This window comes from Cantharellus anzutake, assembly GCF_015039405.1.
Source record: "Cantharellus anzutake strain C23 chromosome Unknown EI90scaffold_81, whole genome shotgun sequence".
Lineage (NCBI taxonomy): Eukaryota > Fungi > Basidiomycota > Agaricomycetes > Cantharellales > Hydnaceae > Cantharellus > Cantharellus anzutake.
This window is the reverse complement of record NW_024067031.1, coordinates 166,428-236,299: the sequence shown is the minus strand read 5'-3', so window position 1 is coordinate 236,299 and position 69,872 is coordinate 166,428. Positions and strand designations below refer to the sequence as shown.

At 50.1% G+C, this 69,872-nt stretch overlaps 6 protein-coding genes across 6 annotated transcripts; 4 read left to right on the top strand and 2 right to left on the bottom strand.

Moving 5' to 3' along the window:
* Positions 1-3,745: 3,745 nt before the first annotated feature.
* EI90DRAFT_2848299 (uncharacterized protein) lies at positions 3,746-4,574 on the bottom strand (the record flags this gene model as incomplete). Its single annotated transcript, XM_039053733.1, has 3 exons — positions 3,746-3,943; positions 3,993-4,470; positions 4,525-4,574. Coding segments are annotated over 3 exons (726 nt in total), but the record flags the coding sequence as incomplete, so codon positions are not given.
* Positions 4,575-6,557: 1,983 nt separating this feature from the next.
* Positions 6,558-7,672, top strand: EI90DRAFT_3253154 (uncharacterized protein; the record flags this gene model as incomplete). Its single annotated transcript, XM_039066586.1, has 5 exons — positions 6,558-6,626; positions 6,677-6,765; positions 6,931-7,021; positions 7,072-7,075; positions 7,280-7,672. The coding sequence occupies 5 exons, from the start codon at positions 6,558-6,560 to the stop codon at positions 7,597-7,599; spliced, it is 573 nt and encodes a 190-aa protein (XP_038910493.1). The 3' UTR covers positions 7,600-7,672.
* Positions 7,673-39,703: 32,031 nt separating this feature from the next.
* EI90DRAFT_3253109 (uncharacterized protein) lies at positions 39,704-41,176 on the top strand (the record flags this gene model as incomplete). The annotated part of the gene is made up of 6 exons (XM_039066585.1): positions 39,704-39,823; positions 40,024-40,169; positions 40,362-40,444; positions 40,559-40,581; positions 40,614-40,697; positions 40,760-41,176. 6 exons carry the CDS (start codon positions 39,704-39,706, stop codon positions 40,832-40,834), a joined length of 531 nt encoding a protein of 176 aa, XP_038910492.1. The 3' UTR covers positions 40,835-41,176.
* Positions 41,177-42,968: 1,792 nt separating this feature from the next.
* On the top strand, positions 42,969-44,251 carry EI90DRAFT_2590713 (uncharacterized protein). The gene is made up of 7 exons (XM_039053279.1): positions 42,969-43,144; positions 43,213-43,262; positions 43,338-43,568; positions 43,638-43,662; positions 43,725-43,781; positions 43,829-44,126; positions 44,187-44,251. The coding sequence occupies exons 1-6, from the start codon at positions 43,084-43,086 to the stop codon at positions 44,047-44,049; spliced, it is 645 nt and encodes a 214-aa protein (XP_038910491.1). The 5' UTR covers positions 42,969-43,083; the 3' UTR covers positions 44,050-44,126; positions 44,187-44,251.
* A 2,679-nt stretch (positions 44,252-46,930) lies between these two features.
* Positions 46,931-47,904, top strand: EI90DRAFT_3020420 (uncharacterized protein; the record flags this gene model as incomplete). The annotated part of the gene is made up of 4 exons (XM_039057503.1): positions 46,931-47,026; positions 47,160-47,309; positions 47,354-47,427; positions 47,616-47,904. 4 exons carry the CDS (start codon positions 46,931-46,933, stop codon positions 47,902-47,904), a joined length of 609 nt encoding a protein of 202 aa, XP_038910490.1.
* Positions 47,905-57,392: 9,488 nt separating this feature from the next.
* EI90DRAFT_3020418 (uncharacterized protein) lies at positions 57,393-57,972 on the bottom strand (the record flags this gene model as incomplete). The annotated part of the gene is given in 3 exon segments (XM_039057502.1): positions 57,393-57,488; positions 57,508-57,717; positions 57,772-57,972. 3 exon segments carry the CDS (start codon positions 57,970-57,972, stop codon positions 57,393-57,395), a joined length of 507 nt encoding a protein of 168 aa, XP_038910489.1.
* Positions 57,973-69,872: the final 11,900 nt, after the last annotated feature.

Below are 69,872 nucleotides of genomic sequence, written 5' to 3'. Positions count from 1 at the left end.
GATGGGGAAGTGTACTAGTGTTGTTTATTGTAAATATAGTACCAATCCGAGTGTTTTGGCTAATTCTATTTTTATGGGTTAGTTTTAAAGTTCCTGGGAATTGACTTACAGATAAACCGAGCCCTGCGGAGCTGTTTCTTTATTGAAATTTATTAATTTGTCTAGGTGTAATTTTGTGTAGCGTTGTTTAATTTGGATTTAAACTTGAATTTAATCTTCTACTTGGTGAAGTTTCAAAGATTCTATTCAGTTAATGAATTTGGATGGTGTCTGGAGTGTCCCTTGAGTTCGTTCTATTTTTGTCTTATTTTATTGCTTGTTTTAACAGTAGCAAAATAACTGTTTTGTGTTTACACTTTGAAATCTGGAGTGTTAACCAGCTCTCCTGTTGAAATATCTACTTAATATTTCTCTCCTTAATTGCTGCCTTTTACTACAGTGGCAATCTTAACTGTATATCACTTTTTCGCACTGGAGTGACAACCAGAAATGCTTGAGAAAAATAATACTCTATTTTCTTACTTCTCTAAGGGGGGCGAAAGGTCGCAGAAAGGGTCTCCCTTTTATACTCCTTGGGTCGCCTTCCTTTTTCACGCTCTACCTTCTATTTACAGGATTTATTTACAGTGTATTTTTCTCAAACTGAATAAAAAGTGAAATTTTCACGCTATAGTTCCGCTGCGCTTTGCTGCGCTGAACTGCGGTCTACTGCGGTCTACTGCGGTCAGACTGCACCTGGAATCCTTATTGTCCTTCCTCGCCTAAGCTATTTTAATGGTTAATTAGAATTTGTCTGCGCCGCATTTGCCGCAGTTCCCTATTTCAAATTCCCCGTATTTCCCATTAAGTTCGCTATGACTCGGTCATACTGAATTCAAACCTCGCATTACTATGCGTGCGACTGTGCTGAGACCTTCAGCTGATTTATTCCAATTTTATTTAGTGACATTTTAGTTAAAATGAGACTGAAATGATAAATGAGTGAATTATTCAGGTTTAAAACTGAAAGAAAAAGTTGCTAGTAATCAAGAATTACTCAAACGAATGTGTTATAGCTCTCTACTTCATTAGAACATCGTTCCCTAAAATTCCCGCCATGGTCCGTCGTAGTTTAGTAGTTTTCGTGAATTTCGTTCATATTCCCTGATTCCCTTTTGTATTATCACATCCTAATCCTCCATATGTATTGTTCGTTGTTATAGTAGGTCGTCCTCGAAGATATCATATTTTTATGTATTTTATTTAGGGCTCTAGACCTCTTGAAGCTGTCTTCCCGCGTGTTTTCAGGTTTCTAACTTCATGTCCTTGTATCTCATTCATTTCTGGATGTTTTCTCACGTTCTTGGTATCATAAATTTCCATTTATTCCCACCTTTCCAATGGTACTAAGGTTGTGTCCTATTTCCCTGTATTCGTTGAGTTAGCAAAGTTTCGCGCGCACATTCGGTAATCACGTGCGTCGTTCCCATAGTTGTTCGTATGCGGGAGCCGTTTTCGTTTAGTTGTTCGGATTTATGATATGCGCGGGTGTTTATTTCTTTCATATGGGCTTCTGTGATTTATTTCAGATTTTTCCCTCATGATCTAAGGTTGTTTTGCACCTTTCGTGCTTTGTTTTGACCGGGCTCTTCCTTATTTGGACGGAAATTGGTCTTCGCGATCTGCCGAAGTGCGGATCTCGGTTCCGACGGCCGGTTCCCTGCGCATCGCCACCCTCACGTGTCATTACACATGATGCGGATTCCTATATTCCCGTCATGGGTATAACTTCACAACGGCTGGACCGTTTGGGCTGAGAATTTGCATAACTATAGTTTCCTATTTTTCATATTTTCCGTGTAAATTTCGTTGTATGTTTTAATTATGGATCCTACGCAATCATCGTCTTGTCCCTGAGCTCGGACTTTTGATGTCGCTATTCCCGTTATTGGATTTCTCATTAACGCATGATCCTTTTATTATGGAAATTTGGGAGGATTAAGAGTAGATCCTTTCCTTTCTAATGGGCTATCAAGCTTGTCTCGGTCGTTACTAGTTAATCTTCGCGCTTGCTTTTTAGACATTGTCCTCGTTTTGCAGGAGTTTTAGTCATATCTCCGTCGTTTATGGGTAGTTTCCCCTATAATTACTCTCATTGGTTCCGTTTGGGTGACATCTACATTTCCTATTATAAACACGCCTTTGACTTTTGCATTAGTTCCTGAGGAATCTTTGTTCCGTGGTACTTCCATCCTTGCTATGTGTGCGGACGTGGGAAAGTAGTTTCCGTGGAGGTTCTCTGATTATTTTTATAGTCAAATCTTGGTCGATTGTCCTAATTCTTGGTTTAATATTTGCTATAAATTCCCCCGAGAATTCCGTCTCGTTGATGGTAAGCTTGAAGTATTTTTGTTATTTTTCTTTCTTTCGATTTATCGTGTATAGTCGTAATAATTCGTAAAAATTCGTAAAATTCGTAAAAATTCAGGTCCTTCTATGTTCTCATATCTACTTGTCGTATGAGGTTTTGTGATTTATCTGGCATATTTTCATAATGGGTTTCCATAGTGTGGCCGTTATTTCTCCTACAGCGCGCGTTAAGTTCCTCTTGAGCGAGCCTAAGCTTTTCCTCCTCAATACGAGCGAGCGATAGCACCGCTACTATGCCATGGCGAACCTGTTGGTCGACGATAAAAGCTGGTGGTTTCTCATCCAAGTTCCAGTTGGAATCCCACAGGCTCTCCCACATCTTTGTCCACTGTTCATCACTGGGATCCATGTTAAGCAGCTCCTTGACATTCATTTTGGCGTGTTTCAAAGAGTCCGGGAGCCAGGATGGCCTAACAGAACGCTCGAGGCAGTCGACAAGCTCGTTATATTGCGCAACATGGGCGGAAATAATACGGGCACGGTCGTTTGCGCTATTGAACACTGAGACCATTTTCGAATATCCTCAAAGTACCGGATGAATTTTCGAGCACATCAGAATTCGCCTCAAATGGGGTATGCTTACCGACTTTTGTAACCAGCCGTCCTCCACGCCGTTGTGAGCTCCGAATAGGGTTAATCTCGTCCTGGTACTTGGCTAAGCGGATAAGGATGGCATGTTTGCGGAATCGGGCCAGAATGTACTTCTCCATGTAGTCCCTTTCTGTGCTAGACGGATTTTGCGGAAGTTTCAAATCGGACAGGCCAATTTGAGCTGTCAGATCACGTAGGCATTCTTGAGATTTATCATGCAACGATCGTACACGCTGAGCGGCTTGGAAATGCTCCGTGAGGTCGATAGGACTATGGGACAGTGTTCGTGCCAAGCTGATTCGGTCCAGCTCCTTCTTTACGGCGTCCAATGCGTCCGAATGTGCCTGGGCTGATCGTTCGGCTTCCAAAAGTTTGGTGAACTTTTTCATTCCGGCTTGATCATTGTCTAGGGCATAACAGCATAAGTCAACGCCGAACATGAGATCGGGAATGGGCATACAGGCTCGAACGGAGAGCTGCAAAGACTTTTGCTCTTCCCACTGGGATTGAAGGAAAGGAGTTGTGAATCCCCTCTTACTCTTCAAATCTTGCAGGAGGTCGGTTAGAAGCGCCTCCTCATGAACAATGGCGGCCAATTTGGACCTAGCCAATGAAGCAAGGCGGTCTCGGCCACGGCACACGATCATCTTGATTTTGTTGTCGATAGTTGTGATTCGTTTTGCCGGCTATAGTTTTGGGACAACATTGCATAAGAGAGGGTTGTCGACCGAACAGTGTTGGGACTCACACTCATTATGCGTTCAGGCGCAATTGTATCAACAATCAAGGACCATAATCGCTCATTTCCTTCCCCGTTTGACTTTCCGAACCCATTTCGTTTCCAGGGGTGAAATGCGATTTGACAACAGAATTGATGTGCGTAGGCATGGAAGACTGAAACGGCGATGCTCAATCTAGGAGCGATTTCGGGGATAAGATTGTACTTTGTTCAAATATCAGAGGTTGTAGTTGCAGACCATGCGAGGCCATACCTTGGCGATCGATCGATCAAGAACACACCCAACATCATACATTAATCCAATAGTGGCATTTGAGGGTAGTTGGCGGCTAAGTGCAAGGAGCATGGCAATCGAAAAGTGCTGCTGTTCACCCAGAGTGCGTACATCGCAGAGGAAAAGGGGGATGTCATGACGGCATACGGTTGCCATCAGGCCCTTCGAACGGAAGGTATCCGTTTTTGAGGCTGACTGCTTTCCACGTTTCGTGGCTCTGTGTGATTCTTCGCATTCATCAATAGCACCATCTGGTACAAGGGATGAGGGACGAGATACTTCCGAACAGCCTCTAGATGCAGCTCGTGCATCAGAGATATGGCGGGCAGCTTCCTCGATTTCGGCATCGGTGAGGAATGTGCAAGTTTCATTCCAGGGAAGAATCATCTCTCCTCCAACGAACATGTATTGCTTATGTTGCATATTACCATCCATGGCGACGATGACATCAGGATATCTAGGGAATCGCTTAGTATACCTGTTCCCGAAGCATATGTATGAGAGGACTAACTCGTTGGCTGAGTTGCCCCACATCGAGCCTCCAAAACATTGCGGGCATCTCGTGCGGAGGTATGGACTTGCGCTGCTGTTGGACGGGTTGCGAATCAGCTTTGTTCGCTCATGGACCATCGATGGAAGGTCCGGTGATGTCCCTATGGAGGTTGGGATGCCGTGGTTAACGGTCATCATGCCATGGGATGCAGTGACCGATGGATTGCCGTTGTGGGCAGGAGCGACATGGGTAAACGCAGCGGACTCGACCGGCGCGGAACGACATAGCGGTGCATCGGGTGCCGCAGGGGATGTGGGTAGGAGAAACTCTCTCTCCGTTTCAACCTCTACCGAGTCACGTAGGGCTTGAAACCATGTTATCGCCTCGCTAAACGACTGCAGAAAGGGGTCCTATATGCGCGCCGGATCATGAAGGTGCCAATTCCCGACATGCAACAAATAGATCTTACGTTGTGGGTGAATTCGTAACCGTTCTCTCGTAACATGGCAAACAAAGCGGCATGAAAGGAGGCAATCGGGGTGTACGAGTCCACATGCAAAGCTGAATACAGCGAAAGGACGTCGAAATGAAAGGCAACTTGGGGCGTTACAGGTGACCCTGGAAAGTAGCCAGACTGGATGATGCTAAGCGGGAGAGTATTGGACGGACATTTGCAATATTCGAACGTCCGCCGCGTGGCACCTGGCTCGGGGTCATTGGGACACTGCTAAGGGAGGTCAGAACACAAACGTACCTGAGAATGCAATCGTCATGAGTGAATGAAACTGGAAAGATGTATTGCAGTGGGAGCACAGCGATGCTGCTGGTGTTTGCAGTTTTCCGTTTCTATCATACGACGTCTCGCTGGGGGCGGCAAGGGGCACGCGTCCTGCCTTCTTCGCCTCTAGACCTAGATAGATTTCCACCGCTTTGTGTATTACATCGCGGCGCCAATGGAGCCATGCAACTTGCTTTTGCGGATTTCGTAATGCTCTCTTGGCCCGCTTTTGGGAAGCTGACCGCAACAGTGTAGGGGACAGAGCAGTGTCTGGGCCCGAAGGAGTGGGCTCTGCGATATTTTCCAGCCAACCCTGAGGGGATGCTTCCCATATTGGTGATTTCTTTTTTAGAGCTGGCGTTGAAGGGGGAGTCGAAACATTGCTGGCATCCGCCGACATTGCATTTCCTACGTGATCGTGGCGATTTGGCACCTGCCACCAATGCGTAGGCTCAATGCCAGGCCCCCAGTGTTGCGTCATCACGGTGCCGCTGGCGTTTGCTATCTCAACGCGTCGTGATGGCTGGGAAATAGGGACTTCAGCGGCTGGGACGTGCTTATGTCCTTTCTTTTTGGACGTTGAGGGTTCGGATTCAGGTGCAGATTGGGGGCCAAGGAAATCGGCATATTTTTTAGGTCTTTTTAAATTATACGGCTGATATTTTTTCACAGGCGAAGTAGTAAGGGGTGGAATTACAGGCTTATGCCTCGGCATGGGAGTAGCTGCTAAAGAAACTAATGGGTTCGGGTCAAAGGAGCAGAACGGGATAGGTCTCCCCCAACAAGTGTGGGTATATCGGCCGAGTTACGCCGGTAGCCGACCTGTAAGAGAGACATGCACTCAGCTGCATATTCATGTGTGTAGCTGTAGTACATACCAATAGGAACGGACACCAAACGGGGCAATTTGCGGCGAAGAAGGGCGATTACTGGTGCTCGCTTGGCGCTGAGGAATATATGTATAGCACGGGCACTGGTCTTATAAAGGTCTTTGGGTATTGGATATTCAGTGGCAGGCAGTGGCGAGGGCACACGTCGGGTTGAAGTCCCAGCCCAACTGTGCCGTTTCTGACGTCGCTTTAGCGCCGATTGAGGGGTGCGTAGTTGCTGGACAGCGGATATGAATACGGTCCCACTGATACGGATTGGACAAGAGGATAGTGCGCGATACGAGAGTGTAGAGGATCGTGGCGAACACCCAACAATTCTGAGATCTTTTGCACCCGTTCGATGACAAAAGACGACGCACACAGCGTTTGTCGCCGTTTTAGGGATGTATGAGCGCAGACGGCGAGATCTGAGGGTCAGTGCGCAAGCAAGCAGGGAGGGGAATTGCGTGTCGGTGCGTAATGCAATACACCGTTTGGGTAAGATGATTTGATGGGGGCCTAGGAAGGTGTATGTATGACACGAAATCGGAGTGGGAGATCGGCTTTTGCAGTGGGTGGCCCAGACGAACCAAACAACTGCGAGTACCAGGGGTGCGTGATTGCTGGACAGCGGATAGCGAATATGAATACGGTCCCACTGATATGGATTGGACAAGAGGATAGCGCGTGGTGTAGAGGATCGTGGCGGATACTCAACAATTCTGAGATCTTTTGCACCCGTTTGACGCCCGTTCGATGACAGAAGACGACGCACAGAGCGTTTGTCGCCGTTTTAGGGATGTATGAGCGCAGACAGCGAGATCTGAGGGTCAGTGCGCAAGCAAGCAGGGAGGGGAATCGCGTGTCGGTGCGTAATGCAATACACCGTTTGGGTAAGATGTTCTGATGGGGGCCTAGGAAGGTGTGTGTATGATATGACTGGACAGCGGACAGCGAATATGAATACGGTCCCACTGATACGGATTGGACAAGGGGATAGCGCGTAATACGAGGGTGTAGAGGATCGTGGCGAACACCCAACGGTTCTGCTCGCTGAGATCTTTTGCACCCGTTCGATAACAAAAGACGACACACAGAGCGTTTTAGGGTGTATAAGCGCAAACAGCGAGATCTGAGGGTCGGTGTGCAAGCAAGCAGGGAGGGGAATTGCGTGTCGGTGCGACCGTTTGGGTGAAAGATTTTGATGGGGGCCTAGGAAGGTGTATAGCTGTCGATGTATGGCACGAAATCGGAGCGGGGGATCGGTTTTTGCGGCGGGTGGCCCAGACGAACCAAACAACCACGAGTACCAGCGGTGCTAGGTGCAACCTCCGGCCCTCTGCAGGTGTCTCCACGGACAAGCCCCAAATCCTCGCGCAGAATATACAGAATGGCCTGGAGAAACCATTACTCTACGTAGACGGTGTACTCAGAGGGCTGGGTTGATTGGGGGGATCCCTGTCGTTAACCGTGGTGCACTAGCAACGCGCTAAGCGCCTCCAGTGGATTTCAGTTAAATACAAAGAGTGGTCCTTTTTAATGATATCTATAACGAGATTGGAGGCAAACGTAGTGCGTTCTGTTAGGTGCAGGGCTGGGAATGATGCCAACGACGGATTTCGAGCTTACCGAATATGCCACTTATGGCAATAAATAAGAAGTAGAACACCCAAGGAATAGAGGACGGGTCTGTAGTGCAACGTACGGTTATCCTGATGTTGAGGACGTCGATCAACGCGCCTTACCTACAACGACGTTCACGGTTTGTGAATGAAACGGCTGGCCCGGCTTTGGCCGAGAGCCCGTTTCGGGGACATGCATACCCCACGATTGAATTGGTTCTCACGGGGATGAAGGTGGTCAAACGGGTCAATATTTAGTGGGTTGTGTATTGTCAATTGAGTTGCGGTGACGTCAAGGTAACCTCGGATGTCGACCTCGACTCGGCGAACTCGGCATTTCTCTGACAACCTGACACCGAACTGCTTACTACCCTGAATTCCTTGGAGCATGCTAGGAAGGATCATGTTATTTAGGAACATGAGGGTCGAACCTTCACTGATCCCTTCGCACCCCGGACGCCACCGCAACTAATCGATAAGGCCTCTAGCTTCCTTTTTTTAACACCGACTTGATGGTGCATTTAGAGGCGTATTCATTTCCAACCTGCCCATTTCACTGCGCGCCCCTGGCTTTGTTTGCTAGTCTTCTTTCTGCCTTCCTCCTGAACCCTCACTGTCGTTATCCCACCGTGCGTAATCTCGAAACGCTCAAATGGGCAGCTGTTGCAACCGTCATCTCCTCCCTCCTGTCATCCCTTCCACCAGTAGCGCTATCAGCAGTCCCTTTTAGCATTCGAAAGGAAATCTCGCTTGGACTCTATCGACCGTCGAGATTGCGACACTGATGAAGATCATTGATCAAAGTGGATTCGTTCCGGTTGAGTAGTTGTATCGGGGAATCGTGAATAGGAACTTGGTCGACTGCACTAAGGGCATTTGTGGTGGCGGAGGATATTAGATTAAGAAGGTGAGATCATACTTGGTAAGTCTCGTACCACCCGTCCCCTCTCTGGTTTCAATGGGATTGTGGGTGCTGATCTTTTTATCTTTTCTGGCATCCTAGTTTCTGAAGACACGTCTGGTGATGCTCTTACCCGCCACGCTTCATTTGAGGTTTCTTGATGGTTGTGTCACTGGCACTACCTCACTTTCTAACTTGGACGACTTGAACGCCTGCACTCGGCTTTGGCACACTCGGTACCCATCCCCGACATGGCACCCTTCGACCTGACCACTCCTGATTCAAACCATTTCCCTCACCACCACGAACGAACTTCATGACGTAGCCTGGGTCATTGAGGTTTGCCACCCTACAAACAGCCTGGAAAAATCTTTGCAAATATAAATCCACTAGCGGCATACGTAATACAATCTTTCCCTTCTTTCGAAGACTCGTCGGTTTTGTCCCAACAGCTCATCCCACTCCTCCATACGTCCATCTCTTTCCTCTCGTCCGATCCCTCCGTCAAGGTGATCATTGATGAACAAATCGTCTTTCCACCCTCATCGTCATTGTCATCCGGTTTCCCATTGTCATCGTCTTCCTCTGTATCATCGTCCATGGTCTGTTGCAATTATTTAGGACCTTCATCTAGACAGGTTACCAGCCTCTATCAATATAGGACTCTACGTGATGCTCTTTTCACTCTTGGACATCATTCCGAGGCACGGATGGTCCAACGTCTGAGCGTCCCAAAGGCACAGCGATCCTCTCATTTCCCAGTTTGCTGGTTGAATTAGATATTCAGTTCGAGAATACTATGTATCTGTAATACACTTAGTCATTCTCCCAAACAAATATTATGAATCCTTATTCATTTCTTCATGCCTTAATTGTGCGTGGGCGAAGGCGTAACGGATAGCGTGGCGACGGCCCCGACAGGAAGTCGAAGCCTCTTGATTTGAAGCGAGCCGATAACATGGTAGAAGAAGAAGGAGGAGGGGAGGGATGGTGGTGAAAAATAAAAGGAGGGAGCTAGGAATCAAAAATCGAAGACCCCATGGGGGAACGGGCACAAAGAATTACAGGGTTCTTACGAATATAAATTCGCCAAGCATCAGAAGACCAACGACCTAAAGCTTGAATCCTTGAATCTGAAAAACCAAGAGCGGCAAGGTGGGTAGCCCCTCCAGAGCAAAAGGAATGTCCGGCAAATTCTTTCGGAAGACAAGTATGCAATCTGTCAGAGACCAGGTTCGAGACGAAGGAAAGTCTCCGTGGCGGAGGGCTTCGGCCTCAGCGACTTATGCCAAGAGCGCTGTGCCTAGTAACACGTCCGTGCCCTAACTTACTAACTGGCAACCAGAACTGAAGGGGGGGTAACTCTAGTCGATTTTATTACTGAAGTGTAACCTATGTACAAGTTGGATATATATATGGTTACAGCGAAGACGGGTCCGCAAATGGCGGAGCCGAGCTAACAGGGTTAAACATTAGCCGACTGAATATTACCGATGAGTCGGGTCACGGGGTTAACGGAAAGGCGGGCGATAACCCAGAAATGGAAAGGAGGGATAGGCCCGAAGGTGGGCTCTGCAGGGCAGGCGAGTGTATTGCCCAGCGGAGGCGGGAGTGCACTAGCGGACGTTGGAGCTGTCCGGAAGTCTTCGGGGCTCCGTACTTAGGGAGGCATAGGTAATAAATTGAAAGGAGGGGGTGGTGACCATCGAGGGGTACTGAGGGGATTGCGGAATATGGGAGCTCCGAGGTTAGTAAAGAAGGAGTGGAGGTAGACCGGAGGGATCGGAGGGACCGGAAGTCGATGGCTGGGAATGGATATGACAGTATCCCCTTCTTAGGCCTGAACCCTTGAAGGCCCAGAATTAGTAAGATGAGGGGAGCTGTACTTACAGAAAGAAAAAATGAGGAAATGAAAATGAAAACGGAAGTGAGGAGTGGAGGGAAAAGGAGGAATGGGAGAGGAGTCGGGGTTCCTAAGGAGCTTCGGGTCCAGGCTTCGCTGGGTACTGGGAGTGGAACGCTTCGACGAGGTCGGAGGCATGATCGAGTTCGCCGGCAAGGAGCCATTGGGTCTCCTCGTCGGTCCCTTCATAGCCTAGCCACTTGACCAGGTAGAGCAACTTATTGCATCTACGTCGGTTGATCTTGGAGTCGAGTATCTCCTCGATCTCGAACTCCATCTCGCCTTCGATTTCTACGGGGGGTGGAGGTGGCTGGTGGCTGTTCGGAATGATGTTCGGGACAGAGGGTTCGATCTGCGAGACATGGAATACCGGGTGAATGGCTCGCATGTTTTCCGGCAGGCAGAGAGTGAGGGAGTGAGTTCCAATGTGGGCGATGATCTCGAATGGGCCAAGGTTTTTCTTGGAGAGCTTTTTGGAAGGTCGGGTGGAGCGGAAATACTTGGCCTTTACATAGACTGAGGTTCCTACTTCGAAAGCTGGGGCAGGACTCTGACGGGAGTCTGCCAGGCCCTGATAACGGATCTGAGCGAGATGCATTTCCTTGTGAAGGAAGTGGTGGAGGGAGTCGAGATTGACGGAGTACTCTTGGGCGCGTACTGATGTCAGGTCTCGCTCCGGGTGAATGGTGATGTTCGGATGGTAGCCTTTGTTGGCGAAGAATGGGGAGACGCCCGTTGTGGCATTCGGAGCGTTGTTGTATGCGAACTCTGCGAGAGGCAGGAGTTCGGACCAATTGTCCTGCTGGTAGTTACTGTAGATGTGCAGGTACTGCTCAAGCGTCTGGTTCATCCGTTCGGTCTGACTGTCTCCTTCCGGATGATAACCGGAGGTGAAGTGGAGGTGGATGTCGAGGGCCTTACCAAGTGAATGGAAGAAATGAGAGACAAACTCCGGACCCCTGTCAGAGGTGACGTGGGATGGAACTCCGTGCTTGGAGAACACATGGAGGAGGAAGAGCTTGGCCAGTTCCGGGGAGGTGATGGTATCGTGGGTAGGGATGAAAATGCACTGTTTGGACAGGCGGTCCACGACGACCAAGATGGAAGTGAATCCGGAAGAGGAGGGTAGCTGTTCGATGAAATCCATGGAGATGGAGTTCCAAGGATGTTCGGGGATGGGGAGTTGTTTGAGTAAGCTGTAAGGCTTATGATGGGGGACTTTGGCATGGGCACAAGAAGTGCAGGAGGATACGTAACTCTTGACGAAGTTACGGATGCCCAGCCAGGTATACTCACGACGTACTAGATCCAGAGTCCGGTTTTGCCCGAAGTGTCCGGAAAGTTGGTGGTCATGTTTGTCTCGCAAAACGCGGAGACGGAGATCGTTAGAATCCGGAATGTAAATGCGATTGTCCAGCCTTAAGAGGCCTTCAGCATCAACGGACCAGCGGGAATTGGGGAGGTTGGGGGAAGCGAGATGAGAAGAGATTGTGGTGTCAGAGGAGAGGGAGGTTAGGATGTCTCGATGAAGAGCCTCTGTGTCGACGAGTACGGCTGCTCGGATTACTGTGGCAGCTAGGAACGTGGCTTGTAAGGATGCAGTGAGCTGCTCCGAAGTGAAGACCGGTCGGAAGTTCTGCAGATTGACACGAACGAGCGTAGTCCATATCCCCTTCTTTGGGATAGACGTCCCAGTGTCTAGTCAATGCATCTGGTTTAACTCCGAGTCTTCCGGGACGGAATCGGACAGTCATGTGGAATTGGGAGAGGAACTCAGACCAGCAGGCTTGCTGCCGGGTCAAGAGTTTGGTGGTGGAGAAATACTCGAGGTTCTTGTGGTCAGTGACGATGTCGATTGAGGTTCCTGAACCTTCGAGGTAATGACGCCATGATTGGAACGCATCATGAATGGCGAGCAGTTCCTTGTCATGGGTGTCGTAATTGAGCTCGGCGCCGAGAGTGTTCTAGAGCGGAAAGCGACGGGGCGAATCTCTCTGTCATCACAACGGATGGAAAGGATTCCGGAGATCGCGTAATCGGAGGCGTCGGTTTCTACAATGAGGGGGGCGTCGGGTAGCCAATGTGTGAGGATAGGAGCGGAAGTGAAGGCTTCTTTCAAGGTTGAAAGCGGAGCGACAATCGTCAGAGAATAGCCAGGGGGCTCCTTTACGCATGAGGTGTGTCAAGGGGACCACAATGTCGGAGTATTGGTGGATGAAACACCGATAGAAGTTAGCGAAACCAAGGAAGGATTGGACATCCTTGACTTTATGGGGCTTGGGCCAATCTTGAACGGCTTTGACCTTCTCGATGGACATGGTGAGTCCGGAAGGAGAGAGGCAGTAACCGAGATATTCCGTAGTGTCCGTATGAAACTCGCATTTCTTTGGATTGGCATATAGGCCGTGTTTGTGGAGTCTCCTAAGAACTTCTCAGACATGCTCCTGATGTGAAGCCATGTCTTCCGAGTAGGTAAGGATGTCGTCTAGGTAGACTACCACAGAAACGTCCAAGAGGTCGGCAAAGATTGTGTTGACGAATCGCTGGAAAGCCGCAGGTGCATTTGTGAGACCGAATGGCATGACAAGCCACTCATAGGAACCATAGCGCGTGCGGAAGGAGGTCTTCCATTCGTCGCCTGCTGCAATGCGAACCAGGTGGTAAGCATGCCAGAGGTCGAGTCTGGTGTAGACCGTGGCATGGCTAGGTGTGTCAAGGAGGTCGGAGATGCGGGGAAGTGGGTAGCGATCCTTTTTGGTGATCTTGTTCAGCCCTCGGAAGTCAACGCAAAGACGGAGGGATCCGTCCTTCTTGCGGACGAAGAGGACCAGTGCTGCGTGAGCGGAAGTAGCGGGGCGAATGAACCCGGAGGCCAGGTGTTCATCTAAGAACGCCCGGAGGGCCTCGAGTTCCGAAGTAGAGAGAGAGTACATAGTACCCAAGGGTGGGGAAGTGCCTTCCTCAAGGTCGATCTTTAGGTCGTGCTCACGGTGCGGTGCCAGCGTCGAGGCTTTGCTCTTACTGAACACATCCGCGAACTCGTGATACTCCTTTGGAACGGCCGAGAGGTTGACGGAATCGGTGTGGGATGAGGCAGCCCTCAAGCGGCTTTCCTCGGAAGGGATGGTTAGGCTGAAGGATACCGATCCTTCAAGTCGACAAGCCTTCACGAATGCGGAACGGCTGACGAACTCGATAGATGGTAATGGAGGAGTAGTAGCCTGTGACTGAGGTGCTGGCGAAACATCAGATGGTTGGGTGTCGGACGATGGCGGTGTTGCTGGAGACGACGGGGGAGAGCTCGGAGTAACTGTCTTGGTAGGTTCGGAAGTTCGGAACGTAATACTGCTTGAGACCCAGTCAATCAACGGATTGTAGCGGGTAAGCCAGTTGTGTCCTAGGACTAGGGAACATGATCCATCCAGCGATGTGACAAAGAAAGTCATGGGGGTGATGTTTCCGGAAGCGAAGCGGAGGGGGATATCAACGGCATGGGTTATGATTGAGTTGGTGCTACCGTCAAATAGGCATAGTTGTAGGGGTTTGATCTGGTATGTCTTCAAGGCCAACTTTTTTACAAATGTGTCGTCAATGAAGCAGTCCGAAGACCCAGAGTCTATGAGTGTGGGTACGTTCTCATAGGAGTGGAAAAGTTTATTTTGTGTCCTAACATTGGACGGAGGAGAAACAGGAGAAGAGAAAGAAGAGAAGCAGAGAGAGGTGGATCGATCTACGGAAGTAGTCGGAGTGTCAGGGCAATAGCCCCGAACCCCGAGTCACATGTAAACTAGATAGATATAGTCACGTGGACAAGCGGGAACCTCCGGGTAACCGCTTACACACCACCGTAAAATACATCATCTTGTATCACTTACGGCTTTGTGTGCTGAGCAACCCCAAAGACCTCACACGGAGGGGGCGGAGGAGAGAGTGGTACATCAGCAACACTATCTACAATGGGTAGAACATTAACCAAAGGGTCAACATTGAGAGGGGAAAATAGACCATTTGAAAGAGAAAAAGAAACGGGAATATGGAGGGAGGTTAAGTCGGAAATGGAAGACGCATTTAAACGCACTTCTTTGAGCGCACGGAAGGAAGGATCGCAACCCCCGGTCCGTGCGGAGTCCACAGGGGTGCGGACTAATTTTTTGCTTCTGCAGAAGTGGCTCCTTGCTCCTCGGTCTGGGCCGAATGGGCCTTAGACATGCGAGAAGAAGACTTGGGACAGTCTTTGACCATGTGGCCAGACTGACCGCAGAACATATAAAGTTTCTCGTCGAGATGACGCTTACGCTCTTGTGGCGTGAGCTTGCCGCTGTCTCCGAGTTTAGACGAAAGGTCCGGCTTAGCGGAGCTGGCCTTGGACTTCTTATTGTCCCTTGGAGGCCTACTACCGGAAGCGGAGTTGAAAGAGGAGGAAGAAGGGACGGGGTCGGAATGAGAAGCGGCGGTGGACTTGTCGAAAACGTTAGAGGAAGAGGGTTTCGCGTGACGTGTAACTTCCGATTTACGCTCCCAATAGCGTGCATCGAGAGTTTGGGACAGGGTGCGAAGTTCAGAGAGAGTAGAGGGTTTACCTACTCTGGCAATATCGTCCTTGATACGTTCCGGCAATCCGTTATAGAAGAAACGACGAAGCGTGGCTTCTCCGTAACTGTGAAGTTGAGAGGTGTGTCGGTTGAACTCGACAATGTATTTATTGATGTGGTGCCCGTCCTTCATGTCCAGGGTCATCAGTTGAACCTCGGCGTCGCCCACAGGATCGTGAGGGCCGAAGTTAGTTTGAAGTTCATTAACGAACTCTTGATAATCATTCATCCATCGCGGACGAAGCGCAGAATTCTGATCGAATAATAGATCCGGCTCGAACCAATCAAGGGCCATTCCCTTGAGGTAGGACTGTGCAAAGATGACCTTAGCGCGGTCGCTAGCAAAAGCGAGGGGATGGTCCTGGAAATTGAGCTCGCATTGGACCAAGAATACTCGGAGTTCTCGGGGATCCTTTCCATCGAACTGTTCGGGCTCACGGACCTTGGTCTGGAGAGCAGAGGATGGTGGTGGTGGTGGTGGGTGTCCGGTGTGACGAGCCAGACTGGCAATGGCTTGGGCTAATTGTGCAATAGCCACGTTGGAGGTGGGTTCGGCATCGTCGGTGGTTGGGACAGTGGGGATGGGAGGATCAGCAGGAGGAGGGTCAACGAAGTCGGGGACCTCGGAACCGAGTCCAAAGAAGTGGACGGGGTCTATGGGTTGTTCCGTGGTGTCTCCGAAGTCGGAATCTGCAACTGGTGATCGATTCCTAACGGGGGGCATGATCGGAGTCGATGGGAGAGGGGTTTCAAGGTTAGAAAAGCTTCGAAACTCAACTGGGTTTCTCGCCAATCGACTAGGACTAGGCTGAGAGGGTTCTGGGGAAGGTGAGGCAGAGTTGGGAACTAATGTGCGTAGTTGCGAACAAGTGCGAAGGACTTTTGGTGCCATACAAGACGTGTACTAGTCAGGGAGTAATAAAATACTGTCAGAGACCGGGTTCGAGACGAAGGAAAGTCTCCGTGGCAGAGGGCTTCGGCCTCAGCGACTTATGCCAAGAGCGCTGTGCCTAGTAACATGTCCGTGCCCTAACTTACTAACTGGCAACCAGAACTGAAGGGGGGTAACTCTAGTCGATTTTATTACTCAAGTGTAACCTATGTACAAGTTGGATATATATATGGTTACAGCGAAGATGGGTCCGCAAATGGCGGAGCCGAACGGAGCGGAGCTAATGGGGTTAAACATTAGCCGACTGAATATTACTGACGAGTCGGGTCACGGGGTTAACGGAAAGGCGGGCGATAACCCAGAAACGGAAAGGAGGGATAGGCCCGAAGGTGGGCTCTGCAGGGCAGGTGAGTGTATTGCCCAGCGGAGGCGGGAGTGCGCTAGCGGACGTCGGAGCTGTCCGGAAGTCTTCGGGGCTCCGTACTTAGGGAGGCATAGGTAATAAATTGAAAGGAGGGGGTGGTGACCATCGAGGGGTACCGAGAGGATTGCGGAATACGGGAGCTCCGAGGTTAGTAAAGAAGGAGCGGTGTAGGAGAAATAACGGTCACACTATGGAAACCCATTATGGAAATATGCCAGATAAATCACAAAACCTCATATGACAAGTAGATATGAGAAAATAGAAGGACCTGAATTTTAACGAAATTTTACGAATTTTTATGACTATACACGATAAATCGAAAGAAAGAAAAATAGCAAAAATACTTCAAGCTTACCATCAACGAGACGGAATTCTCGGGGGAATTTATAGCAAATATTAAACCAAGAATTAGGACAATCGACCAAGATTTGACTATAAAAACAATCAGAGAACCTCCACAGAAACTACTTTCCCACGTCTGCACACGTAGCCAAGGATGGAAGTACCACAGAACAAGGATTCCTCAGGAACTAATGCAAAATTCAAAGTCGTGTCTATAATAGGAAATGTAGATGTCCCCCAAACGGACCCAATGAAAGTAATTACAGGGGAAACTACCCATAAACGACGGAGATATGACTAAAACTCCTGCAAAATGAGGACAACGTCTAAAAGGCAAGCGCGAAGATTAACCAGTGACGACCGAGACAAGCTTGATAGCCCATTAGAAAGGAAGGGATCTAATCTTAATCCTCCCAAATTTTCATAATAAAAGGATCATGCATTAATGTGATATCTAATAACGGGAATAGCGACATCAAAGGTCCGAGCTCAGGGAAAAGACGATGTTTGCGTAGGATCCATAATTAAAACATACAACGAAATTTACACGGAAATTATGAAAAATGGTGAACTATAGTTATGCAAATTTTCAGCCCAAACGGTCCAGCCGTTGTGAAGTTATACCCATGATGGGAATATAGAAATTGTCAGAGACCAGATTCGAGACGAAGGAATGTCTCCGTAACGGAGGGCTTCGGCCTCAGCGACTTCTGCCAAGAGCGCTGTGCCTAGTGACACGTCCGTGCCCTAACTTACTGACTGGCAATTAGAACCTAGGGGGGTAACTCTAGTTGATTTTTCTACTGGGGTGTAACCTATGTACAAGTGGGATATATATATGGTTACAGCGGAGACGGTTCCGCAATTGGCGGAGCCGAACGGAGCGGAGCTAACGGGGTTTAACCATTAGCCGACTGAATATTACCGACGAGTCGGTTCGCGGGGTTAGCGGAAAGGCAGGTGATAACCCAGAAACGGAAAGGAGGGATAAGCCCGAAGGTGGACTCTGCAGGGCAGGCGAGTGTATTGCCCAGCGGAGGCGGGGGTGCGCTAGCAGACGTCGGAGCTGTCCAGAAGTCTTCGGGGCTCCGTACTTAGGGAGGCATAGGTAATAAATTGAAATGAGGGGGTGGTGACCATCGAGGGGTACCGAGAGGATTGCGGAATAACGGGGGCTCTGAGGTTAGTGAGGGAGGAGCGGAGTTGGAACGGAGGAATCGGAGGGACCGGAAGTCGATGGCCGGGGATGGATATGACAGAAATCCGCATCATGTGTAATGACGCGTGAGGGTGGCGATGCACAGGGAACTGGCCATCGGAACTGAGATCCGCACTTCGGCAGATCGTGAAGACCAATTTCTATCCAAATAAGGAAGAGCCCGGTCAAAACAAAGCATGGAAAGTGCAAAACAACCTTAGATCATGAGGGAAAAATCTGAAATAAATCACAGAAGCCCATATGAAAGAAATAAAAACCCGCACATATCATAAATCCCGAACAATTAAACGGAAATGGTGCCCGCATACGAACGACTATGGGAACGATGCACGTGATTACTGAATGTGCACGCGAACTTTTGCTAACTCAACGAATACCAGGAAATAGGACACAACCTTAGTACCATTGGAAAGGTGGGAATAAATGAAAATTTATGATACCAAGAACGTGAGAAAACATCCAGAAATGAATGAGATACAGGGACATGAAGTTAGAAACCTGAAAACGCGTGGGAAAACAGCTTCAAGAGGTCCAGAGTCCTAAATAAAATACATAAAAATATGATATCTTCAAGGACGACCTACTATAACAACGAACAATACATATGGAGGATTAGGATGTGATAATACAAAGGGGAATCAGGGAATATGAACGAAATTCACGAAAACCACTAAACTACGACGGACCATGGCAGGAATTTTAGGGAACGATATTCTAATGAGGTGGAGAGCTATAACACATTCGTTTGAGTAATTCTTGACTACTAGCAACTTTTTCTTTCAGTTTTAAACCTGAATAATTCACTCATTTACCATTTCAGTCTCATTTTAACTAAATGTCACTAAATAAAAATGGAATAAATCAGCTGAAGGTCTCAGCACAGCCGTACGCATAGTAATGCGAAGTTTGAATTCAGAATCATCGAGTCATAGCAAATTTAATGGTATATATAGGGAATTTGAAATAGGTAACTGCGGCAAATGCAGCGCAGCCAAGTTCTAATTAACCATTAAAATAGCTTAGGCGAGGGAGGACAATAAGGATTCTAGGGGTAGTCTGACCGCAGTAGAACCGCAGTTCAGTGCAGCAAAAGCGCAGTAGAACTATAGCGTGAAATTTTCATTTTTTATTCAGTTTGAGAAAAATACACTGTAAATAAATCCTGTAAATAGAAGGTAGAGCGTGAAAAAGGAAGGCGACCCAAGGAGTATAAAAGGGAGACCCTTTCTGTGACTTTTCGCCCCCCTCGGGGGGGTGGGAAAATAGAGTATTATTTTTCTCAAGCATTTCTGGTTGTCACTCCAGTGCGAAAAAGTGATATACAGTTAAGATTGCCACTGTAGTAAAAGGCAGCAATTAAGGAGAGAAATATTAAGTAGATATTTCAACAGGAGAGCTGGTTAACACTCCAGATTTCAAAGTGTAAACACAAAACAGTTATCTTGCTACTGTTAAAACAAGCAATAAAATAAGACAAAAATAAAACAAACCCAAGGGACACTCCAGACACAATCCAAATTCATTAACTGAATAGAATCTTTGAAACTTCACCAAGTAGAAGATTAAATTCAAGTTTAAATCCAAATTAAACAACACTACTCAGAATTACACCTAGACAAATTAAGAAATTTCAATAAAGAAACAGCTCCGCAGGGCTCGGTTTATCTGTAAGTCAATTCCCAGGAACTTTAAAACTAACCCATAAAAATAGAATTAGCCAAAACACTCGGATTGGTACTATATTTACAATAAATAATACTAGTACACTTCCCCATCCTAACTAAAGAACCAGGGAACAGCTTGGTGGTGGTCTCGTTTGAACCTCCCAACTGACCTTCCTTTGTTCTCTCCTTCAGCGCTGTCGCGTATCTCATTTTCTTATCACTTTTGTCTGATATCTGTGTTATTACTTTAACTACTTATACTGCTGTGCGGTTACAATATCAAGTCGGTTGTTCCCTGTTATCTGAGTGTCCCCGCTGAGAGCTACATAACAACAGGTTATGAGCCCAGCCTAGGGCTTAACCACCACAACTCAAAACACTTGACGCTGCTTACATCTAAACCTTGCACTCAACTTCTAGTCGACCTAACCCATGGCTGAAGACTTGGTATCCCTCGGCAAACGTCTCCCTATCTTGTCCGGGAAGGAAAACTACACTCAATGGAAAACCAGCATGGAGGATATACTGACTTACTCGGATCTATGGGCTTACGTTCAAACCGGTTACACGTTGCCCACCGACGCGACTCAGAAGGCCACAGCCGAGAAGGCACAGCACAAGGCGCTTATGTTGATTCGTCTGCAAGTATCACCGTTCGTCCACACGTTTGTCGTTGATTCTCAGACCCCCAAGGCGGCCTGGAAGATCCTCAAAAGGGAATTTGAGGTGACCGGCGCCACATCCCACATATTCCTTCGCCGGGAGTTATACACAACTTGCATGGCTGAAGATGACAACCTGGACACGCATGTCCAGAAGATGCGCTGTAGGAGAAATAATATTCAAAGAATAAAACAATGATCTATCAGAATAGTCAACAAACAGGTGACAAGTTCAGACGTTTAACAGATCTCATGATCTTTATGAGACTGGACAGACATTAGATCATTATAAATTATCTACACCCATGTAGTATGAGATTTAATCTACTACAATCATGCCTAGAACTTGGCATAGGTGTAATATTCAAAGAATATATCCCTACAACAAGAAAATAGCACATAGACGGCAGATGTTAGAGATGGGCGGAAACGGACGACTCCGGAGTGGAATCGGAGACTTAGCGTGGAGGGACCTTGGCCTCAGCGACTCAAGCGGAGCGCTGTGCCATTGCTGTTTGTCCATTTGGTCCTTAATTTCACAGTAGGTGAGCAGGAAGTCTCTTGGGGGCATTTCAGGTCGATTTCGGACTGAAACCAGACGAGTATGTACAAGCGCCGATATATATAAGGAAGGGGCAAAAGCACAAGGAGAAACAAAGGGTGACCGAATCGGAACGAAGACGTCCGAACGGGAACAAAGGGTTAGAGGGAGCGGAGCGGTACCGAAGGTCATAGGGCAAGACCTGTGATACATCCGAAAGGAGGTAGAGTGGGCGAGGCCCAGAGGGGCAGGAGGGTGAGGGGAAGTGGGGGTGATGACTAACTGGCTAGAATAGAAGGAAGCAGTAGTCCAAATAGGGATGAGGGGGAATTGCGAGAAATACATTACAAACGGCGAGAGTGCCGGAGGCGGTCCGCGAAGCTCGGGGGTTGCGGAGCTTACGGAGGTTACGGAGGCGGGGTTGGAAGTCCGAGGAATATTGGCAATGGTGTTTACGTAGTATGAGGTCACCAATGCAATGGACTAAGACCGAGGTGGAGTCAAAGTCCGAGGTATGGACTATGACAGAGGCTCGGAGTAAGGTACGAACGGTGTCCGAGTGTGAAGTACGGAACAGCGGTGGATGGTCGTAACTTGGCGGAAGGGTGGCGGAGGAGTGACAGAGGAAGGAGAGAGGGGACAGGTAAGGAAGAGTAGTCAGGTCCGAAGGTGGATATCGGAACGGACGGAGAAAGCGTAGGGGATGACGGGAGGGTGGAGGTGTGGTGAGGGGGGAGCGGAGTTGTAGGAAGGGTGGCGAGTAGGGCGATGTTCGGTCCGAGATGAGTATCGGAACGGACGGAGAAGGGGTCGGAGAGGTAAGAGGAGGGGTGTGTTGCCAAGACCGAAGGTGAGTATCGGAAAGGCAGCGGTAGGTTATGACTCCGGAGGTGAAGAGGGTGGAGGTCCGGAAGTCGGGTCGGGGTCGGGTATGCACGGATATGACAGCAGAATAAGAAGGAACATTGGAAAAGAAATGTGAATATCTCGGGAACCAGTAAACTTTTGACTGTAATCTTTTTACCATCTGAAAGGACTGTTTCTTAACTTTATCCACGGTTTTGTTTCATTCTAAAAGCTTCAAAACTGACGGAGATATCGCTCAAACGGCGAAACACCTTATAATTCATATATATTTATTTGCTAATTCTTACAAAAAGTAATGTGACTCAAGGGAAATATATTGGAGCCCGGAAGTCTGGCGGACCGAATACCATATGACAGAGTATTCCCCGGCGCGGGCGGACAGTTTTTGATCGCATCAGAAGAGGAGAAAATGCTAAAAAACCGGATCTTGTATATTTTCCCATGATTCATCAAAACTTTTTGATTTTAAGCTCAAATAAATCGGAACAAAGGAATGATTGATGATCTGGATCTCGGATCATAAGCATGAAGTGATTCAGAAGTCCGCGGATCGGTTAATTAATTGGGAAGGCTCTAGAACATTAGTAATGATGCGGCTTCACAAAAAGGGGTCAATTAGAGAACAGTCTAGAAAGTTCCTTTATAGCCGAGTCATTTCTAAAGATAACCGTTCGTAATTAAGGCGGTGTAGAGCATAGCTTCAGCGCTACAAGATCCCGCTAAGATCGGCCCAAAAGACAAAGAAATGAATTACTTATTGCTGAGTCATGTCCTAAGTCCATTATTAAGCTTACACAGCCCAAGCCCCTATATCATTCTAGAACTATCTATAATACAAATGTAGCACATGTAACTAGTGCGAGGCGTGGGAGTAGAGAGGCCTCTGAAAAGCATAAAAGGCCGCCGCTTCTGCCTCCTCACAAACCTCAGGTAGAAATAAAAGTTTAATTCTCCTCACCAGTGGTTGGTTCATTTGCTCCAAAAGATAAAAGCAAATATTAGTTGTTAGCTAATATAAAACTAACACACCACTCTAAGCGTGAGTTAGGGTCAGTTAGACGCAGCTGAACAAAAGTGTCATAGTGAGAATTAGTGAGAATTTGGTGGAGGGACTTCTTAATTGAATAATCTCTCAGCAATACTTGGTTATCACACCACAGGAGAAAAGTGAGCGATCCTGAGCCTGCTAGATAACTAGCACGCACTCTAAGCGATAGAAAGAGCAGTTTGGTCACTCCTGTATTGAGTAACATTTATTGCGGAATTATTTTATTAGTAGTTTTCCTTCAGTAAATTATCAGGAAAATCACGTTGTAACGGGTCTATCGCCTAGACTCGAGACAGAGAGAAGGGGGAGGGTGGTAGTGTGCGCGGATGTGGTTCGTGAGGCCGGGTCTTGGTCCGTGGGTGCTACTGGGTCTGCAAAAACCTCAAACAAACACTCACCTACGTCTCTCTTGGACGTCAAGGCTGAGTAGTATGATGAGAGGGGTCTTAGACGTTATCAACTAGCTCAATGGGGGCGTTAGGGTCGTGGATGGCGTCTTTGCCACTTGGATGCAACTTCTGCTTGTCCCTTCACGGGTCTATTCAATACTAACTTGTTATGTACAAGTTGTTATCTAGTTTTTATATGTTTGAAATGAAATGAATGGACTGGGGGAATGTAAACGGGCTGTTAGGCAACCATAAATGATGAATATCCAATTGGGAACAAAGAAACAATAAAAGAAATATGAATGAATGGGGAATATATCATAACGGGTCCGAAATGGGAAATGTAAAGTTAACTCCGCAACGCTTCGCCACAGCGCCCGCCTATCCTCCCGTCAGCAACCTCCTCGTCTCCAGCTTTCCAATGAGCCCCTATTCGTCCCATTTGGTGCAGTAGTTGTTGAGATGTGGCCATTGACAGGTGCTGTCAAGACCACGTGAGACTCTACTCCATGCTGAACCATCCAGGCATGGGATTGCCATTCTGGGAAATGCTCCGGGGGTGAAGAAGGAAGGTAGAGCATCACTATCGGGTGGAAAAACGGCTGGGTTGTATGTGTAGGTATGGAGATCTGGAGAGGGGGTGAAATTGGCGGCGTGGTTGGGCGTGGGAATTTTGCTTGGGGTTGTCGGGAATGATGGGGAAAATAGGGAAAAATAAGGAATGAGTTTGTGGAGTGTTGGATAGTGATAGAATGAACATCGGGAGCGTCAGAGGGTATGTGGTATATGTTGGTGGCCAAATTCCGCAGAATCCGACTTTTTGCGGTACACGGAGTTGTCCCCACAACAACGTCCTACTGAAAAGTGGTATATCTAGGTGTAATATTGACTAGAAATCATAGTAAAGTCAATATAGAATTTTATCCATAGACGATCTATATGTCAGGTGAGAACGTTGGTGGGTGTTTATTGTTGTTTAGACAGTGAACAACTATATATTTGGCAACCAAAACACGGTCAGTACGCAAATCAGCACAAACTCTAACATTGTTATTGGACGTAGGAAACTGGTTACATAAGGTGATCCAGCTCCACTCCTTCAGCGCACGATCTATAATAATCTGCGCATAGCCGGTGATAATATTCAAGACTCAGAGTTTGTAATGGCATTACTTATCTCACTCCCCACCTCCTGGGATAGCTTCACCTCTACCATTGAACTCAAAGATCTCGACTCTACAGACACTGCTGTGAAGAGTGCTGCTGCTGATTACATCCTTAACAGGATTAAAGGCGAAGCCAATCGTCGTCAATCGCGCAATACAGAGCCGTCCAACTCCGCATTCAATTCCAAATCCGACCAACCAAACAAAGACAAACAGAAACCCGATCGATCCAACTCCGAGTGCCGCTACTGCCACAAGCATGGACATTGGGCCAAGGAGTGCCGGAAGCGGATAGCAGACGAGAAGAAGAAGAATTCGGCAAATGTCTCCTCTCAGGAGCAGGAGCCGAGCTTCTCCTTCATCGCATCTGCCAATCCTGCTGTCCTGGCTGGTAGTCGATGGATTGGGGATACTGGTACGGATGACCACGTTGTATCTGAGCGAGAAGCCTTCTTTGACTATGCAGAGACCCCTGGCCAATTTGTGACTGGCATAGGGGGAGCTAAGGTTCCCATCCGAGGACGCGGGACTGTTGCAATGGTAATGCATGCTGGTGATTCTTCACGGATTGTCACTCTCCACAATTGTCTACACATTCCATCATCCTGTTAGAATGTGCGGATTCGGACGACTCCGGAATGGAATCGGAGACTTAGCATGGAAGGACCTTGGCCTCAGCGACTCAAGCAGAGCGCTGTGCCATTGCTGGTTGTCCTAGGGGTCCCTAATTTCGGATCTAGCAGAGGGAATGTCTCTTGGGGGGAATTCAAGTCGATTTCGGACTGAGGTTACAAGTTACTAGGTACATTGTATATAAGGAGGGGTCCGGAATCAAAAGGGACAAGGGTAGGATGAAAGGAGACAAAGGGAGATGGAAAGAGGAACAACACCGAGGGTCAAGTGTTTGACTCAATGGTGTTTCCCAAAGGAGGAATGAAGGGCCAAGGCCCAAGGAGGAAGGAAGGAGGATGGGAGTCGGGAATGGCTAGCTGACTGAATAGAAGGAAGCAGCAGCCCAAATAGGAATGAGGGAGAATAGCGGAATTGAAATGGACAATGCAATAGTTGCAAGGTCCGGAGTAAGTCCGGAAAGTCCAAACTCGGAGGTTAAACTCCGGAGTATTGGCAAACATAATTAAATGGAATGAGCTAACCAATACAATGGGTATAAGTGGAGGTGGGGTCAAAGTCCGAGGACGGAGCTAAGACCGGAGGTTCCGGAGACGAGACGTGAATGGGATACCGGAGCGGAGGTCCGGAGTCGGGAGCATAGGTTTTGCGTACTCGTCTGGAAGGTGTCGAGGTTGGGGTCGGACCCGGAATGTTCTGGAGTCGGACCGAAGGTGGTGTCCGAGCCGGAGGTGGGATAACCTCTTGGGAGTCGGCAAGGAGAAGGTGACGGAAGGGAAGTAGGGCTCCGGAAGTCGGAGTTCGGAGTTCCGGGAGCCTGGAGCGGAGGTCGGGATTGTATGGATATGACACATCCCAACCCAACCTCCTATCCCTTTCCCGTCTCGACGATGCTGGTGGTACCATGCAAACACAGTCTGGCCAGATCAAACTTCTCACGCATGATCGCACACCACTCTGTGATGGCCGAATTCAAGACCACCTCTACCGTCTCGACATGCAGACTGTCGTGGCCGATGCCCCTTCCATACTAGCTGCGATTTCGGGTGATTCTTCGCCCAAAAGTCGTACCTGGGAGGAGTGGCATCGGGCCCTCAGACATCTTAACCCATCCTCGCTCAGGACGATGAGGGACATGGGAGTCGTTGAAGGCTTGGAGGTTACCCCCAATTCCACTCTGAATTTCACCTGTGAAGCCTGTATCCAAGCTAAGCAGACCTCGAGGCCTTTCCCCAAAGAGTCCAGAACTAAATATAAATCAGTCGGGGACTTAATCGTCACTGATGTCTGGGGTCCGGCTCAGGTTCTAGGCAAGGGCGGGTATCAGTACTTCATTTCATTCACCGATGTTGCCACCCATTTTAGCGTCGTAGCATTCCTTCATCAGAAATCCGAATCGGTTACTCAATATCGTCGATTTGCTGCTCGCATCCAGACTCAGTTCAATCATAAAATCAAAGCCATCTGGTTTGATAGCGGCACCGAGTATCTCAATGATTCGATGAAGTCTTTTCTCGCTGAACAAGGAACTACGTACACGACAACTGCTCCCCATTCCTCCGCCCAAAATGGCATTGCCGAGTGTCTGAACCGCACCGTTCTAGACCACTCGCGTGCCATGTTGTTCGATTCCCAACTCCCTAAGTCCCTCTGGCCCTATGCCATATCATATGCCACCTTCCTGAAAAACCGTACCCCGACGCGCGCGCTTGATGGCCAAACTCCATACGAGTCCTTCTTTGGAAAGAAGCCAAGTGTTGCAGGCATTCAAATATTTGGGTGCGATGTTTGGGTCCTAGACCAATCTGGTAAGAATGGGAAGTTAGATCCCCGTTCTAACAAGTTCAGGTTCTTAGGCAACTCAGAGGAGACCACTGCCTACTGGTATTACAAGTCCAGCAGGGAGGTTGCGAAGTCATGGAATGTCATTTTCCCTAACCCCACCCCTGAGAGTCCACCTTCCCTCCCTCTTCCACTGCCATCGCCTGAGGGGGAGATTGCTGAAAGTGGACAGGCGATGCAGGAAGAGGGGGAGCATGCTACCCACAATCCCATTTCCCTTCCCAAACACTCTGAACCCCAATCAGTCCAACCACCCCATCTGCCCATACCACACACGCCGCACTCCTCTGAATGAGCCTTTCCTCAAGGTTGTCTCCGACCGTGGTGCTGTTCAATCAACGGTACAGTACTCCCATTGCAGGGACTGTGACCCTGTTGCTCTTGCAGCTTTCACAGACGAGAAACCCGAGGTCAAGGACGCTCTTCAAGGACCTCATGCTGAGCACTGGCGGGCTGCGATGGATGCTGAAGTCGCACAGTTACTAAACCTGGACACTTTCGAACCCATATGTGCACCTGCGGATCAGAAAGTTATTGGATGTCGATGGGTTCTAGCTACGAAGAAGGATGCTGAGGGGGAGATTGTGAAGTTTAAGGCCCGGTTGGTTGTGCAGGGTTTCGCGCAGGTTCCGGGGATGGATTATGGTGAGACTTTCTCACCAGTGATGTGGACTGAGTCGTTCAGGCTCCTGCTGGCACTTGCTGTGCAGCTAGACCTGGAGATTCACCAGATGGATGTCGTAGGGGCGTATCTTAATGGGGAATTGGAGGAAGAAATCTATATGAAGCAGATACCGTGGTATGAGGATGGGACGGATAAGGTCTTGAGGCTGAAGAAGACGCTCTATGGCCTGAAACAGGCAGGCCGAGTCTGGAACAGACATTTGCACACTGCTCTCGTCGATCTGGGCTACACTCGTTTGTTCACGGACTCATGTGTCTATGTTCAGCGCTTAGACAACCAAATCTCTATGATCACATTCCACGTCGACGACTCCGCGATTTTCGCCAATGATGCTCACATGGACCAAGTCAAGGATGAACTTAAGTCTAAGTTCGACACACGCGACCTTGGTGAGCTACATCATTTCATTGGGATTAAAGTAATGCGAGATCGTACACACGAGTCCATCACCATCTCCCAATCATCCTATACCCACGAAGTCCTCGAACGGGCTGGGATGGCCGACTGCAACGTCGAAGACCTACCCATGTCGCCCAAGAGGAAGCTTTCCCCATTCCCTGGCCCCCGTCCAAACTACCCTTACCTCACTATGGTCGGATCACTTATGTGGTTGGCTATTAACACCTGTCCCGACATCGCATTCGCCACTCAACATCTTGCCCAATTCAACACGACATACGGACCTGATCATGTTCATGGTGTCAAGCGTGTCTTACGTTACCTTAAAGGCACTGTCAATTGCGGGATTGTGTATAGGAAATCCAACTCTGGTTTCGCTGCCGAAGGTTTTGCTGATGCTGACTATGCAGAAGACTTCGATCGCCATTCCATTACCGGTGCCGTGTTTGTTATGTCTGGTGGACCGATTGCGTGGACGTCGAAGAAGCAGGGCACTATCGCCCTTTCTACGTTGGAGGCTGAATATGCTGCTATCAGCCACGCTGTTCGGCACATACTTTGGCATAATATGCTTATGGCGGAACTAGGTTTTGAGGCCCCGCGCCCATTCAGGCTTAACAGCGATAATCAAGGAGCGATAGCGTTGTCACGCAACCCTCAGTTCCATGGCCGCAGTAAGCATATCAATATCCGTCATCATTTTATTCGCGACCACATCGAACGTGGAAATATTTCTATTTTTCACATCCGTTCTGAAGATAACTTGGCTGATATTTTTACTAAACCGCTTCCAAACCCCGTTTTCACCAAATTTGTTTCTTCACTAACGGACGACGTCATGACTTGAGGGGGAGTGTTGTTTGAGCAAGACATGACGACGCGCCGGTATGCATATCATGCCCATATCGGCTATCCGATATGATACCCTTTACCATGTGTTTCATGTTTCAGTGTTGATTGCCTTCCACATGTAGTGCTGTCGCGTATCTCATTTTCTTATCACTTTTGTCTGATATCTGTGTTATTACTTTAACTACTTATACCGCTGTGCGGTTACAATATCAAGTCGGTTGTTCCCTGTTATCCGAGTGTCCCCGCTGAGAGCTACATAACAACAAGTAGGCAAGTGTATTCTACATTGCCTTTATCTATTCATCTCCTTACCCACAGTAGTTGTGCCCTGGACAGGGCTGGTTACACCACAGGCTGTGGACCATAGGGGAGGGTCATGGGGACCCGGGAGTCGTCCCCTGACACCCCCCCAAACTTTGTAACGCCAGCATCCCCTTCACTTTCGAGCACTATCGGCCATATGAATGACCTCTCAATGGCAACGCTACAGACGGAACACTCGGTCGACACCACCAAAGGAGCGGCTGAGGCGAGCTCTTCAGCTCCAAAGAACGTCTAGACTTCATCGTAAGTGCAGGTTCTGAATTTATTTTATTGTTCCCTTTATCTTTAGTATTATATACGGCTTCTAACGATTAATCCCTAATTCGTAGATGCGAGTCGCCAACGTCACAGGAGGGTGACTGTAAGCGATAAGCTTACATAAGCGTAGAGAACCGTATATAAGCTAGAACCTTAGTAGATAGGAAAAGCAGAGATCTTGTATTTTACACCCCTAGTGTAATATCGAGTTCGACTTTGGTTCAGCGACTTTCGATCACCCTAAGATTTCGTGAGTCCCTTAACCACCTGAACTCAATCGCCGGCCTCTGCCAACGGGATCCGATGGTTGATATTACGCAGAGGTGGTAACGGAGTCTCGTCAAATGGTTTACAAAGCTCGGCTGCCTCGTTCCTCAGCATCTCCCTTAATTTTTCCAAATCCCTTTCGATCATTACCAATCTCAGTGATGGGATCACTACGGAGTCTTCTCCTTTTAATGCTTCTGGCGTTGCTGAGCCTATACGCAAACGTGGTGGATTCAGTCCAAGGAGTACCGAATGTTGATACAGGAACGGTGTACCCAAAATCACATCGTAGTCGTGAATGTTCATAATGTCAAAGCGTTTTCTGCAATCGATATTTTCGTATCTGAACGTCACTGTTGTCTCAAGTTGCATGTTAACCCTGGAACCGGTGACGGCCAACTGTACTGGAAGCGTTGTCGAAAGCTTCGTTGTCGGCAGCTTCAGTTGGTCCACACAAGAGGTGGAGATGAAGTCAGCTAATGAGCCAGAATCCACGAGAGTGCGGCAAACGTTGCCATTAATGTAAGTCTTAATTACCATTCCCTTGGGTAGTATGCGCGTTACATCCTTCAGGGTTGCGGTGGTACGTTCAAGACCATCTGACAATCGGGTGCCCTCCATTCGGAGCTTAGGTCCTTTGGGCTTGGCTGCATTAACTGGGACATATTTCACACTATCGGTGGATGCGCTCATCGCGTGTAGCGGTCCGGCAAGTGATTCTATTTCTATCATACTTTCTAGGCTCTGCACGTTTACAGTGTTTACACTCACACTCGGGTTTCCTTTAGCCACAGGACAATCCTTCGCTAGGTGACCTGCCTGTTTGCAGTTGAAGCACAGGCCTTTGGCTCTCAGCTCCTCGCTTTCTTCTTTGGATAGCCTGGTCCGCAACGACTTGGGTCTGCGCCCTCCAGACTTCTTCTCGCTTTCTCTTTCTTTCTTGTCGTCGTTCTGCCTCGCGGCTCTATCATCCTTTTCGGACCGTTTACCTTCCTTGGTCTGGTTCTTCTGATTCTCAGACGAATACTTATCTCTTTCGCGTTCACTTGGGCGATTTTGGTTTCTCATATGACTTTCCTCGTACTTCATCATCTTCTTTGCCCACTCGGCATTCATGGCTATAACCCTAAGTTCTTCTATCGTGCCAATGTCCGGGCTAAAGCCATAATCCAATAACTTTACACGGTAATACTGATCTAATCCGTTGAATACACGTTGTACGAATTGTCGATCCGTAATGTCATTTATCCTTTTCCGAATACGACCCATTTCCCAAACGTACCCTTGGACCGTTGAGTTACGTTGGGACCATCGCTCGAAGCGATCACGTTGGATCTGGCGGAATTCTGGTGGAAAGCACTCGTCAAAGAGGGCTTTCACGGCTGTGGTGAGTGTCCAGCCCCGTGGTTCCAACGCAATCGTGGACACGTACCAGGTAGCGGCCTTGCCGCTTAACATATGTTGGAGGTGTTTAACCTCGTCCCGTCTGTGGACCTTGTTTAATTCAAAGTAGGTCTTCATACCGGCGAACCAGACTTCAAACTTGTCATAATTGGCCTCACCGCTATATGGTTCAGGTCCCTTGACCTTGACGCGTGGGCTAGATTGTTTTCCTTTCTTGAGCAATTTCATAAGTAGGCTTGTGTCATTCTTCAGACTCAACCTGTTCAGTTTCCCTAGTTTTAACAACTCGGAGTCGTCTGTGTGTATGGTACTAGTCCTTATTGATGAACTTGATGAAGAAGAACTACTGTCGCCATCATTATCAGAGGGGTCTGACGGGGTTAGGTGTTTGGCTAAAAATGAGGAAGGAGGGATGAATGTTGAAGCTTTGGGCACTCTCAACGTCATGTGGTTCTGTACCACTGGTTCCTTAACAGGTTTGTCTCTCTTGGGCGTCGTCGACTCGCATTTCGATGCCTTGTGCCTTGTTAGTCTGTTCGATGCCAATCCATTAAGGACCGTCTCGGAGTCCATGTGTCTGTCAAATAACTTGCGAGCTTGAGTTGTTAACTCATCTGAATTGTCGTTCTCACTGCCTTTATCAATGACCTTCGGTTGGCGTGGTGTTGGTGGTGCGGGCGAAAGTACCTCGCGTCCTTTGCCTTTTTCAGTAGACGTGGATGCTCAAGCTGTCTGAGTGCCAGCAGCTGAGTATATTTGAGCGGTTTCAGCGTCAGATCGGGTATCTGTCCATAAGTCTGGAGCATACGATTCGGATTCGTGCTTCACCACTAGGTCTCTGAAGCGAAGGATCTTATTGAGAGTGTCGTCCAGCATCGCTAAGATATCTGACAATGAGAAAGATTTCTCACTGAATCGTGCATATGGGTCAGGGGGGTTCTGGAGGGATATGGGGGTGAAGGAACGTTCTGGGTTCTCTTGTCCTGTTAGATAAAAATTGTCCTTGTTGACTATAGACATGTCTTCATCTTTGTCTGAGAGGCAGTCTTCGGACGATCTGTCACTAGATGTTCCATCTGCGCTGCTGGTACTTATCGCACTGCAGGCATCTGCGCTGCGGTTATTCACGCTGCAGGTATTAACGGGGCTGATCCCCGGAGCTGCAAGTTCTGCGCTCTTCAAGCTTGGGAAGCCACTTACCGGATCTATCTCGTATCCGTAGTTCTCGTCGGCTTCCCTGACACCTAGCTCAACTTCTAGTGTCGCCGCTAGCGTGTCTTGTTCGTTCTGTATCTCAGGAGAGAGCTTGGCAGCTTCTGCCAACAGGCTCCCGTTGTGCACGGAAAATTCATTAGTAATTGTTTCGGGCGCCAATGTATCGACTGAGAGAGATCGGCCACGTCGGCTTACCAAAGGCACATAGCTGTGACCGCTCCTAAGTCTCATCATCTAGTTGCAACTAAGTTGTTAGAGGAGGTGAAGCTTAAGGTGGCCGGCCTTAAGCTGGGAATTCGGAAGTGAGGGTTAGATCAGTTTAGATCAGTGTAGATCGAGAGTGTGTAGGTAGCGAAAAAATGTGAGGGACCTTAACGTCGGCAGAGGCCGGCGATTGAGTTCAGGTGGTTAAGGGACTCACAAAATCTTAGGGTGATCGAAAGTCGCTGAACCAAAGTCGAACTCGATATTACACTAGGGGTGTAAAATACAAGATCTCTGCTTTTCCTATCTACTAAGGTTCTAGCTTATATACGGTTCTCTACGCTTATGTAAGCTTATTGCTTACAGTAATTCCACTTGTTTCTTTTGGTGGAACCTTCGGTAGCTTTCGTGGGCAGGATGCCTGAAGGTTTGTAGGGAAGGGCGGGGCCTTCCAGAGGGCAGTGATGATGGGTGCCTCTGTATGACGGGAATTGCCACCACGGGGAAATGCGTTTCCGCACTTGGCGAAGTGGTTATCGCTCTGTGTGGGGCTCCTGTGACCGCAGGGGGTCCGGTATACCCACTAAAACCCCATTGCACTTCAGCCAATTCTCAGGGAGGCTTAGTTCGTTCTCTAGGGTGCCATACCAAGTGTGTAGAACGAGCCATTCGGGGAGGGCTCTGTTGCGGTATTTCTTTATATTCGTGAGGTACCTGTCCTGATTTAGTTTTTCGTTTATGGCGGCTTTATAGGTGTTCATGGCTTCGTTCAGTGAGATCTTTGGTTGTCCAGTCTCATCGTCGCTGAGGACTCTCTTGCATCTCAGTTTCCATATTTGCCAGGCGCATTCGGTGATGGTGATTCTGAGGAATCTGGATGCGCCGTGGTTTATAGTGCCGTTACGATTTTTGATAATGGTTAGTGGGGCAGCCATTATGTGGTATATTCCCATATTAACGGGCCAGTCTATACCTTTTATTAGGCTCATGATTTTTATGGCAGCCCAGAGTTTTGGGCCCTGGTTGTGTGGGCACTCGAAGATAATGTGGTTCATCGATTCTAGGGTGTTACACTTAATGCATTGACCTCTGTCTTCGTAGCCCGGGATTTTGCTCCAGTAGGTGCCATCTTTGTGGGCTCCATGGACAAGTTTCCACAGGAAGTATCTGAGGTTGGGGTTCAGGTCTTTCTTGTTTTTCAGGATGGCGAGCCAAATGAGGTTGTCGTTGGGGGTGGGGCAGTTTAGGTCTCTCAGTACATCTCTGATATGGTTCATGTTTTCTGTTGCTCTGTGGTTCTTTTTGTGGGGTTTCTTGGCTGACTCTCGGGTTATTAGTTTCGTGATAGTCGATTGGGTCAGGGTTCTTAGTCTCGCGCCGTTCTGGGTGAGTGGGAGGTTGGGGGTGACTGAGCCATTGTCAGGGGTTTTCGTGGATCCCAGTGTTGCAAGTTCATCAGCATTCTCATTTCCGGCGCAGCCGTTATGGCCTTTTATCCACTCGATCGAGACGATGCCATTCCTCATTCGGAGGGAGCTTATGGTATTTTTGATGGCTAGGGGTTGGGGAGTGCTGATGTAGTCTTGGTCCTCGGCTTTTTCGAGGTTTACGGTTAGTGCGTTCATGCACCATCTTGAGTCGGTTTTGATGTGGAGTCTGGCTCTTAGGGGCGTTGTGGTAATTGCGTGGTTTATTGCCAGTACCTCAGCGGAGTTGTTTGTCTGGGGGAAAACCCGATCTACTGGGGGGCTTGCATTGTCTGGGCACTCGGGGGCGATCCATACTCCGAAGCCCGCCTTGGCATCAGTTTCGCCATTTCCTGTACAGGATCCGTCTGTGTATGCCACGGTATCGGTGCTTAGTTTCGTAGTCTGACGCGTGGTCTTTTGGGTCAGGGAAGGTTTTGATAACCTTAATACTTGAGGGGCCGTTGAGGGAGTGGGATTCAATGATGGCCCTCTTGTCACCCGAGGGGGGAGGGCGGCGTATGGGAGCTGTGCGGGGGTTGTATTGGGGTTTCAGGTTTGATATCATGTTGTCGGCTAGTTGGTAGCAGGTTTCGGGGTTTTTGCAGCCGGCCGTTTTGAAGTTGGTGCATGGTGGGCAGGAGCAGGATTTGTTCCATCGTCTGTGTTGTGGGTCGTCTAGGATGTTCGCTAGGATGAGGAGGTCACCGGTGCGCTGGCAGTTGTGAGTGTTTCTGAGGCATTTCGCTGCAGGCGTATTTTCTCTTGATTTGACGTGCTCTTCTGTTCCGATATGGTACCATGCTGGGAGATCCAGCCTGATGTTCAGGGGGAGGTTGACATCGTCGAGGGCTAGGTTGTACTTGGCCCCAGTGTTGAGTATGGCTTTAATTTCGCGCGGGAGGGTTTTGCTCACATAGCGGTGTTTGTTAAAGATCTGTTGGGTAAAGACATCGATTATTCGGGGGTCGTGGGCCTCTTGGTCGCGGGTGTGTTTTGGGAGTGAGCAAATTATTATGGCCTCGGCAGCGTCGGCAGCGGGTGGTCTGTCAGGAGATCTATCTAAGATCTTTTTCAGCTTCATAAGGTGAATCGCTTCGTTCCTTGCTTGGATATTCAAGACGTTTCTTCCCCCTTCGCTAGTAGGGCTGTTCAGGGTCCTCATGCTGAGTGAGGGGAGTTGGGAGTTCCATATGAAGTTTTTTTATTAGGGTGTTTAATTCCTTTTCGATTTTGGCTGGCATGCCTTGGGCAGAGGTGTGGAATTGGGCCATTCCGCCGATGACCATTTGGGTGATGAGTTTTCGCCCTTCGATGGTCGGGTAGGTTTTCTGCCAGTGTTTAAGGCTTGTGTTGATTTTGGCCATAATGTCCAGCCATGGGTCGATCCCGGTAGGGCGGTTACCACACTGGGCACCTAGATACCTTGTGGTCTGGCCGTCTTGGAGGATTGTCATGTCGATGTGGAAGGGGTTAGATGAGTTGGGGTTTAGTTTTCTGGTGTCAAGTAGGTTTTTGTGGTATGTCGCTGAGCCGACGGGGATAACCATGGATTTTCCTTGGTTGAATTTAGCTCCTGAGGCGGTACACCAGGTGTCAAGGATGTTGAATAGGTTAGTTACATCGTCGTTTTTTGAGAGGTAGACCGCAGCGTCGTCGGCAAATAGGGAGACAATGACTTTTTGTGTGAGTACTGGTGTTTTGATTTCAAGGCCTTGTATTTTACCGGATTCTCTCAGCATAGCAGATAGGGGTTCAATAGCTATGTTGAAGAGGAGGCATGACAGTGGGTCGCCTTGACGTACTCCTCGGTCTATTAAGAATTCATCACTGATTTCGCCATTCAGGATCACTCTGGTACCAGGGTTGGAGTAGAGGGCCTTTATGGAGTTTATGGTGGGTGGTGGGATCCCGGTGGCTTCCAGTGTGCACCAGAGGTAGTCGTGACGGATCCTGTCGTATGCTTTTTCTTGGTCTAGGGCAACTATTGCACCATCTTGACTGATGATTTCGCACAGGTCTATCATGCGGTTGACTAGGTCAATCTGATCGTGGATGCTTCTGCCTTTTATGAAGGCAGCCTGGCATTTATTTATGAGGTTAGGGGCGATTGGCACTATTTTGTTCATGAGTGCTGTTGTCATGATTTTGTATTCAGCATTTAGTACAGTGATTGGTCTGTAATTTTCGATTTCTCGTTTGTCTTTCTTTTTATATAAAGGGCACAGCCAGCCAGCAGTGAACTGTGGGGAGGAAACACCTCGCATTTCGATGTCACTAATTACATTATGGAGGAGTTGAACTATATCTACATGGCCATCTGCCTCTGCTGCCCATCTTTCGTGGAGTTTCTTGTAAAGTTCAGTTGGGATGCCGTTGAGGCCGGGGGCTTTACCGTTTGGGGACTGTCTTAGGGCAGTTAGGGTTTCGTTGTAGCTGATACCGGAAGCCATGGGAGCAGTTTGTGTTGCAGGTGTGGTTGTGATAGATGAGAGGCATTCGGTGATGCAGGGTTCTCTTTCTGAGGGGGGGATTAAGTTGAGGTCTCTTGATTGCACGGCGTTGTAGTGTTCTGCGGCAATCTTAGCCATTTCTGAGGAGTTGGAGGTGTAGCGGGGAGGGTCAGAGTGGGGGATTCGAAGTTCGGATATAGTGTCACGTGGCCTTTTATTTTTCCCCCACCTGCACCAGTATTTGTTTATTGATTCAGCGAAGAGGCGCTTGTTTGTATTGGCTGTGGTCTTATTATTCCTATGCCGGGTTCTTTCCACCTCCTGGATCCTTTCAGTTAGCGTCATGATCTGGTATTGGGTTTCCTCTAACTGGCGCGCTGTTTGGGGGGAGCTCAGTTTCCGGACAGCTTTGTTTCTGCGTTTCTCCAGACGGATAAGAGTTGAGTTTAGCTTGCCTGACTTGGTTTTGGCGAGTTTGCGTGCTAACGCTATAATGGATTGGGTGAAGTGGAGGAAGCAGTCTTGAACTCCGGGGGTATTTAGTGCGGTGAGTTGGTTGGTTTTGTCCAGTGCTTCATTCCCAAGATCTTCGGCTCCTTTCAGGAATTCATGGTCATTTACTAGGTAGTTTGGGATTGCCCATCTGCCTTTCCAATGTGTGGTGCGCGGGGATCATGTATGTCTATTGAGATCAGCTGGTGGTCAGCCGTTGGGATGCCTGGGTTTTTGATACTCCAGGTGAGTGATTTATTTATTATTTCATTTGTGGCATAGATCCTGTCAATTCGTGACATATGAGTTCCTGTACAGTGTCCGAAGGTGTAGTTTTTTGCAGGTGCCGGGTTGGCTTGGCGCCATCCGTCTTTTAGGTCGTGGAGGTAGAGGAGTTCTTTTAGGGCCACTACTGCGGCATTCGCATCTTCGTGTTGGGGGGAACGGTCAATTGCTTCTTCGACAACGTTGAAGTCACCCAGGGCAATGTCAACCTGGATGTTTTCTGTGAGTTCACCTAGTTTCTGCCAGAATGCGGCATTCTCAGTACCTGCCCCTCTAGTGTTCGGGGCATATATTGTTAATAGTGTGATCTCGTTGCCAGGTGGCCATTCGATCATGGTGAGGATGGCTCGTCCAGGGATAAGGTTGGTCGATTCCATTGGCTTCTTTTTTATGATGCTTTTATTGATGATAATTGCAATGCCGGCGGCTCTGGTGTGGGTCAGGTCGAAGGAGTGGATGATGTGGAATTCATTGTTGTACTGGTTGGCTAGTAGGTCTTCTTGGGGTGAGTCGACGTGGGTTTCTGATACGCACATCACAGCGATCTTATCCTTCTTCATTTTATTTGTGATAAGGTTCCATTTTTGTTTAGTCTGTGGACTGTTGGCTCCTCTAATGTTGAGGGCCGCAATGGAGAGGTGGCCATTTGGGGTCATTGGGGGTCTTCCGCCTCTTAGGTGGAGTGGTATATGTGGGGCTGGGGTTTTTGGTCCGTTTTCCGATCCCTGGTGACCATCATTGGGTTTTGATAAAACGGTATAAATTCTCTGCCCTCTGGGCACCGGGGGCTGTGGTCTTGGGTATTCACCGTGTGATTGGGCTTTGGGGGGTTGATCTTTTTACAGGCATTTTGGTGTTTCCCAATCCGATTGCCAGCCGGGGTTCGGGGTGTTTTCGGGCATTTTGGGATCAAGCTACTGGGCTTTCCTGTCGCCCATGGGCTCAGTAAGTGTGGGCTCAGTAGGGTGTGGGGAGGAGGGGAGGTTATGGGTTAGTTAGGGTTTTCAATTGAATCATAGTGTTTGTGAGGGAAGTATTTACAGGACAGGGCAGAGTAACTACATGATGTGAGCGAGGCTCTTTTGGTTATCTAATTTATTTTGCCATTTGTCCACGGTTCGGGGTGAAATCCTTTTAAGGTGCATATCAGTCAAAGTTGTATTTTGGAGGGACGAAGGAGAGGAATCGTGAGCCATATTGGGTGGGGGGACGGCCACGTCCTCTTCCACGTTGGAAGTTTGAATAAGGCAGGTGTCGAGGGAGGGAGGGGAATGGACCTCCACTAGAGCTGGAGGGGATCGCATTGCCGTCGGTATCTGCTTCCATGTCGGCATCTTGTTTGGGGTACCGTTGATTCCAGGCAGAGTGAGAGTGGATCGGGCAGCAGTGGAATAAGTGGTCGGAGGCTTTACAGGTGTTACAGACTCTTTGTCTGTTGAAGGCGTGTCCGGCTTGGGTTCTCTCACTTATGAACGAGGCCATTTTGAAAATATGGGACCATTGGTCATGTGCGGTTTCTCGTGCCTCCTTGAGGGTCTTGAAGGGAGGGTCTATATGCAGCTCCCACATGGTTACCGATTTGTCCGAGGTTGGCCTTCTTTTTTCCTCGGTGTTTTCGTTATATTCCTTTCCGTTGGGGGCATATCCTCTTGGGATTACTCTGACGCTGTCTACAATTTCCTTTATTTGGTCAGTTGTCATGCTTGCCTCCTCTAGGAATGTTCGGAAGGGGCTTGGTGATTTGGTGATAGTTTGCTTGACAGCGTCTTTAATGTTGTTCGCATCCTTCAACCTGTTGCCCATTCCTACAATTGAAATCATGAAGGAAGAAGGCTTGAATCTAGTGCCGATAGCGATGAACCCAAACGTCTTGCATATCCATAAGTGTTCGCGTATGAGGAGGTCAGCGAATTGGGGGTTCAGGCCATCAATTAAGAAGCCCCATGGTTTAGCGTATTGGGGGGTTCCGCCACATCTGAGGTCAATGGGGACAGGGGGGATAATGCTCACTTCTCCTACTTGGTGTGGGAATGCTCTTTCGAGGAAAGCTTCCATGTTGGTCTGGAAGTTGCTGGTGTTTTCTTCGCTGTGGGCGGCATCTAGGGGTAGGACTAGAATGGCACCTGCCTTTTTTAGCCAGGCTTTGGCACGGTCAGGGTTTGCTCCTTCAAGGAGGCGACCTGGGCAGAGGCCGTGTGCGTAAAAGTTGGCTAGGCCAGGGCCGAGAGGTAGCCAGTTGAGGTCATCTCTTCCGTCATCGGGTTTTTCTGCAAGTACTGGCATGAAGGTTGGGTGGTCCGTGGCAATGGGGGATCCATCACCGTCTGTGGCTGGGCTCCGGGATGGAGGGAATTCGGTGGGGTTTATATTTTTTAGGAAAGCCGCTGAGCCTCCAGACTCAAAGTCGAAGACATCGGGGGTGGGCACAAGGGAGGGTTTGAAGTTCTGGGGGGTGGTGAGGAGGGGCCTCATCGCTTTAGGGGGAGAAAGCAGGGGGGGCCTTTAAAGGGCCCTGGAGTCTTGCGGCAGTGGGTGATCTTGCATGTTTCCTTGTTTCATTTTCGGATGCTGGAGTAGGGTCTTGGTTTTTACCGCTTCCTTGGTAGTTCTTCCCGAAGAGGGGGCTGGGTTGGGAGGTGTCTGTATTGTCGGAGTTGGAGTCGTGAGTGATCTCCTCATCCCGGTCAGCTATAGTGACAGCGAAATTTTGTGGCACATTGGTTATGGCTGCTGCCATTTGTTCGTCCTCAGCCCTCAGCAGGGATTGGAAGGTTGTATGGAGGGGTACGGATGGCTGTTCAGACTGGGACCTTGTCAGAGGTTATGGGGTGAACAGGGGGGATATTTACCTCCATGGTTTAGCGGGGAGCTTGTTGGGGGGGGAGGGAACTGACACAGTTCCTGCGGAGTTACCTGTTTTATTCCTGGCTGCTAGAATGCATCGGTAATTTTGATTGGCGGTTAGGGGGGGTTTGGGTTTTCCCGGATCCGGGTGGGGGGCAATTTCGGTGTGTGGGGTGGGCCAGGGTCGGGTCGGTTTGTTTAGTCATCGGGGGTCATTTACCAGTGGCGTTTTGGGGGCAAATGTTCAGAGTGTTACGGGTAGGCCTGGGGGATAGTGGTGCCCCTTGATTCTAGCAGGGGAAAGGTGATTCTACGAGATATTAGGGTGTAGCGGGTTTCTTGCCCAGATGTTGTAGCCATGCCAGGGTGGAGATTTGGCAGCGGCGATTCTGGTTTAAATCAGCGGGCAAATTGACTACGCAATTTAGGAGTGGCCTAGGTAATGCTCATTTGGTTGTGGTATGGGTTAGTTCACACAGGTTGTACAGGTTATTGCAGCGGGATGGCAGGTGGTAATTATTTTTATTTTTATTTTTTGTTTTTCCGCGCTTAGGTTGTTGGTCAGGGTTTTCATCAGTGTGTTGTACATTGTCATAACTACCCTTGAGATCTCGTCCACTGTGGCTGGGGGGGGAGTTTCCCGGCCCTACTCCTATCGTGGGCGCGGGGAAACTGGAGCCGGGGCTGCAGAGGTATGAGAGGGGGTGTCTCCAGAACGCTTGGGAGATCCGAAACTCGCTTTTTGGGATACCAGGTCGAGCTTAATGGTGCAGTTTGGGTGTGTCGTGGATATGCTCTTGGAGGGGTTGTTGGGGAGTCATATGGTTGAGATGCAGATCGGCGTAGTTATAAAGGGACAGGGCGATTGGGTAAGGGGGTGAGGGAGAGCGTTTCCTGCTGGGCCATCTTGGCCAATAGTGGCCGGGGGCTGCCTGGGTAGCCGTTAGGTGACGGGCCAGGCTTCGGTTGCGATCGGTGGCTAGTGGTGGGTTAGGGCATCATTTGGGTGAGCATTAGGGAGGTGGTACTTGTGGTTTCATGGGCACTGTATTGAGGTTAGGGCTGAGGCGGGCGATTGGTAGGTTTCATAGGGCTCTAGTTTAATTTGATTTTGGGGGGGGTCCCAGGCTCGGTTGTCTGCTCGGGCTGCGCCCTCGTCAGGGGGGAAGACAGATAGAGGTAGAACCTCCTGACTCTGCAAGTCTATAGTGGGACACCTAGTCTACGGCGCGTAGGCTGTGTGGATGTTCCCGTGAACTGTCCTAGTTCTTGTGGAACTACCCATAAACCCAATTGCCTAGGCTGCGCTCGGTGTTTTATAAGATGGCAATTGGGCGCTCATGGTCGACGGCCCTGGGCTCGGGGTCGGCGCAACGCCCGCCCTGGTGCCGCCTGAGCTTTTACCCCCTGGTCGACATTGCCGCCCCTTTTTCATTTCTCTCTCTCTTTTCTTTTCTTTTTTTTTTTTTTTTTCTCACTTTCTCGTGCGTACTAGCTGTTCGCTTTGCTTTTACCTTTCTAGTTTAATGACTTCGTGGTCGTGTAATTCCACTTGTTTGTGCGGGTAGGTTGAATCATATGGAACATAAAGTTCCAAATCCTCACAGGGCTTGAAAGAAAAAACAGAGTCCACATAATGCAAGAGTCCAGGTAAATTTCTTTCTTCGATGCCAATCCATAGGACCAAAGCATAAAAGGTACTCCAGATCGCTCCCGAAGCCCGGTTCCCGAAGACGCAACAACGATCAATGTGGTATAGACCATCAATCATCGTCGCTTGTCGAGCCTGCCATCTCGGGTGACAAGGTAGCAATCTGAAGGCTGAACTCGCATCAGTTTTAAAGAGCCAAACGGGTGATCGACCATGCTTTTCCAAAAAAGAAAGTAAGAGGTTCCCCAAATCATGTAAATTGTCTGGCTTGAACGACCCTTCCTCCAGAGGTATTGCTGCATTCAAGGACGAGTCTCCAGCCGTATGATCGTTGACTAAACGGAATTTCGACGACCCAGTCTTCGGGACTGCGAAGCACGGTTGCGACACCATTCTAGGAAGTAAGGTCGGCCCAAAGGCAATTGAATATCGGTCCAAAGAAATTTCCACATCTCGCTGCGACCTCAAGAATTCCCGCTTCTCCTCATCCATCTCATTCTTCCCTCGGCGATTATCATAACCTTCTCGAAGTGAGACCAAACGTTCGGGCTGCGCACCCGGCCAGAAACCCTCGCGAAAACCTTTCAGCACTGACTCCACCAGGGCTCGATTAGGGTGATTGATCAAGAGTTCCTCAAGCTTATCTGAACGGATAGGCGTCACTATTTTGAAGAGATGAGCATTTTGGGCGACAGTTTCGGTAACCAACTCATGGTCATAGTCGGTATTCGGGGTTATGGGTAATGGTTCTCTGAAGATAGTAGACGTTACCGAAGGTGTGCCCGATTTTTCGTTGCCCCACACAAATCCTCGCAGATAGCGTGGCTCTCTGATCGATCTTCTCCAATCACTGATCCTTTCCAGACTTCTTCCCTTCCTTTTGTTGACAGTTGATACGCCGATGCTCTCCTTGGCACTGGTCACATACATGCTTGTATCGGCAGTTGGTATGGGGGGTTCCCGCATTGAAGCGTCGACAGATCTCTGAATCAAACCTCCCTCTCCCACTAGGGTTAGGTCGTTGTGATCCACTGCTCCCTGCAAAAGAGCCGAAGAGGAACTCCATTAAATTTAAACGAATCCACCTCTGCGTCAATTCAGATTCACTCATAACCAGTAGGTGAGTTGAGCGCTGCCGGCGACGACGTGTGCATGATTTCCGGAATGAGTTCCAGCTCGGCTCACCCTTCAAGTTGATCTCACCAGCGATGACGAAACCCGGCAGCCTAAGGGACCCATTATTGTCATGCACGACACCTCCACATAGTGGTGGATAAATGAAGGCGTCGACATGATCGAGCGAGTAGACAAGAGCCTAGCGAATGCGATTCGGAGCCTCGAAGTGCAGTGCAGGGTGAAAGAGATTCCAAGGGGCTGGTCGAATGGAGGAGCAATGAACGGCTTTGGGGATCATTTATATAGCAGAAATGACTTTGACCCTTTACACTGCTCCGACCCCTAATGGCCACAAAGTCTCCATAGCGCTTGGTGCGTATGGGCCAGCCTGTGTGGCGATTGCGAGCGCTGATTTTCCTGTTTTCTCTTACATCTCACAGAGGCTCTCAAAGAATTGTACCCCGATGGAGGACTGAGCTACGATTTCAATGTATGCACCACAAGTTCACGTTCCAATCACACGCACTCAATGCATCCTCCGACTTCCCATACCCCCGCCATTTAGAAACTGGACTTCAGTAAACTGGAACAGAAAGAACCATGGTACCTTCAAATAAACCCGAATGATCGAATTCCGGCAGTGACCCACCACCACCCAGACGGATCGCACTTTAACGTTTTCGAAACAGCCGCCATACTTCTTTATCTCGTTCAGCGATGGGATCCAGAGAGAAAGATCAGTTTTGAGATCGGATCGGATGAGGAATCTGAAGCTCTTCAGTGGATATTCTTTGCTGTGAGTTTATTTTTTCGGACGTGTTAACGCGCTATAGTCTGACGCAACTTCTTGGATTTGTTTATATAGCATGGTGGTGTTGGTCCGATGCAAGGCTCGTCGTGTCTGAAGATTGTCGAGATTCCGTTATAATTAAATCCCCTGGCTCGATAACAGGTCAAGCGAATCACTTCTACCGCTACGCACCCGAAAAAATCCCCTATGGTATAAACCGTATGTGCACCTCCCTCACTCTCATTCACCTTCGTGAAAGCAAACAGGCTACCATCTCTTTTCTGGGAAATCAATCCACTCAGGTTACATAACCGAAACGAAACGCCTTTATAGCGTCCTCGAGGCCAGGTTGACCCAAGGTGAAGGTCGAGACTATCTAGTTGGATCTGGGAAGGGAAGTATTCTATTGCTGATATCAACGTTTGGCCCTGGTACGTCCAACTCTGCTTGTCATCCTCATCCTCAAGGAGTCAATAGCGTTAACTAATTGTTGAAAATTGGAATAGGATCAAAGCCTGGGCATGGTCGGGCGTCGATAGCCTCGATGATTTCCCTAACCTCACTGTACGTCTCACGTCACGGTCTCGTTCTTCATTCCTTCACGACTAACGAGTCCATCGAAAGAAATGGCTCGATAGAATTGCCAACAGTCCAGGTGTTCAGGCAGGCCTTAACGTGCCTGAGAAACGCCCCGCTGTGAGTGAATTGACGAAGGAACAACAGGAGGAACAAGCTAGGAAAGCTTCAGAGTGGATCTTGAAGGGAAATGGTGTTAATCAGACCAAGTGAGTAGACCCCGGAGAGTGATGGCTTGTACTGCTGGTGCGGTCCTCATACCAATATACGACCTCACCGTCCACAGGAAGAACGACACTCTGTAGTTGTATAATTCAATGTGTAAAAACTTTCACTTGACAGTCAGTTTCATGAATGGGTAGAGAGATCGGCCCCGAGAATAGTTTGCGCAATCCTTGCTCGACTGGCAGTTAGAGCCGCGTCCGGTGTCTCGACAATAACAGTAAAAGATTGGGAGCATAGATAAACATGTCGGTGGAGCCGAGAGCCTAGATCATCAAACTGTACACGCGCATGCGACCAAAATGATATCCTCCCGCCACAGAAGCAAATGGTTTGTGTCAACACAGGTTTTATTCCAGTACGTCACGGGCCCAGAAGCGTCATCATCAAGTTGAACCTAGATGAAGGACAGAGCTTCGAACTTTAAAATATGGCCACGCTGAAAACAGAAACACCCTCAAGTTGAGAAATTGGAAACCTAGCTGAGGGGGGTTCTTCCTAGGACTGAAATCTCATCCTGAATGCTCTAGTGTCAAGGATGATCTGCAGCGGATAGGTTACGAAGACTCATTGTACATAGTAGGCACAGGCTATCAGCATTGCGAAGCGGGATTGCGGTACGAAAAGAAGTAGAGAATTGAGAGCCATCCCGGTGGACAGAGTTGATAGACGAAGTATCGAGTTGTATTCTCAGCCTCCTTTCTGTGTACAAATCGCATGCCTCCGCGCGGCATCTTGAAGGCCCAATGCGTGCCAGAGGGCTTATTGACATTACTCCCCGCAAACTCTGAAGTACGGTGAACATGTATTCACTGCTTTCTCCGATACTGAATGGGAGAGGGGTCAGGCTCAATCCTGGCTTCGAGGGCGTTAACGTCAGACCCGAGAAACCATTTTTAAGCATCGAGAACAAATGAAGCGAGAGAGAGAGGTTCACTCAGGTTCGGTCGGTATAAAACAGAAGAAACAACTGTTGTTGTACATCAAGCCTGGGCGTCTACTTGGTCCGAAAGAGAAAACAGTCTTGTGTAACAGACGTGGATGGGCAGAATGAAGAAGAATGAGAATGTGTGCCATCGCGATTGAGATTCATGGCAGTCCGGGTTTGTGGTGCAGCAAGAGAGATAAACGCAGTGAATCAGGAAGCGTAGCCAAGAGTTCGAGGGCGTGATTGGACAATACAGTTCAAGCCATATAGAGAGTGGGACCATACGTCAACAGTAGTGACATACCCTAAGCTGGCCGGTGCCAAAGTGGATTCTATTGTAATTCCCTGAGGGAAGCCGTTCCCTGCTTATGACTCTTCCTTTAGAACAGGATTGAGTGACAACCTTAATTCCCAATAGGAACAGTACACGAACAAGAAAAGAGAAGGGATAATTAACAAAAGTGAGTTACATGGCGTTATATTTGCAGCGTTTGGCCAAAAACTCACATGTGGACACCTATCTAGGCCACCTGAAACCTCCGAGTTCTCGGTTATCAACTGGAACCTCAACTGGAACTCTATATGCAAGAGAAGACAGAAGTTAGATCTGGCACTGCTCATTTATTATCGCACTCTCAGACCTGCATTCTCCTGGCATTGTTGACACTGCGTATGGTCGGGTTCGGTCAAATAACTGACACGCGTTCGGGCGTCAATTAGAACGCCCGCTGAAAGGAGGTGATTGACGGATGCTATGTCTGGCACTAGCTTGCCCGCATTGCACTCCCTCGAATCTGCGCTCGCCTTGGTATTTGCTGCAGTGCTTATGTGTTGGCATTACATATTTGCAGCATTTGGCCAAAAACTCACATGTGGACGCCTATCTTAGTTGCCTGAAACCCCCGATAACTCAGTTATCAACTGGAACCTCCACTGGAACTCTATGTGGTAAAGAAAGAGAACATAGACAGACGCTGGATTGGCAGCACCGTTGCTCGCTGGCATCACTTTCCACTGTGTTTTCTTAAACCCTCACACCAGTGTACATACACAATCGGTAAAACACTCACTTGTGGGCGTCTTTGTTGGTACCTAGAACTAGTCAGATCTTGAGGAGCAGGCGATCCGAGAAATAATGAAGCGATACTGATTTGAGCAGCGATCTTTATATGTCTGATGATCCGGGTTTAGGCAAGTCTATCATCGTTGTTATCATTTTCTAACACATCGTTGACGGTTACGGATGGTCTGAAGTTATTAGGAAGGTAGGAAGGGTGTCGAAGCGGCAAAAAGCTCACATGTGGACGTCTCATTCAGAGCGATGGAAAACAAGAAATTTCGAGTGACAACCTCAATACTCCATTGGAATAGTATAGAAACAAGAGAAGAAAGTGAGTTGCATATCATTATATTTGCACCATTTGGCCAAAAACCCACATGTGGACGCCTGTCTAGGCTACCTGAAACCTCCGAGTTCTTTGTTATCAACTGGAACCTCCACTGGAACTCTATGTGTAAGAGAAAGGGATGATAGACGGAGTCTAAGTAAGCACCACTGTTGGCTCGCTAGCATCGCTTTTCATTGCGTTTTCTTGAACCCTCACTCCTAGCATCATTAGTGCGGAATCGGTGAAACACACACATGTGGACGTCGCTTTTGGAACCTAAAACTAGTCAGATCTCGAGGAACCAGCGAGCTGCTCCAAGGGTACTTCAGAACAAGGGAAGGAAAGCAAAGGTATGGCGATCCAAGCTCTACTGATTAGTTTGAAGCAGCGATCTTACGTCTGAAGATCTGGCCTGAATTTTGGGTTTAGGCAAGTCTATCATAGTTATTCTCTAGTACATCACTGATCCGAGGTTACAGATAGTCCGGAGCTACTAGGAAGGACGCCGAAGCGACAAAAAGCCCACATGTGGACGTCTCGTTCAGAGCTATGGAATACAAGAAATTCCGAGTGGCAATCTTAACATTCGATAGGAACAGTATGAATGCAAGAGAAGAGAAGGAATTAATGAAAGTGAGTAGCAAGGCGGTCTATAAGTTGATCTTATTAAGGGGTAGGCCGCAAGGCTATCACAGCTGCAGTTTTATAGATCTAGCCAGGCTAGCGAGCACAAAATGGGACTGGATTCGAGGTAAGTTGCTGAGTTCTTGATCTCCTGGGAGGATGTCCACCTTGTCGTGGTCCGGGAGCTGCCTGATGACTTCAGGACTGTGACTTGTCATGGTTCAGCAGTCGAGGGCTCCAAGAGGCATCCATTGCTCGATCTAGTGTGGTAGTTGCTTAATCTAGGGCGATAGTTGCTTGTTGTTTCCGGGGCAGAGACTTCTTAAGAGTCCCCACTTGTCGCAGTTCAGTCGAACCCGACAGTGGCTCTGGGGTCAAAGCTCCGAGGGGAGGGGCGAGGGGATGTTTGTGTATCGCGTTTACAGCAAAGGCCTCCTTAGAGTCCCCACTTGTTGCGGTTCAGTTGATCCCGACAGTGGCTCTGGGGCCGAAGCTTCACGGGGATACGATCTCTTTAGAGTCCCCACTTGTTGCGGTTCAGTTGAACCCAACAGTGGCTCTGGGATCCAAAGCTCCAACGCGACTTAGGGGGAAGACTTCTTAAAGAATCCCCACTTGGCGTGGTTCAGTTGAACCTGGCAGTGGCTCTGGGGTCGAAGCTCTAAGAGGGGGGGTGGGGGTGGGGGTATATCGCGTCCACAGCAAAAGCCCCTCAAGAGTCCCCACTCGTTGCGGTTCAGTCGATCCCGACAGTGGCTCTGGGGTCGAAGCTTCACGGGGATATGATCTCTTTAGAGTCCCCACTTGTTGTGATTCATTGGAATAATCCGACAGTGGCTCTGGGATCCGAAGCTCCAACGCGACTTAGGGTGAAAGACTTCTTAAAGAGTCCCCACTTGCTGCGGTTCAGTTGAACCCGGCAGTGGCTCTGGGGTCGGAGCTCTAAGAGAGAGAGGGGGAGGGGATGTATCGCGTCCACAGCAAAAGCCTCCTAAGAGTCTCCACATGTTGCGGTTCAGTCGATCCTGACAGTGGCTCTGGGGCCAACGCTTCACGGGGATACGATCTCTTAAGAGTCCCCACTTGTTGCGATTCATTGGAATAATCTGACAGTGGCTCTGGGATCCGAAACTCCAACGCGCCTTAGGGTGAAAGACTTCTTAAAGAGTCTCCACTTGCTGCGGTTCAGTTGAACCCGGCAGTGGCTCTGGGGTCAAAGCTCTAAGAGGGGGGAGAAGGGGGAGAGGGGGTTAGTTGCTCGATCTATGGTGGTCGTTTGTTGGTGACGTTCCCCTGGGAGGATGTCCACCTTGTCGTGGTCCAGGGGCTACCTGATGAAGACTTCAGAGCCGTGACTTGTCATAGTTCAGCAGTCGAGGGCTCCAAGAGGCATCCAATCCTAGTCTTAGTGATAGTTATTTATGGAGGTGGTAGCGACGGGACAGAGTTTTCTTCTATGTTTCCAGGACTCAAGGAGCAAAAATGAGACATAGACGTTGAGTGCGGCATAGGGTTATCCCGATAGAACAATTGTTGGGGCTGTTTCACAAAATCCATCCTGATACCAATTGACATTGGCGGCGCTCATTTTATACACATACCACCTCGAAGGAGGCCCCTGTCGAGCACAAGCATTCTGCCAACGAGAGTACAGTGAGACAAAGCTAGCCAATGTCGTTTAGAGTACCAAAGTACAATATCCTTTTGGCATCTCAGCGATATTTGAGTTAACCGGTAGAAGCTAGGCTAGCCGCAGGCATTGTTAAGCAATCATCGACAGATCGATCGATCGATTCAAAAGGTTACATGTTAACCAACTGCATGCGCATTCAGTGGAACCAGCTAACTTAAAAGGTCTGCGCTTGTAGCTAGAATGAGCTGGGTCATACAGATCGATATGTAAGAGGTACTCTCAAAGACGGAGACGCCACAGCAAGGTATTAAGGGAGCCTCGCCTCCTACATCCTACGAACAAATAAATACCTAGAATATTCCAAATCTCGGCGCAGTTGCCCATGGACATAGAAGGCAGAGCAATTCTTCATGCCTGCCAGGCGCATCAGTGAAAGAAAACGGAAAACCAGAGCGGAGGGATGACGGAGTCGGCTGGTGACCCCGGGTGGTAGGTGTACAAGGGGCCAATTGGTATGAGACACTGGCAGCATTCGCGGCTTCTGTGCTTTTCCGTGCTTACTTTTCAGCACCCGTGCGGTGTTGTTGAACAAACGAGCCACAGAAAAGTTCTTGGTAATTAAAAACGTTGAGGCCCTTTACACACGCAGCTGGAGGATATAAAGTGGCGCTGAGTTTAGGATATTAGTGATGTCGAACACCTTGGACACCCAGTGGGCAAAGCCTCGTTAGGTGGATTATTTGTATAACTTTCGTTGGCCCCTAATAGGCCAAACCCGGCCTGTATATACTGTTGTATATCCACTTGTATATACAAGCGTGCGAATTAACTTCAGCGGCCGCTGCCCCTACTTACAGTCCGTGCGGAGTGGTACTGCGATATTGAACGGAAATGAGATTGCGCAAACAGAGTAGCATTGCGATGAAGACTTGTGAGAGTATGTACAAATGGTATCAAGACAACCATTAGCATGATATGGAGTATGAGTGCAATCGTATATACAAATGAAGCGATGACATCAAGATAATGAGATAAACGTTAGCACGAGGGGAAAGCTTGCAAAAATATTGTACAAATGGAATGATTATAAGAAGCTTATGTGTTCGGATGATTAAAGTTGAAGAAAGTCTGCAATTGTCGTGGATCAGCTGTCGGGACACTGGGAGACATACCTGGCACCTCCATACCCATCATAGGTGGGAAATGGTGTTGGTGAGGGATGAATGGGTAGCTGAAAGGCGGAATTGCTGGGGTTGAAACCAGTCCATATGGCATGCCATGAAAAGTACTGGCAGGCTGGCTGTTCGAGGGGCCAGGGAGAGATGCAAAGATATCGGGATTGTGGATGGAGATGGGAGGGAACCCCACAAGTCCAGCATTGCTAGGCAATGGTTCTTCTGCCACTAGAGTCGAGACACTAGTAGAAGAGACTCGGCGATCTTCCTGGGGAGCAAAAGATTCACCGTTTGCAGACCCAGCAAAGCGGTCACATTCAGACCACCCTATGATGCTTGGCCACCTTCTTTCCATCCTCACAATCCTCTACAAGAGTTACGGCTTTTCGAGTGCGCTTCGGCTTTTGCAAAAACACACCTGCATCACCAGATGACAATATGGCCTCCTCATTAACAGCAACAACAATAACGTCGCTTCCAGAAGGCCTTGACTGTATGAAAAGCTTAGGTTGATTATCGGCTCCAGTGCAGGAAGTCCACAGCATCTCCCAGGTGTCCGTCTTTTTCTGCAAGTATTCCCCCGAAAAAACATGTGCTAGTGGGAGGTTGTCACGCCAATTCACAAGCTGTTTCCCCTGCCGGATCAAACGAGCAATGAACTGGTTCCACTGGAAGTTCTTTTTGAAGGGCATGCTGGCTTGCTCCACGATCTGGCACAAATATTCCCGACATTTGGACCTTAATTTGTCCCATCCCACGGCTTCTGTAGCTGGTGCATCAACACCTGAAATTATACTGTGTAGCTCAGGGATAAATGTAGTCTCCTTGCCGAGCTTACTAGTGATAAATTGGTGCAGATGTGGTGAATTGGACTCGAAGGTGCCCATGTCGGAAGCAGCCTTATGGGATGGAAGAATCATCATGGCCATGTGAATGCCAGCGAAATGTGCTGCAACAGAATCCTGCTTCCAGCTCTTGACAATCCGCTTTATCATCCCCCCCTGGTCCTTGGCATCATCTTGGATCATTGAAATGCTATCCCGCTTCTTTGCATCCTGAAGTTGGATCAATTCTTGCGCCTTAGCCTGCCAGCCCTGGCTGCCATTTCCACCATGATCCTGAGTAAGCTTGTTATAGTTGGGCCAAGCAATGTTCTGAATGTACTGGTCATAACGCATGCTGGAATCCGGATTGGGGTTGAGTTCGAGGTATGCGTTCCATGGGTTCCCCGAAGCATGGCGTTCACGGGTAGCAAAAGCAAGGCTGATATGATTGAGTGCGGAGGTGATGGTGCGATGTCGACTCTCAGCCCAGTCATTGATGGAAGTCAGGAAGGATTGATAAATAGCATCTAGCTCCTTAATTTCCACCTTTGAGTAACATCCAGCCACTAGGGGAGACACATCTGCCTCAGGATCATCAAAGGAATTGATCAGATCCATCTTGGCTGCTGCAACATCCTCAAGCTCTGGGTAATTCACGTTCACCCCGGAGGGGTCCCCAATCAAATTCAGTTCTCTGGAATCATCATCAAACCCGCCAGCCTCGCCATCAATAGTTTGGCCAACAAGGGGAGTATTATCGGCAATTGTGCTGCTAGGGAGGCTGCCAGTTGTCAGAGTCTGAAATACTTGTCAGAGTCTGGAGATTATTGTCAGAGACTGGGATATTGTCGGAGTCGGACAAACTGTCAGAAGGTGGGTTGGGTTCTGTCTGAGTTGGGGTCGGAGATTGTGGCAGAGGTCTGTTGGAGCGCACGCGCAGATATGCGGGCGGAAATATGCGGCGCGTCCGGAAGCGCTGTTCAAGGTTAGCAAAGTGGGACCGTGGCCTCAGCGACTCAGGTGGAGCGCTGTGCCCTGAGCTTGACGTTTGGGGGAGATCCCATATTTATGGATTGACACTCACAGCGGACTTCAAACAAGACTTGCGGGTGGAGCGGACCTGTAGGAGGAGCGCAGACTCCACGAGCATGGACTCAGAGGGGGGGAAGCCCCCTTTGCAGAAGGAGAGACTCAGACCAGACAGGGGGGTACTCTAGTTGATTTCAGACTGAGGTCCCCAAAAGTATTTACAAGGTATATAAATAGGCAAGAGGGAATATAGAAAGGCCGGTCAGTCCGGCGCGGTCCGGCACGGAGATAAGCGGGGATTGTCAAACTAAATAAGGACAAGAGCCCAGGAACTGGAAACGAGGAACAGATCAATAAACAATAAGTGGCAAGGGTTATTGATGAACAACTGAATGAGATCAATAACCTAGTGCCAATAAAGAGGGGATCAAATGCCGATATTGGCAGGGAAGCAAACAATAAATGGCACTTGGCAAGGAATGAATGATAAGCTGCCAAGTGACAAATGGCCAGAGGAAAAGCGGAGGTCAGCGCACAGCACCGATACAAGTCCGCAAATAAGCGGGGTCGGTGCGGTGCCGACACAAGTCCGCGAACAGAGGTTGATCTGCCAGCACTGTCACACAAGGACAGCATGAAGGCCAACAGAGGTACAGAGGGGAGTGGGGGTGTTGACCTGACCAGAGGTGTCAAGGGCAACCAGAAGTGGCCAGAGGGTGCAGAGATGGGCAGAGGGTGCGGAGTGGGCAGAGGGTGCGGAGTGGGCAGAGGGTGCGGAATGCACGGAAGCGGGGCATGGCTGTGACCACATAGCGGGAAGTGATGAGTGTGGTTCAGATGGAGACAAGGCAGGCATGACTGAATGCCGGGAGCACCAAGGGCTCAGGAACTGGAGGTAAGGTCAGAATACCGGCAGGGTCTAGGTTCTGATTATTGGCCAAGTCTCACGCAGTAAGGCAGGGGGCCAGACATGGGGTTGGGGGCTGGTTAGGATGGGTTTCGGGTCGGCGGATTCACCTATCGGCATTGGTTCGCCGCTGACGGAGCCCCAGGATTTGTCGGTCGTGACACCAGTGCTGACAACAGGGTGAGTTGCCTGATCGCTGGCCTCGAAATTGTTGAGTAGTGGACCACGGCAACTGGGTCCACCCATAGTGTCGGGCTCGCTGCTGACCTGCTCACTGGATTCAGGGTTTGGCTGTGATTTATGGAGATTACGCTCATCAAGGGCAGTGGGAGCTGGTGCCGCGTCCGGCTCGGCCTCGGTGCTCTTGGGTTGCGGGTCAAGGCAAGTGGAGTCACCTGCAGCATCATGGTTGCCACTGACCTGCTCACCAGCTTCAGGATTCGATGGTGGCTCACAGAAACTGGATTCACCAGCAGTGGTCAAGGAAAGGGAAGCTGGTGCCACGTTCAGCTCAGCGTGGGTGCGTGGACGACGAGGGATTTTCAGCACAATCTTAGAAGAGGGAGTGGAAGGGGAAGGGATGTTGGATCATCGGGGTGAAACCTTCTTCTTCAAGTTGTGTGCAGCAGCATGTTTAGGTCTCAGGGGGGCCACAGGCACAGCAGATGGCTCTGCACTGGAGGTGGGTGGCAGCAAGGCAGCATTTTGCTGTATGAGGAAAAAATCATCCATACTGTCAGGTGCAGTTGAGGTTGTTAACTTTGGATTGGGTCTGGGGCGGAGACAGCGCTGGGTATTAGAATCTGACGACATGGGCAGTGAGCGGTGAAGGAGCGGAGCTGGATCACCTTATGTAACCAGTTTCCTATGTCCAATAACGATGTTAGAGTTTGTGCTGATTTGCGTACTGACCGTGTTTTGGTTGCCAAATATATAGTTGTTCACTGTCTAAACAACAATAAACACCCCCAACGATATCACCTGACGTATAGATCGTCTATGGATAAAATTCTATATTGACTTTACTATGATTTCTAGTCAATATTACACCTAGATATACCACTTTTCAGTAGGACGTGATTTTCCTGATAATTTACTGAAGGAAAACTACTAATAAAATAATTCTGCAATAAATGTTACTCAATACAGGAGTGACCAAACTGCTCTTTCTATCGCTTAGAGTGCGTGCTAGTTATCTAGCAGGTTCAGGATCGCTCACTTTTCTCCTGTGGTGTGATAACCAAGTATTGCTGAGAGATTATTCAATTAAGAAGTCCCTCCACCAAATTCTCACTAATTCTCACTATGACACTTTTGTTCAGCTGCGTCTAACTGACCCTAACTCACGCTTAGAGTGACGTGTTAGTTTTATATTAGCTAACAACTAATATTTGCTTTTATCTTTTGGAGCAAATGAACCAACCACTGGTGAGGAGAATTAAACTTTTATTTCTACCTGAGGTTTGTGAGGAGGCAGAAGCGGCGGCCTTTTATGCTTTTCAGAGGCCTCTCTACTCCCACGCCTCGCACTAGTTACATGTGCTACATTTGTATTATAGATAGTTCTAGAATGATGTAGGGGCTTGGGCTGTGTAAGCTTAATAATGGACTTAGGACATGACTCAGCAATAAGTAATTCATTTCTTTGTCTTTTGGGCCGATCTTAGCGGGATCTTGTAGCGCTGAAGCTATGCTCTACACCGCCTTAATTACGAACGGTTATCTTTAGAAATGACTCGGCTATAAAGGAACTTTCTAGACTGTTCTCTAATTGACCCCTTTTTGTGAAGCCGCATCATTACTAATGTTCTAGAGCCTTCCCAATTAATTAACCGATCCGCGGACTTCTGAATCACTTCATGCTTATGATCCGAGATCCAGATCATCAATCATTCCTTTGTTCCGATTTATTTGAGCTTAAAATCAAAAAGTTTTGATGAATCATGGGAAAATATACAAGATCCGGTTTTTTAGCATTTTCTCCTCTTCTGATGCGATCAAAAACTGTCCGCCCGCGCCGGGGAATACTCTGTCATATGGTATTCGGTCCGCCAGACTTCCGGGCGCCAATATATTTCCCTTGAGTCACATTACTTTTTGTAAGAATTAGCAAATAAATATATATGAATTATAAGGTGTTTCGCCGTTTGAGCGATATCTCCGTCAGTTTTGAAGCTTTTAGAATGAAACAAAACCGTGGATAAAGTTAAGAAACAGTCCTTTCAGATGGTAAAAAGATTACAGTCAAAAGTTTACTGGTTCCCGAGATATTCACATTTCTTTTCCAATGTTCCTTCTTATTCTGCCATCTATGTGCTATTTTCTTGTTGTAGGGATATATTCTTTGAATATTACACCTATGCCAAGTTCTAGGCATGATTGTAGTAGATTAAATCTCATACTACATGGGTGTAGATAATTTATAATGATCTAATGTCTGTCCAGTCTCATAAAGATCATGAGATCTGTTAAACGTCTGAACTTGTCACCTGTTTGTTGACTATTCTGATAGATCATTGTTTTATTCTTTGAATATTATTTCTCCTACAGCGGATGACTGGCTGCATATCAGTTATGCTAAGCGAAATTTGAATGTCAAAAGTAAAACACTCACCGTCTGGAAACGAAATGAGATGACAGGCTTGTGATTTTCAGCGAAAGGTTATTGTCAAACTCTTCAAGCCAACGATGCAAGGGACAAATGAAACAATTTTACGATGTTGGCGCATCGTAAGCATGCACCAAATGTCAATAAAGGTGTGCAAGCGAAAACAGGGGAGGGGGTTGAACAAGAAAGCCCGACCACTCCGTGACGATGCACCAAAGACGTGGGTGAGGATCCCTGTAACTCTGTGTGATGAAGCGGTAGAACAAGTACTTGAACTATGGCGGCGATAACGTGACGTTCTTGGCACCGGACCAAATACACATACACAAACACGTTTACTTGGTGGCCGACGTGCATCCTAAACTCTTGGTCAAGAGGAGCATCGCAACTGAACTAAGGAAAGACCTGGCGGATATATTTTCATTGCACTACCTGTGCCCATCAAATTCTTGAGCGACAGACACCCCTCGTTCAAGAATGAGTCAGCCTCATTCTCGAATTCCCGCATAGCGAGAATATGAAGCAGCATGTGGTATAAAGAATGGAAGGAAACATGTTTACACAAAGTATAATGCATGTAAATTCAGGGAGAAATGAGATTACTTGCTCAGAGGCCTCAGGAACTCGCCAACAGAGCGATCAGCGTCTATCTGCAAAGTCCACATTCCCTTTTTGAATCGAAGCTCCTCTTTCTCTGATCTGTTAGAGTGGGCGGAAACAGACGACTCCGGAGTGGAATCGGAGACTTAGCGTGGAGGGACCTTGGCCTCAGCGACTCAAGCGGAGCGCTGTGCCATTGCTGTTTGTCCATTTGGTCCTTAATTTCACAGTAGGTGAGCAGGAAGTCTCTTGGGGGCATTTCAGGTCGATTTCGGACTAAACCAAAACGAGTATGTACAAGCGCCGATATATATAATGGAAGGGGCAAAAGCACAAGGAGAACAAAGGGTAACCGAATCGGAATGAAGACGTCCGAACGGGAACAAAGGGTAGAAGGAGCAGAGCGGTACCGAAGGTCATAAGGCAGGACCTGTGATACGTCCGAAAGGAGGTAGGGAGGGCGAGGCCCAGAGGGGCAGGAGGATGAGGGGAAGTGGGGAAGTGGGGATGATGACTAACTGGCTAGAATAGGAAGAAGCAGTAGTCCAAATAGGGATGAGGGAAAAACGCGAGAAATACATTACAAGCAGCGAGAGCGCCGAAGGCGATCTGCGAAGCTCGGGGGTTGCGGAGCTTACGGAGGTTACGGAGGCGGGGTTGAAAGTCCGAGGGATATTGGCAATGGTGTTTACATAGTATGAGGTCACCAATGCAATGGACTAAGACCGAGGTGGAGTCAAAGTCCGAGGTAGGGACTATGACGGAGGCTCGGAGTAAGGTACGAGCAGTGTCCGAGTGCGAAGTACGGAACAGCGGTGGAAGGTCGTAACTTGGCGGAAGGGTGGCGGAGGAGTAACAGAGGGAGGAGAGAGGTAAGGGAGAAGGAGTGGCGGAAAGGAGAGTAGTCAGGTCCGAAGGTGAGTATCGGAGCGGACAGGGGAAGCGTAGGAGGATGACGGGAGGGTGGAGGTGTTGTGAAGGGGGAGTGGAGTAGTAGGAGGGTGGTGAGAGGGGCGGTGTTCGGTCCGAGATGAGTATCGGAGCGGACGGAGATAGGGTCGGAGAGGTAAGGAGGAGGTGTGTTGCCAGGACCGAGGGTGAGTATCGGAACGGCAGCGGTAGGTTATGACTCCGGAGGTGAAGAGGGTGGAGGTCCGGAAGTCGGGTCGGGGTCGGGTATGCACGGATATGACAGAATGATTTAAAAGTGCCCACAATTAGATTGAGTGACATGACATGAGGAGATGGATCCAACACACCGAAAAGTTCATTATCCTCTTTGATGACATCCTCAAGACATTTGAGTCGAGATTCGGTCATGGGCCACTGATCCCACAGCCAACGTACAGTAGTGCGCCGTAGATGACCAGAAACACGGTCGTAATTGAAAGGATCGAGAACTGGATACCATTCTGAAGGCATCAAAGGCACTGGAGTGCTGCCTTCAAATTCGACTATGACCCACCCAGGTCGTTCTGGCAATGAGAATCGCGGCTCTCCACCACCGAACCCATGACCAGGGGCGTCTGGGACAACCGCTGGCGGATGGGAGGGGCTGGGCTGGATAGCTGAACCTGACGAAGTACCGGCGTTGGATGGTGTTGGCTTTTTTTTGGTAAAACGCAAGTTACAAGGTATTGGCTGTAAACAAGGAACAATGAGAACTAGCTTTTGACGAAGGAAAATCGTGCTAACCTTAGTGGTCGAGGGACCAGAAGAGGTGATGGGTTCGCCTGTAGGTCGTTTCTCCGCAGCAACCTTGTCGGCTGCGTCAGAAACGAGAGACAGTTGCCCAGTGTTGTCGCCCGCCACATGCCCAGTGCCCTTGGATGTAGAGGAAGCCAAACCACACTCAGTGGCCGCACGGTTCATGGAAGGGTACTGTTTTTGAGACATTGTTTGAGCTGGGGAGCGAACGATTGTACAATTGTGGAGCGAAATGATTAGACAAATGAATTTGGCCAAGTCCACTTCACTATAGCAGCGTGACCTTCTGGGATTGCCGACAATATTGGCTGACTCCGAACTATTCTCACAGGCTCCGGAAACATGACTCGCCCATTGTGCACCTCGCAGCGACGATGGGTCCCGACTCTGCGAAGTGACGGCTATCAAGCTGCGAATGTTTCTACTTACTGGACTCGGTCTCAAAGAATATTGGGCCTCCTTATACTGTCTTGTTCTCTGCATTTATCACACCGCTATTCCTGGAATCTTATCAATCCGTCGGCCTCAAAGAATATTGAGCCTCCTTATACTGTCCGGTTCTCTGCATTTAGCCCATCTATGGAGCTTCCCATCTCTATTCCTGGAATCTTATCAACCCATCGATCCTGAAGAATATTGGGCCTCCTTTTACTGTCCTGTTCTCTGCATTTATCACACCACTATTCCTGGAATCTTATCAATGTATCTAGAACTGAGGTCCGTTTACAGTAATGTAGTAATTTCATATTATGTAACTGTAACTAGCGTTCATTCAACACTAGGTAACTATTGAGTAATGGATTTATGTAGTTTACGTGTCTAGAACTGAGTGGTCATGCAACGCTAGGCATTCTAGTCTAAAATATTACATATCAATCCACCGATCCCAAAGAATACCGGGGCTTCCCACTGTTGAAACACAGCATGCTAGCGCGGGTTTTGCAACAGCCACGTTCGCACAGCTGAGCGAATAAACGAATAAATTCGGCCAACTCCGCTACAAAGCAGCTGAGCGAGTAACTTGCCCAGAATCTATCACATGTCCCTTTATTCCGACTATATGGGAAATTCCGTTCATTCAGAATTTCCTTTCTGTATATTACCTTGGTTTGCACGCTATGCTAGCTCACCCTTCTTCACTTATACTGTCCTGTTCTCTGCGTTTGTCACACCACTATTCCTGGGATCTTATCACAATATCAATGATCCCGCATCGGAGCCGACCCTTTCGGAAGCAACTGAGAGGGTGTGACCTGGAATGGTTCAATGTCCACCCGCTTGCTACAGCCCCCAAGCCCTCGTAAGTGAAACCTCTCAGTCCAGATGCAAGTTCTCATGCAAGTTCTTCCATTCAGATCCCTTACTTTTCCATCTGTACTCTGCGATCGAAACCTTTTCGTTTTGGCGTTGATTAGTTTTGTTTTTGTGTTGTCGTTTGGGCTCTGCTGTCGAACACCTTGTTGTCTGACGTCAAGGCTTGATCGTTTAGTCCCCTCGGCCACGTCGGATTTGAATCCTTTGTTCGAACTCTGTGACTGTCAGGGACAGCTCCGAAAGCGGCGAGGTCCCGGTGCGAGGGACTCGATGGGACAGGTGTCGACTATGCGTAGCAGCGGTCCCGTTGCGGGGTGAGTGTCCCTGACCACTTAGTCTGAAGTGGGAAGTTGAGAAGAAGGCTGCTTCTTCTGTTCCCACCCCAGGTGCTATTATATACATGCGGTTGGGGTCACGTGGGAGGAGCCACGTCATCCCCACACACAGCCGCACTCCCCTGGGTATCTCCGTGGGAGATCCCGGAGGTGTGCCGCTCTGTGAGCAGGAATGCGTGCGGCGGGCACGGCGAACGGGGGAGCAGGGTTAGGTGTGTAGCAATACATAGAGAAGGGGAAGTCGACCGTGGAACGGAAATAGAAAGAAGGAAAGAAGGAAAGAAGAAACAGGGAGTGAATAGCGGGGGAGCGGAGTAGGGCGGCGCGGAGCGGAGTAGGGCGGCGCGGCGCGGGGTCAGGTGGGGTGTGCCCTGACATCACCCCCCTCTCAAGCCGCTTCGCCTTGAAGCGGCTGGGCGGTTCTCTCTTTCTCTCCCTGGGGCATGTGGGTGCGTCTGGTGGAACTCCTCAACCAGGTCTGAGGCGTGGGTTAGGTGGTCACGCGTGAGCCATTGGTTTTCTGAGTGTGGCCAGCCTGTATACTTTACCAGGTACCGGAGTTTTTGGCGTAGCCACTTAGAGTCCAGGATTTTCTCTACTTCGTACTCCTCTTCTCCATCCATGAGGTCTGGGCCTGGGCGGGGGTCGGCAGGGCGTTCCGCGATCTCGTCAGGGCGGTGCGGTCTGATGTTTGTTACAGATACGACTGGGTGAATCCCTCTTTGTTGGGCAGTGAGCCGGAGTTTGACAGCGGCGGGGGAGACGACTTTAATAATCGTGAAGGGGCCGGTCCATTTATGGTCCAGCTTCTTGGTTGGGCGGTCTGTCGTGTAATTCTGGGTGCTGAGCCAGACCTGGTCGCCTTCTTGGTACGTAGGGGCCGCCTCATGGTTCCGGTCGTAGTAGCGGGCCATCTTGTCCGCCGCGTGCTCTAGCGCCGCCTTCGCCTCTTCTTGCATCTTCATCATCCTCGATGAGAAGGCATCAGCGGCTTCTACTTCGGATGTGCGTGTGGGCTCTGTCCCCATCCTAGGGTGTTGGCCAGTGTCGAGCTCGAAAGGGGTTCAGCGGGTGGAGGAGTGGATGCGGTTGTTATAGGCGAACTCCGCTAGCGGGAGCCAGTCCACCCAGTCGTCTTGGCGATGGTTGACGAATACTCGGAGGTAAGCCTCTACCTCTTGGTTTACTCTCTCCATCTGCCCGTCTGTCTGGGGGTGGTAGGGCATTGAGGGGGTGAGCTTGACGCCGAGGAGGTCTGTGAGTTCTTTCGAGAATTGCGAAACAAAGCGCTCCCTCTGTCGCTGAGGATCTCTTCAGGGAGACCGTGGTGCTTCCAGACGTGTTCAAGGAAAAGCCGCGCGATCCCCACTGAGTCCACCGTTGTCACCATTGGAATTGCGTGGATGCGTTTGGATAGGCAGTCCACTACGACCAGGACGGCATTGTAGCCCTTGGACTCGGGGAGTTCTCCAATCATGTCTACTGAGATCACTTGCCAGCAGCGGGCGGGGATCTTGTTCGGGATGAGCTTTCCCACTTTACGGGAGGGGAAGGATTTGACACGGTTGCAGGTGTCGCATCTGCGTACGTACCGCCCAACATACTCCACCATCCGTGGCCACCAGTAGTCATGGGAGACGAGTTCCAGGGTCTTCCACCGCCCTGGGTGCCCCGTCGCACGCGCATCATGGTACAGGCGCACTAGGTCATGGCGGAGTTGCGGGTCTTTCAGGACATATACTTTTCCTCTGTACAGAACCAGCTCTCCTTGTTTCTCCCACTCATCCGACCTCAGCGTGCCCTCTCCCAGTTCCTGCATCGCCTTTACCACCTTCTCATCCAGGTCCTTTGCCCTGCTGATCCTCTCGAGGATGGTCACCCCTTCGCCTTCCACCATGACCACCTCCACCGCGCAGGCCTCGAACCAGGTGGGTTGGAGGAGAGTCAACCCGTCGTTGTCGTCCTTGCCTTTTGGGTGGTCAGCGCGGTGCGACAGTGCATCGGGTTTCCCCATGAGTTTCCCGGGGCGGTGGATGAGGGTGAAGTGGAATTGGGAGAGGAAGAGTGACCACCGCGCTTGGCACCGATTCAGTTGTTGCGCAGTGCGGAAGTACCCTAGGTTGCGGTGGTCGGAGTAGACTTTGACTTTCTCCTCCGCTCCTTGTAGGAAATGCTGCCACTCCTCAAGGGCGCGTATGATCGCAAGCATCTCCTTGTCGTACACCTCGTAGTTACGCTCTACGTCCGTGAAGCTCTTGGACATGAAAGCTACGGGGTGGAACTCTCTGTCTGTCTGGAGCTGGGATAGGACTGCGCTGGTCGCAAAGTTGGAGGCGTCGCACTCGAGTTTGAAGTGGCCTGTATCAGTGGGGAAGGCAAGGACCGGGGCGGAGGTGACGGCGTCTTTGAGGGCCTGGAAAGCGCGGTTTTTGTCAGGTCCCCAGGTCCATGACTTGGTTTTGCGGGTTAGCGCGTGGAGGGGGCAGGCTATCTCGGAAAAGTCTTTGATGAACCGGCGATAAAAGTTGACAAACCCTAAGAAGGACTGTACTTCCTTGACCTTGGTTGGGGTTGGCCAGTCAAGGACTCCACGGACTTTCACGGGGTCCATCGCGACGCTTCCCTCGGAGATGACGAGGCCGAGGTACTCGATCCGCTTCTGCTCAAACTTGCACTTTTCTGGCTTCAAGAAGAGCCTCCGCTTCCACAGCGTCTCCAGGACCTCTCGGACGACCTTCCGGTGTTCTTCCAGGGTGGCAGTGAAGATCAAGATGTCGTCCATGTAGCAGATGACGACCTCTCGGTCAATGAAGTCTCGGAGAATGTCGTTCATCATTGTTTGGAACGTCGCTGGGGAGTTACACAAGCCGAAGAACATGACGGTAGGCTCAAATAATCCCTGGTTGGTCGAAAACGCCGCCTTCCACTCATCGCCATCCTTGATGCGGACGTTGTTAAATCCCCAGCACAAGTCTAGCGCCGAGAAGTACTTAGCATTTCGGAGGCGTGCGAGAACGTCCGAAATGAGTGGGAGGGGATATGAGTTTTTGACCATGATCTCGTTGAGCTTTCGGTAGTCCTGGACTAGGCGCAAAGATCCATCCTTCTTCTTGACAAAGAAGACTGGGGCTCCCATCGGGGATTTGGATGCCCGTATGCGCCCGTTCCGCAGGTTTTCACGCAGGAACTCGTCCAGCTCCTTCTGCTCTGGTCGTGACAGGGGGAAGGTCCTCCCTCTCGGGAGTTTGGCATCTGGTGCCAGGTCTATTGCGTGGTCCCAGGGCTTCCGGGGGGGCAGCTGGTCGAAGGCCTCTTTCGAGAACACATCCCGGAAGCCCTGGTACTGTTCTGGGACTAGCGCCTCAAACAGCGCAGGTTCCACTTCTGGTTTGTGGGCTTCCTGGGCCATCCGCTGAGATGGCGTTGTGGTTGCTCTTAGTTCGTGTCCCCACCCTGGAGGGATGATGGCAGTGTAAATCCCGTCCCCAGGTTCCACCGTGGGGTCCAAGTCGGCATGTCCTCGCACCGACCGGCAGGAGGATGGGCAGCGGGACATACTGACCTTTTGCCGTGTCCAGTCTACCTCTGGGTTGTGGTGCAGCAACCACGAGTGTCCGATGATGAGGGACTGTTGCCCAAGGTTTGCGACGGCGAAGCGGGCCTGCTCCGTGTGCCGTCCAAATGTCAGGAGTGCCTCTAGTTCCTCAGTTATGGCCCCATTCTCATTTGGGGTGCCATCGACATTGCAGATGGGGATGGGTTGGGGGAGCGGGATCGTCTCGAGCCGGTGTTTTCTGACGAACTCGGGGCTTACGAAGTTCCCAGTGGCTCCCGAGTCTAGGAGGGCCGATGCAGAGACAGTGGCGAGAGAGGTCAGGGCAGTCAGCTTTACAGCTAGGTTGAGGGATCTGGGGGGTTGCTTGGACAACACGTAGATGGCGGGTGGCGGGACCGCTACTTCGGGCGCTGCGCTTGGTGTTTCTCTGCCCTTACTGATCGAGGATGCGGTTTTCCTCTTTTTCTTGGCGATGACTCGGTGGAATTTGGACGTCGGCGCTGGCTTAGGCGCGTCACAGTATCTACACGAGCTAGTAATATCGCCTACAGGCGGCCGGGGCACGTGTCAGGGCACACCTGCCTGACCCGGTACCCCGCTGGTCCACCCTTCCTTACCTCCTCCCCCTTTCCCTTCTTTCCCCCTCATCCTTCCCTCCTCAGTTTCTCCCTATCTTACTTCTTCTTTATTCTCCCTTTATTCTACATGGACGACTTTCTCTGTATCAATGTACCATTGACCCATCTGCAGCGTGCCCACCATGTACCCGGCCCGGGCACCTCGGGCGACTTCCCGCTGTGCCCAGCACGCGCGCCTGCACCAGATGCCCTTGGGATCTCCCATGGAGATACCCAGGTGGTTACAGCTGTGTGCGAGGGTGACGTGGCACCCGTCATGTGATCCAAGCCGCATGTATATAAACGAACCTGAAGTGGGAACCGAAGAAGTAGCCTTCTTCTCAACTTCCCATTTCAGGTAAGTAGTACAATATCTCTCCTTTAATGATAATAACAACTTTCCACTTCAGTCTAAGTGGCCAGGGACCACTGTCCCACATCGGGCCTGTCAGTATGCATGCCCGATCCGCCCCCCGCCAGGCTCTCAGTCCCGGACGCTACACCCGGGCCCCCTCGACCCCGGACGAGTCCCTGACAGCACGTCCCTCACCGGTCACCTTCCTGAAAATCCTCTTGGGCTTCTACCTCTTGCCCTTCTCCTCCATCTGTCTCTGTCCCTGGTTCATCCATCAGTTGCCTCCTCAGCCCCTCCATGAGTGCCCTGAGGTCCTCTGGGTGCATCCGCCTGGGTCGGCTGTTAGAACGCGGGGATTCGGACGACTCCGGAGTGGAATTGGAGACTTATCATGGAAGGACCTCGGCCTCAGCAACTCAGGCGGAGCGCTGTGCCATTGCTGGTTGTCCTAGGGGTCCCTAATTTCGGATCTAGCAGAGGGAAAGTCTCTTGGGGGGAATTCAGGTCGATTTCGGACTGAGGTTACAAGTTACTAGGTACATTGTATATAAGGAGGGGTCCGGAATCAAAAGGAACAAGGGTAGGACAAAAGGAGACAAAGGGAGATGGAAAGAGGAACAACACCGAGGGTCAAGTGTTTGACTCAATGGTGTTTCCCAAGGGAGGAATGAAGGGCCAAGGCCCAAGAAGGAAGGAAGGAGGATGGGAGTCGGGAATGGCTAGCTGACTGAATAGAAGGAAGCAGCAGCCCAAATAGGAATGAGGGAGAATAGCGGAATTGAAATGGACAATGCAATAGTTGCAAGGTCCGGAGTAAGTCCGGAAAGTCCGAACTCGGAAGTTAAACTCCGGAATATTGGCAAACGTAATTAAATGGAATGAGCTAACCAATACAATGGGTATAAGCGGAGGTGGGGTCAAAGTCCGAGGTCGGAGCTAAGACCGGAGGTTCCGGAGACAGAGACGCAAATGGGATTCCGGAGCGGAGGTCCGGAGTCGGGAGCATAGGTGTTGCATACTTGTCTGGAAGGTGTTGAGGTTGGGGTCGGACCCGGAATGTTCCGGAGTCGGACCGAAGGTGGTGTTGGAGCCAGAGGTGGGATAACCTCTTGGGAGTCGGCAAGGAGAAGGTGACGGAAGGGAAGTAGGGCTCCGGAAGTCAGGTTCGGAGTTCCGGGAGCCCGGAGCAGAGGTTGGGATTGTATGGATATGACATCGGCGGGTTTTTGGCTGCGGGCAGTCCCACGCGATGTGCCCCGGTGTGTTGCAATTGTAGCAGAGGCCGCTTTGTCTTTGGTCTATCCTCGAGCGGTCAAGGTCCATAGGTTGCAGCCCTCCCCCTGCCACAGGGTGCGGTGCAGGAGGCGGCAGTGCAGCAGCAGGTTGGGGGCGTGGCGGTGCAGGGGCTGAGCGGGCTTGTGGGAGGGTGGTAGGGAGTGGGAATCTCACAGGTGGGAGCTGGGGCCTGGCTGGGGGGAAGCGGGGTTGGGTTGCCTGGAAGCATCGCCACTGGTTGTCAAGGAGGGTGGCCTCGCATTTCCACTTGGCCCAGGTAGTCGGCATGGGGCGGAGGCGGTAGATGCTTTCTCGGAGTCGGGAGTTGATCGCCTGCTCGAAGCGGTCTACTAGCCCTATGTCTCCTAGCCACAAGGCGGGGCCGAGGATCTCGAACTCTTGGATGACCTTGTCCACAGAGTCGGTGCCTTGTCACAAGGTGGCCAGCTTCTGCCTGGCCGTGGCTTCGCGGTTCGGGTCTTGGAACATGGCGTCGAGTTCCGTGTTGAACTCGTCCATGGTGAGCCCAGGGGAGCCCGTTGTCAGCAGCGCGATGGTACACTGCATTGCCCATGCTCCCACAGTCCCTCCTTTCATGTAAGACAGGACAAAGAGGATCTGGGAGAGGGCATCGGGGAACTCTGCCGCCTGAACGTGGAAGTAGATGCCACATTCAGCCTTGAAGCGGTCAAGGTCTTCGGTTGCTCCAGAGAAGGGGGTGGGGGGGGCAACTTTAGGCGGTTTGGGTCTGGGTGCGGGGGCGGGTGCTGGCGCTGGTGCGGGCGCAGCTGGGGTTTGGTTCTGGGCTTGGCTCTCTACAATAGCTTGGAGCTCTTGGAATCGGGACAGCAGCTCGTCATACTGCTCTTCGGTCACCATAGCGGGGGAGATGGGGGAGGCGGGGGAAATGAGGTTAAAGCCTTCTTCTGCTGTCAGGGACAGCTCCGAAAGCGGCGAGGTCCCAGCGCGAGGGACTCAATGGGACAGGTGTCGGCTATGCGTAGCAGCAGTCCCGTTGCGGGGTGAGCGTCCCCGACCACTTAGTCTGAAGTGTGTCAGGGACGCGTCCGGGGTCGAGAGGGCCCGGGGGTAATGCCCGGCACTGAGGCCGTCGCGGGGTGTGGAGCGGGCGTGCGTACTGGCGGGCCCGATCCGGGACAGTGGTCCCTGGCCACTCAGACTGAAGTGGAGAATGTGTTATTATTATTAAAGAGGAAAACTATACTACTTACCTGAAGTGGAGAATGTGAGAAGAAGGTTACTTCTTCGGTTCCCACTTCAGGTACATTTATGTACATGCGGCTTGAGTCACATGACAGGTGCCACGTCATCCTCGGAGGCAGCCGCAGGCATCCGGGTGTCCCCGTGGGGGATCCCGAGAGCGTCCGCTACATGCGTGCGTGCTGGGCACAGCGGGAGGCCGTCCGGGGTGTGTGGGCCGGACGGGTCAATAGTACATCGATACAAGGGAAGGTGGTCCGTGTAGATAGAAAGAAATAAACAGGAAGAGGAACATGAGAAGAATGAAATAAAGAAAGGGGAAAGAAAAGGGAAAAGAGGGGGGAGGAGAGGGAGGAAGGAGGGGGGAGGGGGATAGACAGCGGGGAGCGGGTGTGGTGTGGCCGGGTGGGCCCGGGTGGGCCCGGGTCAGGCGGGTGTGCCCTGACATCACCCCCTCCTTAAGCCGCTTCGCCTCGAAGCGGCCAGGGGGTTCGTTCTCTCCCTTCCTGGGGCATGGGGGTGTGTTTGGTGGAACTCCTCGATCCGGTCAGGGGCATGGATTAGTTGGTCTCGGGGGAGCCATTCATTCTCTGAGTTCGGCCAACCCGCGAACTTTACTAAATACCAGAGCTTCCGGCGTAACCACTTAGAGTCCAGTATTTTTTCCACTTCATATTCCTCCTCTCCATCTACAAGTTCTGGGCCCGGGCGGGGGTCAGGGGGTCGTTCTGCGATCTCGTCCGGGCGGTAGGGTCTTACGTTCGTCACAGATACGACTGGGTGAATTCCCTTTTGCCGTGCGGTGAGTTGGAGCTTGACGGCAGCCGGGGAGACGACCTTGACAACTTTGAAGGGGCCTAACCACTTATGGTCTAGCTTCTTGGTCGGGCGGTCAGTCGTATAGTTTTGGGCGCTGAGCCAGACTCGGTCACCCTCCTGGTACTTGGGGGCTGTCTCTCGACCTCGGTCGTAGTAGCGGGCCATCTCGTCCGCTGCGTGTTCCAGGGCCGCCTTCGCCTCTTCCTGCATCTTCATCATCCTGGACGAGAAGGCGTCGGCGGCTTCTACCTCGGACGTACGTGTGGGCTCCGTCCCCATCCTGGGATGCTGCCCGGTGTCAAGCTCGAAGGGGGTTCGACGGGTGGACGAGTGGACGCGGTTGTTGTAGGCAAATTCTGCCAGTGGGAGCCAGTCCGCCCAGTCGTCCTGGCGGTGGTTGACGAACACCCGAAGGTAGGCCTCGATTTCCTGGTTAACCCGCTCTGTCTGTCCGTCAGTCTGGGGGTGGTAGGGCGTTGAGGGGGTTAGCTTGACCCCCAGGAGATCTGCAAGTTCCTTTGAGAAGCGCGAGACGAAGGCGCTCCCTCTGTCGCTAAGAATCTCTTCCGGGAGCCCGTGGTGCTTCCAGACGTGCTCTAGGAAGAGCCAGGCGATACCAGCCGAGTCCATGGATGTCACGGTGGGGATCGCGTGGATGCGTTTGGACAGACGGTCCACTACAACTAGGATGGCGTTATAACCTTTCGACTCTGGGAGCTCTCCCACCATGTCTACCGAGATCACCTGCCAACGGTGGGTGGGAACTTTATTTGGGGTGAGCTTCCCAACCTTCCGTGCGGGGAAGGGTTTGACGCGGTTACAGGTGTCGCATCCACGTACGTATTGCCCGACATATTCTGCCATCCAAGGCCACCAGTAGTCACGGGAGACGAGCTCTAGGGTTTTCCATCGCCCTGGATGTCCCGTCACCCGCGCGTCGTGGTGTAGCCGTACCAGATCGTGGCGGAGTTGTGGGTCTTTTGGAACGTACACCCTGCCCCGGTAGAGGACCAACTCTCCCTGTCTCTCCCACTCGTCCGACCTCAACGTTCCTTCTCCCAGTTCCCTCATGGCTTTTACCACCTGTTCGTCATGATCTCTCGCTCCTCGTACCCTCTCTAGGATGTCCGCCTCCTCACCCTCCATTGAGACTGCTTCCGTCGCACGGGCCTCGAACCAGGCCGGTTGGAGGAGGGTCAGCCCCTCATTGTCGTCCCTTCCCTTCGGGTGGTCAGCGCGGCGGGAGAGTGCGTCTGGTTTCCCCATGAGCTTCCCTGGGCGGTGGACGAGGGTGAAATGGAAGCGGGAGAGGAAAAGGGACCATCTGGCCTGGCGTCGATTTAACCTCTGGGCCGTCCGGAAGTAGCCCAGGTTACGGTGGTCGGTGTAGATCTCGACTTTCTCCTCAGCACCCTCCACGAAGTGTCGCCATTCCTCGAGGGCTCGGACGATTGCAAGCATCTCTTTATCATACACTTCGTAGTTGCGCTCTACATCCGTGAAACTTTTGGACATGAACGCTACCGGGTGGAACTCTCCATCCGGTTGGAGCTGGGAGAGGACCGCACCGGTTGCAAAGTTGGATGCGTCGCACTCGAGCCTGAAGCGGCCATGGTCAGTAGGGAAAGAGAGGACAGGGGCTGTGGTGACGGCTTCCTTGAGGGCACGGAAGGCATCGTCTTCATCCGGGCCCCAGTTCCAGGTTTGGGTCTTCCGGGTCAGCCTGTGAAGGGGGCGGGCCTTCTCAGAGAAGTCTCTGATGAACCGGTGATAGAAGTTTACGAATCCTAGGAAGGATTGTACTTCTTTCACCTTGGTTGGGGGGGGCCAGTCGAGGACACCCTGGATCTTCACCGGGTCCATCGCGACGTTACCCTCCGAGATAACGAGGCCCAGGTACTCGATCCGGGTTCGCTCAAACTTACACTTCTCTGGCTTGAGGAAGAGCCTCCTTCTCCTCAGCGTCTCTAGGACTTCTCGGACGACCCTTCGGTGTTCCTCCAGGGTGGCCGTGAAGATCAGGATGTCGTCCATGTAACAGATGACAACCTCCCGGTCGATGAAATCCCTCAGGATGTCGTTCATCATGGTCTGGAAGGTTGCCGGGGAGTTACACAGGCCGAAAAACATCACCATGGGCTCGAACAACCCCCGGTTGGTCGCGAATGCCGCCTTCCACTCGTCTCCATCCTTGATCCGGACGTTGTTAAACCCCCAGCGTAGGTCCAAGGCTGAGAAGTATTTGGCGTTGCGGAGGCGGGCGAGGACGTCTGAGATGAGGGGGAGCGGGTACGAGTTCTTCACCGTAATCTCATTCAGCTTCCTGTAGTCCTGGACCAGGCGTAGGGACCCATCCTTCTTCTTGACGAAGAAGACTGGTGCTCCCATGGGGGATTTGGACGGCCGTATGCGCCCGTTCTGTAGGTTCTCGCGTAGGAACTCGTCTAGTTCTTTCTGTTCCGGACGCGAGAGTGGGAAGGTCTTCCCCCTGGGCAGTTTGGCGTCCGGTACCAGGTCTATAGCGTGGTCCCAGGGCTTCCGGGGGGGCAATTGGTCAAAGGCTTCTTTGGAGAACACATCCCGGAAGTCCTGGTAGT

Excerpts from the sequence above, each read along its gene's own strand:
- EI90DRAFT_2590713 (XM_039053279.1), top strand. The coding sequence starts at position 43,084 with ATGACTTTGACCCTTTACACTGCTCCGACCCCTAATGGCCACAAAGTC. Across the intron at positions 43,263-43,337 it reads GACTGAGCTACGATTTCAAT|AAACTGGACTTCAGTAAACT; the intron begins GTATGCACCACA and ends CCCGCCATTTAG. Across the intron at positions 43,569-43,637 it reads TTCAGTGGATATTCTTTGCT|CATGGTGGTGTTGGTCCGAT; the intron begins GTGAGTTTATTT and ends TTGTTTATATAG.